The sequence below is a fragment of the Salvia splendens genome, chromosome 2 (genome assembly GCF_004379255.2).
Source record: "Salvia splendens isolate huo1 chromosome 2, SspV2, whole genome shotgun sequence".
Taxonomy (NCBI): domain Eukaryota; kingdom Viridiplantae; phylum Streptophyta; class Magnoliopsida; order Lamiales; family Lamiaceae; genus Salvia; species Salvia splendens.
In genome coordinates this window covers 29094177-29166265 of record NC_056033.1, presented here as the reverse complement: position 1 = coordinate 29166265, position 72089 = coordinate 29094177, and the positions used below count along the sequence as shown (strand labels likewise).

At 39.6% G+C, this 72089-nt stretch overlaps 3 protein-coding genes across 6 annotated transcripts; 2 read left to right on the top strand and 1 right to left on the bottom strand.

Annotated features, from left to right (window-relative positions):
• The first annotated feature begins 19701 nt into the window (after nucleotides 1-19701).
• On the top strand, nucleotides 19702-22812 carry LOC121792116 (UDP-N-acetylglucosamine transferase subunit ALG13 homolog). 3 transcript variants are annotated; one of them, XM_042189938.1, is made up of 5 exons: nucleotides 19702-20127; nucleotides 20812-20881; nucleotides 21192-21446; nucleotides 21978-22077; nucleotides 22471-22812. In XM_042189938.1, exons 3-5 carry the CDS (start codon nucleotides 21267-21269, stop codon nucleotides 22725-22727), a joined length of 537 nt encoding a protein of 178 aa, XP_042045872.1. In that variant the 5' UTR covers nucleotides 19702-20127; nucleotides 20812-20881; nucleotides 21192-21266; the 3' UTR covers nucleotides 22728-22812. The 3 variants fall into 3 exon arrangements, with proteins under 3 accessions (XP_042045872.1, XP_042045871.1, XP_042045870.1); XM_042189937.1 differs by having other exon boundaries at nucleotides 20790-20881; XM_042189936.1 differs by lacking the exon at nucleotides 20812-20881 and having other exon boundaries at nucleotides 19706-20127.
• A 7120-nt stretch (nucleotides 22813-29932) lies between these two features.
• On the top strand, nucleotides 29933-35808 carry LOC121792115 (transcription factor LHW-like). 2 transcript variants are annotated; one of them, XM_042189935.1, is made up of 12 exons: nucleotides 29933-30140; nucleotides 30301-30399; nucleotides 30702-31273; nucleotides 32035-32241; nucleotides 32477-32570; nucleotides 32674-32715; nucleotides 32888-32947; nucleotides 33255-34349; nucleotides 34433-34534; nucleotides 34714-34860; nucleotides 34998-35126; nucleotides 35458-35808. In XM_042189935.1, the coding sequence occupies exons 3-12, from the start codon at nucleotides 31176-31178 to the stop codon at nucleotides 35542-35544; spliced, it is 2061 nt and encodes a 686-aa protein (XP_042045869.1). In that variant the 5' UTR covers nucleotides 29933-30140; nucleotides 30301-30399; nucleotides 30702-31175; the 3' UTR covers nucleotides 35545-35808. The 2 variants fall into 2 exon arrangements, with proteins under 2 accessions (XP_042045869.1, XP_042045868.1); XM_042189934.1 differs by lacking the exon at nucleotides 30301-30399.
• A 9739-nt stretch (nucleotides 35809-45547) lies between these two features.
• LOC121768997 (tropinone reductase homolog) lies at nucleotides 45548-47925 on the bottom strand. Its single transcript, XM_042165635.1, has 5 exons — nucleotides 47720-47925; nucleotides 47422-47629; nucleotides 46160-46376; nucleotides 45981-46087; nucleotides 45548-45885 (listed from the first exon to the last, which is right to left on the bottom strand). The coding sequence occupies exons 1-5, from the start codon at nucleotides 47809-47811 to the stop codon at nucleotides 45706-45708; spliced, it is 804 nt and encodes a 267-aa protein (XP_042021569.1). The 5' UTR covers nucleotides 47812-47925; the 3' UTR covers nucleotides 45548-45705.
• Between the last annotated feature and the right edge of the window lie 24164 nt (nucleotides 47926-72089).

Genomic DNA, 72089 nt, shown 5'->3' with positions numbered 1-72089 from the left:
TTATTGGCCAATGGCTTCGCAACACTTCGAGTTGCTACACTAAGCTTGAAAAGCCCATCGGTTACATAACCTTTTCCGATGGATTTTCCAAACTTATACAAGACAAACCTATCGGACTCAAATACAAGTTTAAACCCTTTATTAACTAGTATTGATCCTGACACTAGGTTCTTGCGGATGTCCGGGACATGCAGCACATCCTTCAAAGTGATAGTTAGGCCAGACGTCATCATGAGAATCACGTTGCCAACGCCGAGGACTTCTGACGATGCTTGATTCCCCATGTTGATCTTCCTCCCTTCAACAGCAGTGTAGGAGGCAAACTTGCTCCTGTCGGAGCAAACATGAGCAGTAGCGCCGGTGTCGATGTACCAGCCTCCCTTGTTATCAACAAGGTTAACCTCTTCAGTGACCACTGCAATGAGGTCGTTCTCATCCCAGTCCTTGAACTCCTTCTCAACGACGTGGGCTGCCGGCTTCTTCTTCTTGCTGCGGCAGTCTTTGGCAAAGTGGCCCGGTTTGCCACATTTGTAGCAGTCGCCTTCAAACTTCTTTGAAGGCTGCTTTCCCTTCCCTTTGTCGTTTGGACGGTTTGGGCGAGGGCGTTTGTTGGAGGGACCGCCCCGCTCCAACAGGTTGGCTTTGGCTTCATTTGGGGTGAAGCCCTTAGCCTTTTGATCACTTTTGCGCACGTCGGCCTCAATGCGCAACTTCACGATCAAGTCTTCAAGGGTCATCTGCTTTCGCTTGTGCTTGAGATAACTCTTGAAGTCCTTCCAACTTGGAGGGAGCTTGTCAATGATCGTGCACCTTAGGAACTTATCGGGCAAGGTCATCCCTTCAGCCACTAAGGAGTGGATGATCATTTGGAGCTCTTGGACTTGCTCCATGATGGGTCGAGAGTCGACCATCTTGTAGTCCATAAACTTGGATGCTACAACCTGTTCAGTCCCTGCAGCATTGTCTATGCTATATTTCTTCTCTAGGCTTTCCCACATTTGTTTAGATGTGGTTACATTGGAGTATACATTATAGAGGCTATCATCTAATGCACTTAAAATAAAGTTTTTACATAGATAATCCCCTTTTCTCCAAGCTTCATAGTCCGCCATGACTTCGAGCCTAGTCTCTTGGTCGCTTGGCGCGGGCGGCTCGTTCTCCGTAAGGAAGTTGGCGACGCCCAATGTTGTCAAGTAGAACAACATCTTCTGGTACCACCGCTTGAAGTCAGATCCTCCAAACTTTGGTGGCTTCTCGGCAGGTGGCATCATTCTTGGTGCCAAAGGTGCCGCAGTTGGTCCTTGGAAGGAACCAATTCCGTTGCCCCCGAAGGAGCCAACAACTTGGTTGGGCATAGAGCCCCCACCATTCATGTTGGGCATAGAGCCCGCCATGGTCGTACCAGCCCCGAAGGGACTAGCACCCGCATGAGACCCGAAGGCCCCAGCATTCGTGTTGATCCCGAAAGATCCAACACTAGTATTGAGCCCGAAGGCACCAACACTCGATCCATTAAAGGATCCGAAGGAACCACTAAAAGTGGAACCAACCGAACCACCAAAGGTGGAACCAGTGGACGCCCCGAAGGGGTTGTCCCAAACCCAAGGGACGGTGGATGAAGCGGCTGGGAAGCCAGAAGTTGGCATCATCGAGGGAATCGATGAAGTGTTGACCGGTCCAGTGGTCGCCATGGTGGAGGGAATGGCGGCGGCGGTGGTGGCAGCGGCGGTGTTGGAGTCGGTAGACATCTCCAGCAAAGGTGTTTAATATTTCGAAAGTTTTAGTTCAGTTTAGAAGTCCAAATTCCTTCAAAGGCAAGTTATCTCGTCTTGCGATTGTTGGTTTCTCGGATTACAAAGATAACTACCGGGCGTAATACAACCCAAAAGAAAGGAAAGGAAGAACTGAACTTAAAAATACAACGTATAATCGAAACTACTAAACCAGTGTGATTAGCCGAGTCGAGGAGGCCTCTTCCCGCAAGACGAGATACGCCCCGGTAGTGCTCTTCGGTTTGGCGTGTCGTCCCCAAAGGTAAAACGGCTACGTCTCTATTGATGCAGCACCGCAATCAACAGAGCTCCGGCGAACTGGATGGAGGAGAGGGCAGAGCTTCGACAGAAAAAACTATGCAGGGAGAGGGAGAGAGCTTATGATGCAGAATGCTTTTTGAATTGTGTAGTGATGCATGGAATGGCTGGCCTATTTATAGGCTCAGTCCACTGCAGGGGGTCAACAGCCATGATGGCTGTCATCATGGCAATTCGTAACCGACGTCGGTTACAGACGTGTGGCAGGAGTGTGCCATCCGTGTGTGGAGCGTGTGGATTTCTCACGTGGCAACCGTGACTGTGCCTCGCTTGACGACGTGTCAAGCCACTTGGATTGCTGACTCGGCGGTGGTCCAAAAAGAATAGTTTGGGCCAAGCACCAAGCCCAAAGACCACCCAAAGACCAATTGCCAAGATCCAAGTCCAAGTCCAAGTCCAAGTCCAAGATCAAGATCGAGATCGAGATCGGGATCGGGCCCGGGCCCGAGGCCCGAGGCCCGAGGCCCGCGGCCCGCGCCCGCGACCACGAGCACGAGCACGAGCACGAGCACGTGCACGGGCGGCGGCGGCGCGCGCGTGTGCGCGCGTGTGGGCTCTTTCACCCATCTTGGTCCACTATAATTATTAAGTAACATAAAGTCACTTAATTTATACACATTAAAGATGTGTTAATCCTCCAATGTGGGATAATTAACACTAGTTAATTATTCCCTAAGCTCCATCTCCAAGCTTTAATTAAAAGCTAATTATGCCCAACTTTAATCCACTATTTCTCACTCACCGGAAATCGGATTTGAGAAAGTGAATATACTACATTTACCTACGTAAAATGTAGATCGACGCTATGTCATTTAATTTCACAAAATTAAATGTCTCGTCACATTTATTATTTGGTCAAAATCCATTGACCGGGCATATTTAATCCATGATTTTTTACATTATAACATATTGAACAATTCATGAGTTGATCAAATGGCGGTTTACTGAGGCGGAAACGGCCCTCCTCTCCGGGACGGAGCGAGGCGGCGAACGGGCGGATGGGAGCCGGAAAATCTGGACGTCAGAAGCCGTGAACCGGCCCGAGTCGCCCGGAAGCCTCATATAGGATGCAGCCGAGTGCGCGTCATCTAGCCAAGATGCTCCGTTTCTGTATTGCACGATCGCTTTGTATACTAACGGAATCAGCCCCTCCATTTTATTTATTTCTCTTTATCTTTGTGTTACTTTGCTTTCATAATTTGGAGTTGTTGGTTTTTAAAGAGGTTGGTTGATGACGTGGCGAAGCCCAGCTGTTTACGCTGACAAGATTAAGCAATTAACACTTGGGCACGAACCTTTGAAACCATTCTTTGAAAACTATGCCTTAACCACATTCTCACTACATCTCACCAAACCCCAAATAATATTTTTTTGTCTTTAATTAGTGGATCACTGTGTGTGTTGTTGCTATTTTTTTTAGTGACAATTCCTTACATGGATATAGTAGTGGTTAATTGTCTTAAATAGATGACATTTTTACACATAACTTGTGAAAAATTTGCAACTGCAACCATCGCTTCAGATGAAAGATGTAGCGTTATTATTGGAAATTTTAGAATATTATAGTAATTGCTAAAAGTAAATAATGAATATTGTGGGAAAATTGCAAACATCCAACAATAGCAATTCATATTAGATCAAACAATGTGCTTAATTCATATGGGTTATTTTTTCATTGTTGGTCTAATCTTTTTTCCTAGCCACATATTGGTCGATTAAGGATATATAAAACAGTTTAATGTGTACTCAATAATTTAATTAAAAATATTCAGTCGTCCTCACTTTTCGTGGAAGTTCACCTTATCGATTAAATATAAACCTTTTACAAATAAATATATCAATGAAAACAATAGGCGTCCAAACATATGGCTAGGAGTTTAACACACAATACTTGTTACTCTCGGAATGAAATTATAATAATGTAAAAAAATGTGAATAGAAGGCCTTAGTGGAATACAAGAAATGGTACATTAAAATCTAAAATAAAGTAGCTAATTAGCTTCATTGATACTCTAAAAGCGGTTTTATTTTTTATTTTTAAGTAAACTTTATTTAGTTTACATTAAAATAAATCAAAAAACTTTTTTTAAATTTTGTGAGTGGAAAAGGAAAAATATATGAATATTTTTTTAAATTTGAGTTTAGTGAAAATAATTGGAGTAAAATTTCTATTTAATGTGATATTTATAATATAATGAATTCAAGTTTAATGTAAATTAATGAAGTACTATTTTATAGAAAAATGTGTCAATTGTTTGCAAGAACAAGACATGGTTTAAGTTAGCTAACGTTTTCGCACGCACACCATTGCATTTCGTATTGTGAGAAGATAAGCATATCTCTGTTGTAGATGTGTATTTGTTTATAGTCAACTACTATGTATTTATTCCCAAATTTTCCAATTCTTGTCACATATACTTAATTATGAATTTTACTGTCCCACTCTTTATATAATTAAAGACCAAAAAATTGAATGAACGTACAGCTTAAATGATTATAATATCTTTTTTTTGTATGTCGCTATACATAAAAAGATTTGAATCATTTAATTCGAGCAAATAAACCATATATGGCAACTGCCAAGTTAGAAGCATATCAAGTGATCGATATGGCTAGATATAATAGGAAAGGATTATGCTAAATACTGCTTTTATAATATGAATTACTGACTAAAAATAATATACTAGCTATGAATAAGTTTAAACATTGAAATTTTCGCTCTTTAATTCGATCACGAATTTATTCTAAATATTGACGAATCCATCATATATTTTCACAATATAAATGGTGAAAATGATTCATAATTTTTTGTTTTAGACCAACCTTACCTTATCATATTTAACTATCGCTTAATATAGTGCAATGATAAAAATGACAAATAGCTTGAAATGTCGAAATAAAGCTATACATATGATGAAGCTGATGAGTTACATCAAAGAGGTAGTATGTGCCTCAAGCTATATAATTGACAATGAGTTGTCACCTAATGCCTAATCATACTCTATCCATAACCCTAACTTAGTTAGCCTGCTTTTTATCTGAGCTGCCCTTTTGTTAAGGATGAAGTTCCTTAACTCGTAGATTTTGCGTCGAACGTCACGGGAGCTTTTGCCCGTCGATCAATCCGGCGTCAAAATTAGGGTTTTGTGCGTTTTACACGTTTGAAAGGAAAGAGAGTAAGAGAAAATAAAATAGAAGGATAACTGATATTTCTTGAATGATTGAACTAAAGAACAATGTCCACTATTTATAATAGTGGATACTAACTTAATGAGCAAGACAAAAGATATAGAAAACACATGCAAATCCATAATTAACTAACTAACTAAATAATAATAATAATAATAATAATAATAATAATAATAATAATAATAATAATAATAATCATCGTATCAACTCCCCCACGGTTGAAATCCACCTTGTCCTCAAGTGGGAACCATGAAGCAACGATGAGCGTCGAGGAATCCTCCTGGGTCAAACATACACCGAATAGTTGGGCGTCTCCCTGCATCATTGCGTCCATGAATGCTCAAGCATAGAGTGTCATTTTGCAGAGGAATCAACCGGGCATCGGCGTCGAGGAAAGTTGATCGATGATTAATACTTGTAACATCACCAATATGCCAAACCACATATACACATGCAATTACCTTCTTCATATACTCAATGGAACCATCTTCGTCCTCTTTCAACAAAAAAGAATCAATCTTGTTGCTCAACATTGTAATATCCAACCTGTTATGCTCTACCACATGTATAGGTTCTCGGCAAGTAAAAACAACATTACATGGATCATCTATGTCATCTTTACTACCATAAATTGGTCCACTAACATCAACACTAGAATGAATAACATCGTTTTCCTCTTCATCATTATCAACGACAATTAATTCCATCGAGTCATACCCGAAATTGGAGTCGCACGACAGAGATATTGTGGCTGGTGGAGGCGGGATAGCACCGACAACAGGCAGCGAGCTTCTAGATGGATCGTGATGGACATCAGCTGGGGCGGCGGCGGTCGTCTGTGGTAGGGGACACGTTACCGGCTCCGTGTACATGACACTGGCTATAGGGTCTGGTGGAGGTTGTGTCGCGGCGTGTGGATCGCCCAGGCAGCGTTTGTTTGCATCCATCCGAGACGTCAATTGCTTGACAGTTGCAGTCAAGTGCTCAAGCTGTGAAACCAAGGCAGCCAACTGTAGGTTCAGTTCCAAATTCGGCATCACCGGATCACGTGCCATGCCGAGAGGCTCCGAACCCGGATATGGCGGTGGTTCCGGCAAATCGAAGCCCGCTGATACGCAGTTTCCTGGCGCAGCCATGGCGGGTCCCAGGAAGTGGGCTGACGGGCTTGGTAGGGATGGTGTGGTGGGTGGAGTCGCCCATCCTGTGGATATGGATATGATGGCTGTTGATCTAACGCTCTGATCGGATGGTGCGGAGGTTGATATACGGGCTGCAACGGTGGCTGGTAGGGCGCGTGAGGTGGCTGTGCGGCGGTGTACAACCGGGGTTGGTCGGGTAGATCAGGTTCGTGTTGCAACGGAGGGAGCGTTGCTGCCACCCTGCGCTTATGCTCAACCAATCGGGTCTCGAGCCGGGCGAGCCTAGCGAGAATATTCTCCCACGTTGCTGCTGTTGAATTCAATTGCAAGCCTTCAGATGCTTGCGATATCTCCCACCATGAACGAAGATTGACTTCAGCCATGAGTTTGAGAATGAAAGCACCACTTGTTACAGACCAAACAGGAGAACTCATCCCAAAAGACTAGCATGTTAGGAGAGAGAGCTCATTTAGTCTATATACCCCACATCAGTTGTTCTCACAACCGATGTGGGAATTGAGTCCATAACATTTGACCCTCCTTTAAGGGCCAACGTCCTCGTTGGTCATGGTCACGTTGGTCACGGCTGGTTCTTTGCCAGGCCACCACTCCGTGGGCCACCACTCCGAGTTCTCGTTGGTCACGACGGATTCTTTGCCCGGCCACCACTCCGTGGGTCACCACTACTATCGGTCCCAAACTCACTCGTTGGTCACGGCGAGTTCGTTGCCCGGCCTAATTGATACAGACCAAACAGGAGAACTCATCCCAAAAGACTAGCCTATTAGGAGAGAGAGCTCATTTAGTCTATATACCCCACATCAGTTGTTCTCACTACCGATGTGGGAATTGAGTTCGTAACATTCGACCCTCCTTTAAGGGCCAACGTCCTCGTTGGTCACGGTCACGTTGGTCACGGCTGGTTCTTTGCCAGGCCACCACTCCGTGGGCCACCACTCCGAGTTCTCGTTGGTCACGGCCACGTTGGTCACGGTGGATTCTTTGCCCGGCCACCACTCCGTGGGTCACCACTACGAGCGGTCCCAAACGCACTCGTTGGTCATGGCGAGTTCGTTGCCCGGCCACCACTCCGAGCCGTTTGGGCTCTCAATGAAAGCACCAATTGTTAAGGATGAAGTTCCTTAACTCGTAGATTTTGCGTCGAACGTCGCGGGAGCTTTTGCCCGTCGATCAATCCGGCGTCAAAATTAGGGTTTTGTGCATTTTGCACGTTTGAAAGGAAAGAGAGTAAGAGAAAATAAAATAGAAGGATAATTGATATTTCTTGAATGATTGAACTAAAGCACAATGTCCACTATTTATAATAGTGTATACTAACTTAATGAGCAAGACAAAAGATATGGAAAAGATATGCTAATCCATAATTAACTAACTAACTAATAATAATAATAATAATAATAATAATAATAATAATAATAATAATAATAATAATAATAATAATAATAATAATAATAATAATAATCATCATCGTATCACCTTTCATGTTAATTTTTTTTCTTTTTTAAAATTTTCACTTTTTTCTGTGCATTTTTTTAAAATCAATTTTGTTATATTAGTGTGGGGTTTTAAAATGGAAAAAGAAGGAATGTCTCATCGATGAAAAAACATTTTTATGGAGTGTATAAGTAAATAAAGTACTAGAGTACTACATATAAAACTGTATCATAATAGTTTTGGATTCAAAATCTTTTACTTTAGAGCATCCATAGTAGGACGGACATCCTAAAAACACCTCATGTCACGTCACTAGGACATTCCTCTACACTACCACATCACTATGACATCCCACTACACAATAATAGCCTAGTACTAGGATTAGCCGACGCCCTAGCCAATATATAAAACAAATTGAAAAATACGATAAATTCATTTTAATTATTGGTGTTTATCAAATATACAAAAAATTTAGTGCAATTAGTTGTAAATATTGAGTATAAATAAAAATAAAATAAAAAAATCGGGACATTCGTGCTCTTGTCCGTCGCATGACCACAATTGCGGACGAGTGTACTGACAAGGGGACGGACGACCTCTCGTCCGCCCCGGACGTCCGTCACCCGCTAGCTAGGCGACTGCAATAGTGGACGTCTGCCGGGATGTCCGCTGTTGCGGATGGTCTTAAACATTACAGTATATGCCAACTCACGCAAAACTGAAAATGCATATTTTAGTTTTGGGAACTCCTTCTAGACACGATATGGAATATGGCATTAATTAAGTGATAAGAGTTGAAAAGCGCACTTGGAGAAGGCGATAACTTTGAAAACTACCACATCAATCACATTGGTTCAAAACAGGGAATTAATTCGTCGTTTGATCTGTTGTGATATCGTGTCCAATCTTTTGTCTTTTTTATTTTATTAAGGTCACATCATATTTCTGAAACTAATGTTGATAAGGAACGGACGTGTTGAGAAGATTAATATTGCAAACATAATTTATATTATAAGGTACCATAAAATACTAGAAGCATTAATAATATTCTTGTATATAAAGAATTACTAGTTCATAACAGAAGTATTCAATATGCGGAGCTATAATAGTAGCACATAAGTGCCATCTTATATCTAAATAACTAAAATTAAATGTGCAAACATTTATTATTAAAAAAAAGTTCGAATAGCTAATTAAATGACATCCACGCCTTTTCTGTTTGTATGATTCTTCAAATTAATATACACCTAGAAGCTTCTTTCTTTATTTTATTTAAATATTGCTTGTTTATTCGTTCTGCAAATATTCCACTACAAAAAAAGTGCAAAATAGTGACAGAATTAGTGACGGCATCAAATAGCTCAACATCTACTGACAGAATTAGTGACAGATTTCACCGTCACTAATGCGGAGCAATGGCTATGGTTTCCGTCATAGTAAATATAGTGACGGATCTCCGTCACTAAAACTTTGTACTGACAAGTTTGTTATTGACGGATATACCAAAACTTGATCCGTCACTAATTTGTTAAGTGGAGAAATTTCGCTGTTTAGTGACGAAAATTTCTGTCACTAATTGGCGAGTTTTTTTTGTAGTCCATGATCCATCTCCAATTATCTGCAATCCTTTTTACATATAGGACTATTATTTAATAAGTGTTGTGTATTAATAAAATAGGTTTGATGTGTGACCGGATTAGATGATCCTTGCCACCACAGTTCGATATTCAAATTTACCTAAATATTTAATGTTTTCCTATTGAATTGTAACTATTTAATTAATGTTAATACGTGCTTAATGAGAAAATTATTCCATGTTTAAGTTGAGACGGACAGAAAATGACAACTTGGCCGGCTAATCAAAATAAAATTAAGGGTGTTGAACAATTTGATATCTTAGAATTAAGATTCAGTATAGAATATTACATTTAATTTGACTTCCAACTGAATTTTGTATGGTTTTCCCTCCTGATGAGGTCATTTCTTGCATCATCAATTGAATAAAGTCAGATATTATAATACTAACGATGAATACTATAAGCAGAAAAAAAACAAGAAATATATCTATACAATTAATAACTTGATCATAAAAGTTTCTCATAATAACACTTTTGAATTCAACTCGATCGATATTATAATATGAACAAATTATGTCTCAAATAATTTCGCAGGTTAAGAGTCGTTTGATGATATTTTTCGGGCTACAAAACATGAAGTTATAAACTGTTGGTTTTGGGGATTACAAGAGATAACAGAACCGAACGTAATACAACCCAAAAGAAAGGAAAAGAAGGAACTGAACTTTAGAAAGTACAACGTAGAATCGAAACTACTAAATAAGTATGATTAGCCGAGTCGAGGAGGCCTCTTCCCGCAAGACGAGATACGCCCCGGTAGTGCTCTTCGGTTTGGCGTGTCGTCCCCAAAGGTAAAACGGCTACGTCTCTATTGATGCAGCACCGCAATCAGTAGAGCTCCGACGAACGGGATGGAGGAGAGGGCAGAGCTTCGACAGAAAACAATGCAGAGAGAGGGAGAGAGCTTATGATGCAGAATGCTTGTATGTGTCTCCTAATGCAGTGGTATGGCTAGCCTATTTATAGGCCAAGCCGCCATGCAGGGTCAACCAGCCATTGAAGGCTCATCATGGCAATTCGTAACCGACGTCGGTTACAGGCGTGTGGCTGGAGTGTGCCACCCGTGTGTGGAGCGTGTGGATTTCTCACGTGGCAGCCGTAACTGTGCCTCGCTTGACGACGTGTCAAGCCACTTGGATTGCTGACTCGGCGGTGGTCTAAAAAGAATAGTTTGGGCCAAGCCCAAAGACCACCCAAAGACCAATTGCCAAGATCCAAGTCCAAGTCCAAGATCGAGATCGGGATCGGGCCCGCGGCCCGCGAGCGCGAGCGCGTGCACGGGCACGGGCTAGGGCAGGCGGCGGCGCGCGCGTGTGCGCGCGTGTGGGCTCTTTCACCCATCTTGGTCCACTATAATTATTAAGTAACATAAAATCACTTAATTTATACACATTAAAAGATGTGTTAATCCTCCAATGTGGGATAATTAACACTAGTTAATTATTCCCTAAGCTCCAACTCCAAGCTTTAATTAAAAGCTAATTATGCCCAACTTTAATCAACTATTTCTCACTCACCGGAAATCGGATTTGAGAAAGTGAATATACTACATTTATCTACGTAAAATGTAGATCGACGCTATGTCATTTAATTTCACAAAATTAAATGTCTCGTCACATTTATTATGTGGTCAAAATCCATTGACCGGGCATATTTATTACCATGATTTCTACAATCCCCCACATGAGTGGAAATAGCCGAATGCATATGCATGCAGACACAAGCTCAACCCTCGAGAGGTATATAAGCATAAGGATAGGTATTTGTTGGCCTTGAACCTTCCATAGTCGACACCATCGGATACACAGGCGGCTTAGTAGCGCGATACTTTGAACTAATCCCCCACGGCGTGCACCGAGACAATGGTGTTAACGCTTAAACACCTCAACCTCATCCGTTCTCATGTTTTGTGTCCATTGCGGTCTTGGACACCACTTTGGATTCATAAGTGTGTTTTATGAAGCGACCACACTTCCCACTTACATAGGTGATTCTTAGTCAAGTATCTTGTCATACTTGGTCTCTTTGAGAACTCTATCTCTTTGAGATTCATAAGAACCATTAGAAGTCATAGACTTGGCCTTTACCACTAGGCAAGTTCTCCAACACTCTATTGCTCTCTAGGGAATAGATATAGTTGAGTGTTTCTCATGAACTCTCATAGCTTAGTTGTCCCTTTGAACCAAGTTCTTGGGATCTCCAGTCATCATGGTTGGGTTACCGCTATGATAATTCTTTAGTTTGTGGATTTCAAACCCATTCCCTCTAGCAACTTATTCATTTGATCACGGTTTAACCCTTTGGTTAGCGGATCCGCTAGATTATCTATTGACTTCACATAGTCAATTGTAATCATGCCAGTTGTGATCAAATGTCTCACGGTGTTATGTCGTCGACGTATATGTCGAGACTTACCGTTATAGAAACCATTGTTTGCCCTTCCAATAGCCGCTTGGCTATCGCAGTGGATTAGCACTGGTGGCACTGGCTTAGACCAACATGGAATATCTTCAAGGAAGTTCTTAAGCCACTCGGCTTCCTCACCCGCCTTATCTAAGGCAATGAACTCCGATTCCATTGTTGATCGGGCTATACATGTCCGTTTTGTGGATTTCCACGATACAGCACCTCCCCCAATAGTAAAGACGTATCCACTTGTTGAAAGTGAGTCTCTATTATCGGATATCCAATTGGCATCACAGTACCCTTCAAGTACCGGGGAGTATCTCGAGAAGTGTAGCCCAAGATTTTGAGTATGTTTTAAATATCTCAAAACCCTCACAAGAGCTCTCCAATGCTCATTGCTTGGATTGCTCGTGTAACGACTCAACTTGTTCACGGTACAAGCAATGTCAGGTCGAGTGCAATTAGTCAAGTACATAATGCACCCGATGACCCGTGCATACTCTTCTTGTGCAACGGGCTCGCCTTTGTTCTTGCTTAAGTGAACGTCGAGTTCAATTGGAGTCTTAACTGGCGCGCCCTCATAGGTTTTGAATTTATTCAATATCTTCTCAACATAATGTGATTGTGTTAAGATGATTCCATCATTCGTTCTTAGAATCTTCTTTCCTAGAATTACATCGGCTAGACCCATGTCTTTCATGTCAAAGTTTCTCTTTAACATGACCTTTGTATCGTTAATTACTTGAGTGTTACTACCCAAGATTAACATATCATCAACGTATAGACACACTATAACATGGCCGTTATTAGTGCTCTTGATGTAGACACATTTGTCACATTCGTTGATTTTAAACCCATTTGATAACATCACATTATCAAACTTCAAGTGCCACTGCAATGGCGCTTGTTTTAATCCATATAAGAACTTTACGAGCTTGCATACCTTTTTCTCTTGTCCAGGTACTACAAACCCTTCGGGTTGTTCCATATATATTTCATCTTCTAATTCACCATTTAGAAACGCGGTCTTTACATCCATTTGATGAATCTCAAGATTGTGCAATGCAGCAATAGCGAGAAGCACTCGGATCGATGTAATCCTTGTTACAGGTGAATAGGTATCGAAGAAGTCATGTCCTTCCTTTTGTTTAAAACCCTTTACTACTAATCGGGCTTTATACTTATCCACTGTTCCATCGGCCTTAAATTTCCTTTTAAGTACCCATTTGCAACCTAAAGGTTTCGCACCTTCAGGTAGATCTACCAACACCCAAGTGTGGTTTAGCAAAATTGAATCAATTTCGCTTTGAACAGCTTCTCTCCAATGCAGCCCGTCTGGGCCAGCAAAGGCTACTTTTATCGATGTTGGTTCTTCATCCAACATGAAAGCAATGTAGTCAGGACCAAAAGTTTTTGGTGTTCTGACTCTATTACCACGTCTTAGTACTGTATCTTTTGGATCGGGCCTTGCACGCTTGCGCGATTCAGGTTCCGCATCCGCTGATTTAGAACTAGTGGCTTCTTCTTCAACTGGTTTAGAACTAGTGGCTTCTTCAATTCTTGTCTTAGAATTGGTTGAGACTTTTTCCTTGTCTTTGCAAGGAAATGTATTTTCGAGAAATACAGCATTCCTCGACTCAATTGTTGTTCCTACTGTGATAGTCGATATTTCAGACTTGTGAACAACAAATCGATATGCACTACTGTTAAGTGCATATCCAATGAAGATGCAATCAACCGTCTTAGGTCCGATTGTAACTTCTTTGGGCGGAGGAACCATCACCTTTGCCAAACACCCCCACACTTTGAGGTATTTGTAGGATGGCTTCCTTCCCTTCCACAACTCATAAGGAGTGACATCTTTTCCTTTGAGAGGGATCTTATTCAAGATATAGTTGGCTGTCAAAACAGCTTCCCCCCACATGTTATGTGGTAATCCTGAAGTTAGAAGCAGTGCATTCATCATCTCTTTTAGAGTTCGATTCTTGCGTTCTGCAACACCATTAGATTGTGGTGAATATGGAGCAGTTGTTTGATGAATTATACCACTTGCGTTGCATAACTCCTCAAACGGGGCTACATATTCTCCTCCTCTATCGCTTCGAATCATTTTGATTTTACAACCAAGTTGATTCTCAACTTCGTTCTTATAATTTTTGAACGCCTCTATTGCTTCATCTTTACTTCTTAAAAGATAAATGTAGCAATATCTTGTGCAATCATCTATGAAAGTGATAAAGTACTTTTTACCACCTCTTGTTTGCACCATCTTTAAATCACATACATCCGTGTGAATTAATTCAAGGGGTTTTGTGCTTCGTTCAACCGAATGAAACGGCAACTTAGTCATTTTTGCTTCAAGACAAAGTTCACATTTATCTTGGATATCCAATTCATTAGCCTTTAGTAAATCTAAATTTAATAATCTTTTAATGGCTTTTGAATTTACATGTCCCAATCTACAATGCCACAAATTTGAAGACTCGGTCAAATAAGAGGAAGTAGATGTTTTATTCTTATTAGCCAATGGCTTTGGAACACGCAGTGTTGCTACACTAAGCTTGAAAAGTCCGTCGGTTACATAACCTTTTCCGAGGGACTTCCCAAACTTATACAATGCAAACCTATCGGATTCAAATACAAGTTTAAAACCCTTATTCACTAGTATTGATTCTGAAACTAGGTTCTTCCGGATGTCCGGAACGTGCAGCGCATCCTTCAAGGTGATTGAGACGCCAGACGTCATCTTGAGGATTACATCACCAACTCCGAGGATTTCAGACGAGGCTTGATTCCCCATGTTTATCTTTCTCCCTTCAACGTTGTTGTAGGTGGAGAACATACTTCTATCTGCGCAGACGTGTGCAGTAGCGCCGGTATCAATATACCAGCCACCCTTGTTGTTGTTAACAAGGTTGACCTATTCAGTGACCACAGCAATGAGGTCGTTCTCATCCCATTCCTTGAACTCCTTCTCAACGACGTGGGCAGCCGGCTTCTTCTTCTTGCTGCGGCAGTCTTTAGCAAAGTGGCCTTGTTTGCCACATTTGTAGCAGTCGCCTTCAAACTTCTTTGAAGGCTGCTTTCCCTTCCCTTTGTCGCTTGGACGGTTTGGGCGAGGGCGTTTGTTGGAGGGACCGCCCCGCTCCAACAGGTTGGCTTTGGCTTCATTTGGGGTGAATCCCTTAGCCTTTTGGTCGCTTTTGCGCACATCTGCCTCAATGCGCAACTTCACGATCAAGTCTTCAAAGGTCATCTGCTTTCGCTTGTGCTTGAGATAACTCTTGAAGTCCTTCCAACTTGGAGAGAGTTTGTCAATGATCGTGCACCTTAGGAACTTATCGGGCAAGGTCATCCCTTCAGCCACTAAGGAGTGGATGATCATTTGGAGCTCTTGGACTTGCTCCATGATGGGTCGAGAGTCGACCATCTTGTAGTCCATAAACTTGGATGCTACAACCTGTTCAGTCCCTGCAGCATTGTCTATGCTATTTTTCTTCTCTAGGCTCTCCCACATTTGTTTAGATGTGGTTACATTGGAGTATACATTATAGAGGCTATCATCTAATGCACTAAAATAAAGTTTTTACATAGATAATCCCCTTTTCTCCAAGCCTCATAGTCCGCCGTGACTTCGAGCCTAGTCTCTTGGTCGCTTGGCGCGGGCGGCTCGTTCTCCGTGAGGAAGTTGGCGACGCCCAATGTTGTCAAGTAGAACAACATCTTTTGGTACCACCTCTTGAAGTCTGATCCTCCAAACTTGGGTCGTTTCTCGGCCGGTGGCATCATTCTTGGTGCCAAAGGTGCCGCAGTTGGTCCTTGTAAGGAACCAATTCCGTTGCCCCCGAAGGAGCCAACAACGTGGTTGGGCATAGAGCCCCCACCATTCACGTTAGGCATAGAGCCCGCCATGAACGTACTATCCCCGAAGGGACTAGCACTCGCATGAGACCTGAAGGCCCCAGCATTCGTGTGAGGCCCGAAGACCCCAGCACTCGATCCATTAAAGGATCCGAAGGAACCACTAAAAGTGGAACCAACCGATCCACTCGAGGTGGATCCACCAGTGAGCCCAAGGGGGTTAACGAACTCCCAAGGGGTTGTTGATGAAGAGGGATAGCGCCCGGGAGTGGGCATCATCGTTGGAATCGACGACGTGTTGACCGGTCCAGTGGTCAAGTCCAAGTCCAAGTCCAAGATCGAGATCGGGATCGGGATCGGGATCGGGCCCGGGGCCCGAGGCCCGCGAGCACGGGCACGGGCACGGGCACGGGCGGGCGGGCGGCGGCGGCGCGTGCGTGTGCGTGCGTGTGGGCTCTTTCACCCATCTTGGTCCACTATAATTATTAAGTAACATAAAGTCACTTAATTTATACACATTAAAAGATGTGTTAATCCTCCAATGTGGGATAATTAACACTAGTTAATTATTCCCTAAGCTCCAACTCCAAGCTTTAATTAAAAGCTAATTATGCCCAACTTTAATCAACTATTTCTCACTCACCGGAAATCGGATTTGAGAAAGTGAATATACTACATTTATCTACGTAAAATGTAGATCGACGCTATGTCATTTAATTTCACAAAATTAAATGTCTCGTCACATTTATTATGTGGTCAAAATCCATTGACCGAGCATATTTATTACCATGATTTCTACATAAACATGCCACTGGAATTTTTATCTAGATAGGAAATTAAAACTGTGTGGCGAATTTTTATTGTTGTTTTTATTTTTGCATCCATAAAAAACATACTCCAATATATATTTTCCTAAAATAAAGGTATCAATATCAGTATTTATTACCATAAAAGTCACAAGAAGAAGAAGGACCTTGAAAATTTTGGCAGTACATTTAGTTATTTTATAATGAGAGTAAATCGAACAAACACACATAAATTTTAATTAATTGAATCAAAACGTGTAACGTGGCAATTACATTAAAATTTTAAAACACGGGCAATTTTCGCAACGTGAACCCAATTAACACATTAGTTTTTGGGCTGAAAGATGAGGCCCCCATAAAGTTATATTATTGTTAGCCTTCATTCCTAGAATAATTTAATTCTATTCATAACCAAATTTTTTTGTTCTTATTATATTGGGCCTTGATTTAATAATAGTAATAAGATTTAAAATGTACTAGTTTTGCCCTTATAAATTACAACCTTTATATTAAAAAAATATTTAACTTTTCATCGTCTCTCTAAAATCTACAAAAATTTGGAATTCAATTTTATATCGCCTCATGCCCTCATCCCATTACCAGTATTGGCGGCCCTAGATTCATCATATACACGAATATATGCATGTAGTCATGTACGCAATATATTAATTAAATAGAAATTAAATTTTCTAATGAATTCATATTCACGGTGTAAAATTAAAATATACTATAACGATTTCAGTCTTAAAAACTTGTAGTTCAGTAAGTCAATCCGTGATCTCTTTATACAGTCACCAATTTAACTTTCTTGTTTGCAATATAGTACTATAGTTTTTAGCTAATATTTTGAAATTGATTCCAAAAATTTGTCCTACCACAAGAAGAGAATGATGGATTAACTTTAAGTTGGTCGGGCCTTGGATGCTACATATAATTTTCTTTGTCTATTGGAACAATTCCAATGTTCCGTTTCATGATTATTGCTTTCCGAATCATGCATAAAGTATATCAAAACTTATTTTTATTTAAAAAAAAGATTAAATTAAAATTATTAGAGTAGGATGATTAGCAGTAGAGATTGCACCATGTAACAGATTTATATAATTAATTTATACAATAAGGGTAAATATGGATCCTAAGCCTAGACTTAAACATCTTCCCACTAGATCCTATTTTGTTTAAAATGAACACAGAAATCTATTATAGAAACTATAAAATGAAATAAAATTCTTGCAATATACTATAGTTCGCTAAGTTTCTTTCATCAGGAGACTCTCTAATGGATTGATTTGTGCCACATGTTTTCGAGTTCACTTATGTTCTATAATGAGATGTATTTGCATGTGTAGATGCTATTCATGGCGTGGAAATGGTGGTAAATCGCTAGGACACGAGATCTGTGAGAATAGAGAAAACTGAATTTCTATCTGTGAAATCAGAGAGAACTGCGGTGAGAACAGAGAAATTTCAATGAGAAAAAAATATTCAGATTGGCGAGATCTATAATGAGATGTATTTGCATGTGTAGATGCTATTCATGGCGTGGAAATGGTGGTAAATCGCTAGGACACGAGATCTGTGAGAATAGAGAAAACTGAATTTCTATTTGTGAAATCAGAGAGAACCGCGGTGAGAACAGAGAAATTTCAATGAGAAAAAAATATTCAGATCGGCGAGATTCAAATCAACCGATTCAAAAATTGAAATGAAAACAGAGCTTGATGAGAGAAAATTGAAAAACCTGAGAGGAGATCAAACACTTTTTCCGCCGGAGGTTAGTTGATCGGAAAACTCTCCGACAACAAATCAACACGATTGTTCATTATGAACAAAGAGAAAAATAGACCAGGAGATAAGAGTTATATAAATTGAGAATTGAATAGGATGGAAAAACCTCCATTGAAGGAGGATGAAGATTTTACAGAAACTCGTAGATGTAAGAGGAAAGAGGAAAGAGAAAAGAGAGAGAAATATCTTTAATGACTACATTTTTATTAATTAGTGACTACAAAAATACAACGAGATGGCTTATATAGGCCAAAAACTAAAGGCTAAACAAACTAATTAATCCTAAACAATAAATACATTTTGATTTTCCAATTCTAATACTAATCTTTGTATCAATTCGATTTTTACCTTGGAAGAAGTATTCTTCGTCTGTCCATATATGTTCTTGATTTGCTTGGTTCAGTGGTTTTTGTGTTGCGAGAAGTTTTGTAGCAAGTTTCGTCTTTTTGAACTCCGATCTTGTTTTATATCCGTGAATCGCCGGTTGATACAAGAGGAAACTTGATGTAATTTCTCGATCGTGTGCTACCTGTAGAAATTTGGCTTCAAGAACGTGTGATAGGTGTAACTAGAGTCTGGAGAGGAGGTGGAAGTGTGTCCAAGGTTTGTGTGTTGGGGAGAAGACAATTTTTTCCTTTTTTTAATTTTATTTTCCCCTTTTATATTTTTAGGCAGGATACTATATTTATTTAGTGATTTATGTAGTAGTATCATTGGTGTCAGTGCGTATATTTTTTCCAAAATTCTCATTTTTATTAATTTAAAATTTCAGATTTTGTTTTTAATCTTATAAATAAAATGGCAAAATCTCATTTTAGAATTATCTTAATTTTAAATAAAAAATGGAGTTTTATTTAATAGTATAGGATATTATTTCAAAAATATATTGCTCTATTGTTTTTGTTGGTTTATATCTTAAGAAACCTGTTTTTTGTCAAGGTCAATTGTACGTTGTTTCGAGAGTTATAAGTCGTGAATGATTGAAGATTTTAGTTTATTTTCATTATTTGAAAATTTATGTTCCGTACATACATTGGTTAAATATGATTCATTTATTTTATTTTATTTTACTGCACTCAGTTTATAATTTAAAATTGTAGGTATCGTTTGTCGAATATGAAATGTTTCATTTAGAGTGTGTTGGAAGGAATATATATTTTTTTGTTATTATAATGCTATTAATTATTTATAATGTTATGAATAATTATTGTAATTCACACATTCTAATCATAAACATAGTTAGATTCTTATTGTCCTCTATTTTTAAAATCTATTTACCATAATTTCTTTTTTCATTATTTGAAAATTGTAGTAACTATAATCTCAATCTAGAGTAATATAACAATATTGCCTCCCTAATAGACTAAACCCTAAAGTGACGCCTCTACATCACCGCCGTCCACCGCTGCACTCACTCTCGCCGCTCACCGATCTGCCTCGCTGCTGCACTCACCCATTCCCATCTCTCCCTCTTACCGCCTCACCCACGTTGCCTCCGCCGCGCACCACATCCTCTTCTCTCCCCTTACCGCCTCACCCACCTCGCCGTCGCGCTCACCGCCGGCCTACCTGCCTCACCCACCTCTTTTTTCTCTAAATTTCGCCTTCTTTATTTAATTTTCTCACTGCTCCTCGCCAGTCAACAGGAAATCAATCCACCGGCGATTTTAATCCTCAAATATCGCTGCCGGAAACCTGGGTATCCACTGTCAAAGCCTCGGATCTACTCTGCACTAGTCTTCTCTGTCTTTCGTAGGTGAGTATACGCACAATTATTTCTGTGAATTTACGAAACTGATCTTACATATACTGTATAAAGGAATTAGGAGCTCCAGTTAAGTATCACATTTCTGCAATACCTTTTTATGGCGCGGACCATGATTTGACTGCTGAATTTCAACTTGTAAAATTTTTTCTGATTCTTAAACTTCTGGTGCTTCAATGTAATGGAGTTGGTAAATGTGGATCAGCAAGTATGAACTAATGCCTGTTGCATTGTTTTGAACAATTCTATCAAATGATCTAAAATGGTCAATACTAGTCAATCAGCATGTACAAAAATCTGCTGGGAAATATAGATTATTAATTTTTAGAATTCAAATGGAGGAAGTGTTTGCTTGTTTCTGGTCGTTATTATTGTATATCCTGTATTACGATTTCTGGCAATTCTCTCTAGGATTAGTTGTGGTAGAGGATGTAGAAAAAATATCTCAGTTTGAGATGTTGCTCAAGAAACAATTGAACCCGTGATAAATGATAATGGAGCATTATGTATGGGCTTAGGTGTGTGTAGAACATTTAATTCTTATGCTGCACTACATTTGCATCAAAAGTTATATCCCAGTTTGAAACTCATATGCTATAATCTATACTTGGAAAAGAAATATATATGCTCAAACCTTTGTTTATACTTTGTAGTCTTATATTGTATTTATAAAAGGATGGTATCCATGGGCTGCTGAAGATTGCAACCACATTTAGTTCTGCTTGATCAGATTACTTGCTCAAAGGTGCAATTTTCTCTTAGCAATGGGATGTTTAAGGTTACAATCTAGCATCAATTTATTTATCAATATATTACACATCATCTTTCCATCTTCTCTCAAAATATGGCACAAAAGTCTTTTCATCCAACTGTCACTTTTAAGTAGTATAGATTTCGATATTTTTTCTCATACTGTAGTGAAATTTTATGATATAGATGAAGCAAAGGTGAATCATGATCTTTATTCTTTGTCTGGAAATTGGTAAAAATTGATTAATGTGAAATTCGAAGTGAAGTTTGAGTTGAGCTAAGTAAACGAACTTTTCTTTTTTCAGCGTGTTAACTTTTGTGGAAACCCTGCCTTTCCATCATTAGTTGCTCTAGAAACCGAAAAAACTCAAGAACACAGGATGGGTGAGATTGATGACATTTCGGAGTCGAAAAGTGTAGTCTTCGTGACTGTTGGAACAACTAGTTTTGATGCATTGGTTAGAGCTGTAGACAGTCAGGAGGTCAGGGAAGCTCTGTTTAGAAAGGGCTATACTGACCTTGTCATTCAAATGGGCCGGGGATCATACATCCCGTCAAAGGTATTGGCTAATAGACACATGGTATTTGAATTGAGTTTCTTGCATCAATTTCGGTTTTGAGAGCAATGAAGCAATGTGTAGTAGCATGAATACACGAAAATGAGCTCTGGAATAATGTCTATATTATATCTGAGCTGTCCTTGCATTACTGTAAAATTATTACCTTATGCTTGGTTTGTGATTTGGGGTAGTGTTCGTCAAAACACCTTTGAACCAGTTTGTCTATGATGCATTTATCTCACGTCTATTGGTCCTATGCATTTGTGAGCTTATCTTTATATTTATAGTTTTGGAATTTGATGCTCATGCCCTTGTGGAATTTATGCTTTTGTTATCTGGCTCCTTTCTGCTTTCCAAAGCCAAAATAGAAGCTTTAGTGGTGTGTCTAAAATCTAAAAGTTGGGTGTAACTGCAATTGTTCACTTAGGTTGTTAAGGCAGATTTCTCTGTTGTCCATCTCGTCTGACTGATTATTCTAAACCAGGCACACTGTCATTTCTATTATCTTAATTTAATGACATCAAATTTCAGTGTAGTGGTGAAGATGGGTCATTATCTGTTGATTATTTTACATTTTCATCAAGCATAGCTGAGTATTTGAAGTCGGCATCTCTCGTAATCAGTCATGCAGGTAACCTTTGTCTTCATGAAGTATGTTTCATCAAATTGTATTCTTTATCCTCTGAATGATGACAAGCTATTTCTGCCTCTTTCAATTTCAATTTGTATTCTCAAACATTCTTATTATATGTGAAAAAGAATGATTAGTATTTCTGCCTCTTTTTCTCCGTATTTCTCTTCTTCTCGCACATAGACTACCATCTTACTAAATTAGTATACTTTGTTGAAAAATTTGTCTAATGTGTTTTGCACAGGACAAATAGTGGGCTATTGATGAATTAATCCATGTCTTAGTGTATCATCAAATGTGTATTCTGGGATGCGTAGTTTGTGTAATATAGTTCTTATTTGTTCTCAAGTCACAGAGCTCCACCACGTTACCGATACTTACTTTGTTCACTAGGTTCTGGGAGCATATTTGAGACGCTCCGACTGAGGAAACCCCTGATTGTAGTCGTGAATGAGGATTTAATGGACAATCACCAAAGTGAACTTGCTGAAGAACTGGCTGAAAGAAACCATTTGTTCTGCGCTCGGCCTCAGACTCTTTATGAAACCATTTCTGCTATGGATCCAAATTCTCTTGTACCTTATCAACCCGGTGATGCTACGCCGGTTGCTAAATTTATTAATAGGTTTTTAGGTTTCGTAGATGAATGACTACCAATTGTAAACTCTACTGTTTTGAATACAGGTGGTTATCTTAGAGAAAAACAATGATATCTGTATAATATACTATTCGTCATTTTATGTACCTTCATCATATCACAATCTTGCTCCTACATAAAAAGACAATAAGAAGTGTAAGATTATCTTTAGATATGTGCAAAAAGATCCCACATATCAACATCAACGCCTTGACTTATTTTTTCTCTTTTGCTCTATAAATAAGTAGCATCCAAACTCAAAATTCTGAGAAGAGCATTCAGGATATTTCCAGCAAAATATCTGAAAACAAGATCTTCTTTTGGCAGAGGTATGTGTTACAATAATCATATCCTCATAATATAGATAATGTTGCATGAGATGAATATCTATAAACATATATATACAAAAGTATACTTGTACTTTGATTGACATACTTGTTCAAATCAATAAACATGGAAGACAGGGATGTTTCAGAAGATTGGCAGCAAGTCGATGAAGAAGGAAATTCCTCCGCTGTTAAAGACAACTTCTTCACCAGGTCATCAGTTTTTCCACCCGGAAATCATGAAGATTTGCCAATCACTAATCAAGGCGATGAGCGTCAGCAGGTGCAGCCACAGGAACCTGTATATCATAAATTAAAGTCTTATAAAATCGTTTGCCAAATGCAAAATATTTCATTTATAATGGGCTGGGAGGAGTACATTTCTCTTTTTGATAATATTGTTTATGATGTTATTAGGTGTTTATAATGTTGTGATTAACAAATATTCTTAACTATCTACGTCTTATTATATATCCTCAATTTTTTAATTTACTTATTTTATAATTTATATTCATAATTTGAAAATCTTATAATTGAACACACAGGAGATGGTTGATAACAAGGCGAATAATGAAAGCGTGCTGTGCTGCTCAGCTTATACAGAGCAAACTAGTAAATTTTGTGCTGTGTAAGTTGATCTTAGTTAGACCTTTGATCAAGTATGATGACTTGACTATAGTTGTTGTATAGATAAAACATGTATAAAAAAAAGCTGATGAAATGTGATTCAGATTATATAGAGTCTCAATATGTTTGAAAACAATAATATAATATCTATATATTGAGACACATTAATTTTATCTGTATGCTCCAAAAAAAAGGCCATCTCTCGTCTCCTAAACCGGGGGTGAAACTGCCGTTCATACTCCTCCTACCTGTCAACTAATCCCACCCACTATCCATGGAGATACTATGAATTCTCCAAAAACCACCCTATCCATCCCCACTCATCCCTTCTTCAGATATGACTGCATCATCTCATCACTTTTGTCGATCCAAACTTAAACTTATAAACATGCCACTCGAATTTTTATTATTGTTTTTATTTTTGCATCTATCAAAAACTTACTCCAATATATATTTTCCTTAAAAAAGGTCTGTATTAACCATAAAAGTCACAAGAAGAAGAAGGACCTTGAAATTTTTGGCACTACATTTAGTTATTTATAATCAGAGCAAACACACATAAATTTTAATTAATTTTCAAACAGAAGGCCAGGCCTAATTTCGCAACGTTAACCCAATTAACACAATTAGTTTTTGGGCTGAAAGATGAGGCCCATAAAGTTATGTTTTTGTTAGCCTTCATTCATGGAATAATTTAATTATTAATAACCACACTTTTTTCTTATTATTATGGGCCTTGATTTAAAATGTATAGTTTTGCCCTTATAAATAAAAAATTAACTTTTCACTGTGTCTCTAAAATCTACAAAAACATGGAATTCAATTTTATATGGCCTCATGCATGCCCTCATCCCATTTACACCAGTATTGGAGGCCCAAGATTCATCATATACACGACTTATTAAAAAAATTTATACTAGTAGTTTTAATTAGTTGCAATAATTGATGAAAAACAAATATGTACATGAACGCAATATATTCATAAAATAAAAAATTAAAATTTCTAATGAATTCATATGCACAGTGTAAAATTAAAATATCTAACGACTTCAGTCTAATAAAACGTGTAGTTCAGTAAGTCAATCCGTGATCTCTTTATAACCAGACACCAATTTACATTTCTTGTTTGCAATATAGTAATATAGTTTTTAGCTAATATTTTGAAATTGATTCCAAAAATTTGTCCTGCCACAAGAAGAGAATGATGGATTAACTTTAAGTTGGTCGGGCCTTGGATGCTACATATAATTTCCTTTGTCCATTGGAACAATTCCAATGTTCCGTTTCATGATTATTGCTTTCCGAATCATGCATAAAGTATATCAAAACTTATTTTTATTTAAAAAAAAGATTAAATTAAAATTATTAGAGTAGGATGATTAGCAGTAGAGATTGCACCATGTAACAGATTTATATAATTAATTTATACAATAAGGGTAAATATGGATCCTAAGCCTAGACTTAAACATCTTCCCACTAGATCCTATTTTGTTTAAAATGAACACAGAAATCTATTATAGAAACTATAAAATGAAATAAAATTCTTGCAATATACTATAGTTCGCTAAGTTTCTTTCATTAGGAGACTCTCTAATGGATTGATTTGTGCCACATGTTTTCGAGTTCACTTATGTTCTATAATGAGATGTATTTGCATGTGGAAATGGTGGTAAATCACTAGGACACGAGAAGGTGTGCATGTAGTAGAGAAGATGGAAGAAGTATTTTCCATTATATTATTCTATCTTTTACTTTACTTTATCTCCACTTTAACTATTTATTATTCCATGATTTTTCTAAATTATGTGCGAAAAAGAAATGTGTCACATAAGTATAATATAATAGTATACTAATATGAATGATTTTGTCTACATAAAAATAGGAAGAAATAAGAATGGAATGGAATAGTTATTCTTTAAGTAAATAAAATATTAAATGGAATAATGATTCGTAAGAAAACAATATACCAAAAAAAAAAATTAGAATTAAGATTATCATTCAATTCCCCATTTCATTAATCATATCAAGGGCCTAAAAGGGACAAGTTATTTTCCATCCTACTATATAATTGTTGTGATTTTCTTAATTATGCATTTAAACCAAGATAAGCTAGGGCTATTAGAGGATATCTATAACATTTTCAGGGATATTGGATCATGTTTTAGGAGTGTAAAAGAAATAGGAAGCATAATATGAGATATGATCACCCACAAAATTTGTAGGTCATTGGATACCCTCCAAGGAATGCATGATGCAATAATAATGTTTGCCAACACTTTTTTTATAGTCAGCTTGGATTACACTCCTTATGTTTCCACCAATCACAAAAGTCCACTCCTACATTATTTGTTCCTTTTTTTTAATTAATTTTCCAACAAACCCAAAAATCATATGGTCCACTATCTATGCACTCTCCATATGCATTTTACCATTTGTTCCCACACTAACCTTACCGCTACCATATTTTCTTCATTTGTCCCCACGATTAAGTAGAATGTGTATTGCCAATATTGAGATGCCCCTTTTGTTACGATAATATACTATTTCTGAAATAATTACAAATAAAATAAATCACCGGTCCATTTGATTTTATTTAATACTTAATAACTATTGAATAAGACAGGAGATAATGAGTTGCTAATAAGCTTTTTTTCCTATTTACTAAAATATAAAAAAAAACAGTTGCACTCATTATTCATTAGAGTAGTTGGAGTATTACTAAAGACACTATAAAAAGGTAGGCTTGCTTGGCAGGATTCTACTATAAGAAAATAATTTAATTATTAAATTTAGTAGTGAGTAATACTGAATTTAATGAAAAACTGATAAAAATAATAGAGAACAAAGATAAAAATGATTAAACTACTGTTATGGAAAAATGAGACTTAACTCACATAAATACAAAACTATTTTTTATGGACCAATGAAATACAATTTCTTATAATTCTAATTTTTTAGAATTCTTACCTATCTAGATATTTATAATTATTTTTATTATTTTAAAAGCTAGTGTTTAATACAAGCTAAATAGGAGAACTCATCCCAAAAGACTAGCCTGTTAGGAGAGAGAGTCCATTTAGTCTATATATACCACATCAGTTGTTCTCACAACCAATGTGAGAATTGAGTCCGTAACATTCGACCCTCCTTAAGGGCCAATGTCCTAGTTGGTCATGGCTGGTACTTTGCCAGACCACCACTCCGAGTTCTCTTTGGTCACGGCCACGTTGGTCACTGCAGATTCTTTGCCCGGCCACCACTTGGGTCACCACTCCGAGTCGGTCCCAAACGTACTCGTTGGTCACGGCGAGGTTGTTGCCCGACCACCACTCCGAGCCAATTGGGCTCTCAATGAAAGCACCAATTAATACAGACCAAACGAGAGAACTTAGCCTGCTAGGAGAGAGAACATATTTAGTCTATATATCCCACATTCGTTGTTCTCACAACCGATATGAGAATTAAGTCCGTAACAAAATTATTATTACCAATATTATTTATATTTTTATTAGTATTATTCTTTTATCAATTAATAACATAATAATGGAAATCTTAATGTGATTTTTTAGAATTCGGACACTTTATATAGTATCTTATTTTTATAATTATCACTATTATTTTCTCAACCAATAATTTATTAAGAAAAATGTGATGTGAATTTTAGAATTGTAGACTATATATTTGTACTTTGCTTTATATTATACTACTACTACTACTACTACTATTAATTAATACTCCCCCCGTCCTACGAGAATATGCACTCTTTTTATTTTAATTCGTCCCACAAGAATATGAAAATTAGAAATTATTTTCTCTCTAATAAAGTGAGACTCATTCTCTACTAACAATACTTTATTTACTTTTTCTCTCTACTTCTCTCCTACTTTACCAATTTTAAATTAAAACCCGTACCGAACTCAAAGTTCATATTCTTTGGGGACGGTGGGAGTAATTCAATTTAGGAAAATCTTATTTTAAATAAGAGGAAAAAATGGTGCATATTACTATAATTTAATTATTATATGTATTAGTTAAGTGAATCCAACTAATCAATATAAGTTCATATTTCTAATTATTTTCTTTGGTTATTTTAAACACATAATAAGTAAATAATCAAAAATAATAATTCATGAATCATATTCTCCAACAGAAGTCGTACATAAAGGTAATTCTATCAATTCAACTTGTTTATCAACTAATTGCAGCCACCACATAGAATGCATGAATAAGACCTCATCACTTTACTTCCAGCAGATAAAGAACACAAAAAAACAAAACAAAAATTCAATCTCCAAAATTGACTTTTAGATCCACCAAGTTGTCCAATTTCAACTTATAAAATGGAGTATAAAAATATGCATATATATAGCTACATAAATTATTCCCTACAGGCTAAACTAACTTGCCATAACTAATTAGACGTGCCATCTTCAACGGCAAAACTTTATATTTGGACAATTTTCAATTACTGTTCCCTTAAATTAAAGTTGACCTTCCGATCATTTCCAACCTTAACCTTTTCTCGATTTAAATTTTTGTAAATTTTTAGGAATACTCACAATGAGTGTATAATTTATTAATCCTCTATTAGGAGATATTTACCTACTTATAATGACTTCTGCTATTAAAAAAAAAGGTAGGTATTAGTGGTGAAGAAATAATAGAGCGTTTAGTAAAAGGATATGCCGCCACCCCTTTTTAGAATTAAAAATATTAGAGGATAAATAATTGAGGGGGAAAGTGAGAAAGAGACGTGTGAAGCTTTAGTAACCTTTCTAGTTACTTACTTAGATAACTTAAATGTTTTTTAGCCTTTGGTTTAAGCTAAGTGGTAGATATGTTTGTTCATAACTTGACAAGTTGGAATAAATTTCCCTGTCGTTTAATTTCTTACCATATGAAAATTGACTGATTTAATTTTCACAACTTGAGATGTGAAGTTTATATGTAGAGTGCAAAAAAGTCGATTCACTTAACATCATACACACAAGTTGTGCTCTAAATAAAATTGATTTATGTATACAAAAAAGTAAATTGCGTTTTTTATATCAAATTATGATTGACTCGATTTGATGACTGAATTTGCCAATATCTTTAAGTATTTGATTTTGTGGTCATAAGGGAAATACTTTGATGTTAGTAGATGATTGGTGGTTGAGTCGTCGGTGCAGTTAAACTCAGACACGTGTCTACAAGATGAGATTAATGAATATCACTGGATAGAATGTTAATAATCAATTCATAAAAGCAGTTTAATTCATCATTCATCATCTTTTACATATGAAAAAAGGTATTCGAGTATATTTTACCTTGTTAAAATTCTTAAATCTTGTCTTATATTGACTTAATGATAATCCTAGCTCATTTATATAAGTATGTATAACTCTTCCCTTTATAGAACATTTTATGATGTGAGTGGCCAATTTCAAATATGCTTTTTTTAGTTAATGAAATATATGTATATTTTTGAACGTGAATTACCTCTTTAATAAGAAAATACACAGTAAAAAATAAGTTTGTTTATAAATTGAGCATATTATGAATGACGTCTTTAATAAGAAAATACACAGCAAAAAATTAAGTTTGTTTATAAATTGATCATATTAATGAACGCAAAATGTAAGATAAATGGATATGTTGACTTCGCAACAGATACTTAACCAGATTGGAGTGCATATATATTATATTAGCTATAATTATTGCCATATGTGTTTCGTGCAGTTGGCTAATTGGACCGCCGGATAATTAATATTAATACCCAAATTAGCAACAATTATTAAAATATTTAACCAATGTACGTAATTACGAATAGCTTCTCTTTTTATTGGCGAAGAATGTATTTCTTTTAAAAGTGCAAATTTTTAGTATAAAGGCATTATTAATTTATTATGACATGGCAAGTGATGGAGTACATTTGATTTAGTAGTATCTAATTAATGTGAATATAGTGTATGTTAATTTTACTTTTTATAGATACTCAAGAGAGGGCCAGGCCCAGCGCATGCATTTTTAATTTTTTACAAATATAAAAGTAATTTAAAGTGGGCCAGGACCCATTCACTTCAACTTTGGGAAAACGACAAGAGAGAATAAAAAAAGGGCTTGACTTACTAACAGGCGGCCAACTCACTCTCTGGGCCATTTGCCCCATTTGAACTACAACTAATTAATAAACTACTACTAATAATAACAATAAAAAAAAATAATTACTCCTCAGACTCTATCATATTTATAGTATTATTTTTAATTAAATTCTATGAATAAAAACTAGCTCTAAAAGTCTTCCCACCAAAAAAGCAATAGCTATATCGCCTCTGTTCTTCAATCAGATTCTCATTCCACTGTATCACCATCCCAATATCGACGACCAAATTCCACTTCCACAGACCTTAAATTCCTGTTTGATAATCAGAAATGGAGGTTAACGAGTTTGAACTCTATCACGATTCTATCAATTGAACTGCTGTTTCAGTGTAAGTAGTTTTATTGTGCATTGATGAATTAGGATCATCATAACAACTATCTGCTTTGGTATTTGTGTTGATTGTTATATTTTCAGTTAATCGAGACTTCAATTGTAAAGCTTTTATGAAGATGAAATTTACTCGTTTTATTTTTAACTTTTGTTTTTAGGGAGATGGATGTAGAAGATAGCAGCATCTATAAATGGATATTGATGCATCCTTTTTTACTTTAGCTTATATCCGGATAAGTAGTGAGAAGAGGAAAAAGGTGCATAGAGTTACATCATTTGAAGTGAGGAAAATATTTTTAGTTGGTATTATACTCTTATAATCTAAAGTGAAGCTCAGTTTTTAGCAAGTTTCATGGAGATATTTTGATGTTTTCTTCCAGTTGAGCGGTTTTTCTGTCACATGCATAGGCTACATGTTTTTAATTGGATTATTATTATGAATTTGCCTGAATTTTTAGAGCTGACATGACTGTGGTTACTAATCTGAGTAGATAGGTAGAAATACTACTTCTCTCCTATTTCCTGTATGATTTCCTAAATTTTTAATCTTACTTCTCAGGCTCTCAGATAGTTCCACCTGTAACTGCAGTTGCTGAGTTTTGTGCCAGTTTATATCTTACAATAAAACAGCTTTTGGTTTTATATTGGTTGCACACTAGCAACCTTTTCGCTACAGCAGTTCTTGGTGTTTCACTTGAGTGGTTTGGAGCTTTTTTTTCCAGCGTTTTCTTCTCGATTGGTAGCTGTCTCGCAAATAAACCGGTTACAAGATCATGGATTTTTCTTGCGGAGAATTCTGTATTCTGTCTTCCCATTGATTTTCTCCTTCTGTAATCCTTGTCCCAACCATAGAAGTTGAAGAAATGTTGGATTTAGACAAACCGATGGAGCCACCAATGAAACGAAGAGCTGGTCTATGGATTGTACAAGCAGGACGAGGTTCATATCGTGGAAGTTAGTGATAGATTAGTTCTAACTGGTTGGCTGATTTTTGTTGCAACGTATTTTAATTTTGTTCGTAACATAATAATCAATGGGGAGTAGATTTTTGCGGCCATTCCTCCAGTCTCTTTGCTGCAATTCTCCTTGGAATTATGCAGTGTTCTGGAAGCTTAAGCATCATGATGAAATGTAAGTCAACTGTCCACCTGAATTCTTTTGTTTCTTCTCTTGAGCTGTTATTCATCATTTTTGTTGTTTTAGTATAATAAAGACAACGAGTAGGAATTGTTCTCAACTTTTCTTAGAAATTGCAAGTTTTTGCATAATTGGAAAAAAGTTCACTCCTGTGGTATACTATGAATAGTGACTGCATGTTGAGAAGTTTGAAAATACATTTCCTGGCCTGCTTAGTGTCTTTCCGTGAGCTTGACAGAATCATGCGTAGTATATACAGTGTGGAAACTTCTTGTGCTTTATTTTGGATCTTCAACTGACAGAGAGTTTTAAATAAGTAAACAATATGCAAACTTTCTCCCATGGTTTTCAATTTCACCAACTATCCATTTAAGTCATCGTTTATTTGGTTCAACTTTTATGTGGGTGCTGGTCGAAGGTATGTCTGGTCTGGAATATGGTCACAACAATTTTGCATCTCTAGATTATTAAATAATATGTCGATGTGTCATTCAAAACTTATCTATGCTCCTGATTCGTATACTTCTGTTTATCTTCAGTTTCATTTTTTTGGTTAACTTGCATTCACTTTTACTGTACAGAAATTGCCCATTTATTGTGAAATGATATTTGCTGTTTTTGCATCAAGTATGCTTTTTTCTCATGGTATTACTTCAACAACATCATGCCCAAGCAGAGTGCTTTAATATCTATGCTTGTGTTACGTATTACAAAAGTTATAAGCAAATTTGAAAACCAAACAATTTACTTTTCAGGATTTTGGCATGGGAAGATGGCTTTTGTGACATTTTAAAGCAAAGTGATGCCATGGCGAGCCCGGTAGAAGATTTGTACTTCAAAAACTCAAATATGATTTTATCATCGGCTTTAACACCAAGTCTGCTTGATGGAACTCCTGGCGACTATCTAGTTGGATATGCAATAACTGAAATGTCGCATTCTTCTCATGTCGTGGGGAGCGGGTAACTTTAACGATCCCACTTCTTGCGTGCATTTTATTTTATGTATTCGTAACATTTAACTTACTGCTCTTAGTCCAAAGGGATGGGTATTATCATTTGTTCTTTCCTCATCATGTTTGAGGTAATGAATTAGCTCTACTCAGCAAAGAAAATGGGATTTGCACATAAATGGGTGTTTTTTTGTTCATCGAATACTACCTCTTATCATCTAAACTCGTAATATACAATCAAACAGGGTTGTTGGCGAAGCAGCTGTAAAGGGAAATGCTAGCTGGATATATGCAGACAGCATACAAACTGATGTTTTGAATTCCTTCTTAGTTTCTGAGGTCTATCTTTGGATACAATGTGCAATATGTTGTTGCTTTATTTATTTATTTATTATTCAAGTTGAAACAGACATTTATTGCTTTCTTTTTTTCTGTTTAACAGTATCCAGATGAATGGCTGCTTCAATTTGCAGCCGGCATAAAGGTTAGTGAATTGATGATTTAGGTTATGATGTTCACATATTTCTAATTTGTATCTGATACAGCATTTTATGTCTAAAAGTAAAAATAGTGGATTAAAACCTTTAAACTATTATCTGTTAAAAATAAAAAAACTTGAAACCATTATACGATGATGCTATGCGATGCTCATGCAGACAATATTGCTTCTGCCTGTAATTCCTGATGGAGTTCTCCAGCTTGGATCAACGGAAATGGTGTGTATTCTGTTTCATATTATTGATATTTTCTGCCCTTTTCTTCTATAACTGTAGTTTTGTCTGTTGCCTTACTTTGAGCAAATAATTTAGGATTTACAATTTCCATGGTCACTAACTAATAAATGACATTTCTTTCTGTTTCTATTGTGAAATTAGTTAGTTCCTGGACATCCAATCAACTTCTCTGTCTATGTTCCCTATTGCTCTTTTCTTTCCCCTCCCTTTTCCTTTTCTTGTTTTACCTCTTCTTGGGTTTTAATCAGTAATTGTGTCTTCTAACTTAATTTGCTATTTAACGAATCAGGTGTCTGAAGATGCGGTCCTAGTTGCGTATCTCAAAAATAAGTTTGAGTTGCATAAACAAAGCGATGGATATATTCAACAGATCTCCCCAACGTCTACTTTCATGGATTATTTAGAGGAGCCATCAACCGTTACCACAGAAACAGTAACTGAGGATCAAAATTCTATTCATGCTGTAGAAGATTTATACCCAATTGAAAATCAGACGGTGCCGGTGTTCATGCTCCATGATTTATACAACTCATCTGAGAGGCATGTAGAAGATAACCATGAGAATGCGGCCGAAGGAGAAATGAATCAGCAACCAATGGGTATGATTCATGTGCCTGAACCATTTCAATTGTCATATGCAGATTATATAGACGAAATCTCAAAATATATTCATGATGAAAGACTTCGGGTGTCTCCTTATTCTTATGAGTTGAATAGGAGGATGTGTGGGGATCTTGTGAATGAATTAATGGATTATAAATTTGAGGAAGGTGGAACTGAACTAACATGCGTAGGCAATGACTTTGATAATGGCATTTGTGAGAGTGGAAGCAACCTTTTCAACTTCCACGAGGCCTCTGGATTGGGCAAAGCTGTTGGGGAAGTTATACAGAATAAACCTCATGAACATATTTATGGCGAGTCTATCTTGAGTCAAGATATTGCTTTCCACTCCTTTGGTGACAGAATGCCCTCTGGCACCGTGGATGTGTCAGGTGTAGAGTCTGTCGGATTTCTTGTGAAACACATGGAAGTGGAGCACCTCTCCAAAACTGTTAATGCTAATTCAAGCAGTAGTTTTGATGATAATTCATCTGACAAGTCCATTATTACCTCACTAAATATCCCATCTCATGGTTTTCACAAAGCTCGTGCTCATTCCAAACACAGTGCTTCAGTAGAAACCAAGATTAGTTCACTCTCTGATAAGCAGCAACCAAGAAAAGGACATCATCCCGTGAACAAAAGAAAATTATCAAGATTATCAACTACCAGCAAGAAAAGGACACATAGTGGTGATAATCAAAGGCCTCGACCACGTGATAGGCAGTTGATTCAAGACAGGATCAAGGAGCTAAGGGAGCTCGTACCAAACGGTGAAAAGGCAAGTTCTGTTTGCGTTTGCAATATATCCTTGATGCTCTCCTTTTCAAATAGCTGCTAACCTCTTTGCCATTATGAATGCAGGGTAGCATCGATGGACTCCTGGACAAGACCATAAAGCACATGCTATTTTTAAGAAATGTGACCAATCAGGCAGATAAGTTGAGGCATCCAATTCTGGAAGAGGTAAGAATCTTGTAAAACCTATGCATGCTGTTCCACAGGGTTGGACTTTGAATGCTTCCTGATTTGGCTATCTGTACTCCCCTTTCAATGAAACTTATGCATTTTGGAAAGATATTGTCCTTTTCCACAGTGCAGAGGGTTGGCGGTTGTAGAAATTTAATGTTCAGTTTCCTTTTCAGGAAGTTGGTGACAATACAACAAAACCAGCTGAAGTCAAGTGTAGCCATCGAGATGGGGCAAGCTGGGCTGTGGAACTAGGAAACGAGCAACATTTTTGCCCCATAATTGTGAAAGATCTAGACCATCCTAGACACATGCTTATAGAGGTATGCCAATTCTAAAAGCTCGTACTCTTTTAAAGGCAAGAAATGCAATGTCATGTTCTGCTTTATTGCTATTGCCTATTGCGATATATCTATACCACTGAGATTTGACAGCTCCTCATGTCTTTCCCTTTAACCAGATGGTCTGCATTGATCATGATCGCTTTCTAGAGATTGCTGATGTTATTCATCGCCTAAAATTAACCATCCTCAAAGGTGTGATGGAGAAAACTGCTGATAATTCATCATGGGCTCGCTTCATTGTTGAGGTATTGCTTTGATACAAACATATAAATTCGATTGTTGAAAAATATACTGTAATTGCTGATGAGTCTTAAAGTGACTCATATTTGGTTATATAATGAACATTGATGATTGGATACTTGAGTTGTCAAATCCATCCACTTCTCCTTATGCAAAACTCTCCAATAACAAACACCATTATATCCGCACTATCAAGAACCTCGGTTTTTTGCTTTATTCAAGTTGGTCTTAGACAGCTGCAGGTTGTGACCTCCAACTCTTTGCCTAAACATGCTAGTTATGCCGTCTTAAACGTCAAATATGTTGGTTCAATTAACAGTCTAGTCTCCTTTGCAGACCTCCGGAAGCTTCCATCGGCTAGATATATTTTGGCCATTGATGCAACTCCAAAAAGATCGCGCGCCTATCTCAACTAGCACCTAAGATTGTCCGCCCAGATTGTTGGATTGTCTTGTACGCCATGGGAGGTGCACGGAATCATTGTAGTTTGGTTTAAGCTATAATATAACTGCTTGGAAGATGTTGGAAGAAAGTAGCTGCATATCGGCCATATGTATATTACTATATTAGGTCATTTGAAGTCTGCAGAATTGATTGCTTTATCTGTTAACACTCATGTTAATTGATTATCAGACTATTTGTTTAAATTTAGAAAATGCATAAATCTTGAGATGGTTGAAAGTGAAACATGGATTGTCTGATTTAAGTTTTAAACGCTTTGTGAAGTACAAAAGCAAGCAAGATATGCAGCTAGGCATGCACAATCCGGCCCGGCCCGCCGGTTAACCGCCGGTTCGGGCCCGCCGGTTCATGAACCGGAACCGGGCCCGGAACCGGCGGGTTGAACCGGCTGAAGGGTCGGAGGGTCATAAGGGCCGGTTCAGGTTCGGGCATAACTTGAACCGTGAACCGGCGGTTCAAAACCGGCGGTTCGGCGGTTCGAACCGCCGGTTCAAAGGGTCGAACGGCTAGGGTTCGTAGGGGTTCGTAGGGGTTCAAAGTAGGGATAGGTATGAACCGGCGGTTTGCCGGTTTTGGGCGAAAACCGCCGGTTTTGGAGGAAAACCGCCGGTTTGAACCGGCGGTTCCGACCGGTTTCCGCCGGTTCCGGAAGCTTTTCAGGCGTAGGGGGCTAGGTGAGGTCAGAAACCGGCGGTTTGTGTCGGAAAACCGTGGACCAACCCGCCGGTTTCGTGGAAAAACCGCCGGTTTTGAGGTTGAACCGCCGGTTCAGGCGGTAAACCGGCGGTTCGGCCGAAAATTTGAAAGTTTGAAATTTGAATTTTTTTTTTTTATTTCTTCCAATTTTACTCCTATAAATACCTCACTTCTCCTTCATATTTCCTTACCCCATTCTTGTGTTAACAAGGATTTCATTCTCAATCTCCATTTCTCTATTCTCTCATCATTCTCTCTAATTGCGCAAGTTTAATTCTACACTTTCTACTCACTACTATATTTGTTGTGCTCATAATTTACCACTTCTTTTATACTTCATACATATTTTATTCCAAGTCCATATTACTTTTCATTTATCAATATATTCAATATGTCTTCTTCTCGTGGTGGATCGGGACGTGGTGATCGGGGCAAGGGAATAGCCCAAGATCAAAGCACTACGCGTCCCTCAAAATCTCGACGACCTAGTCGTCGAGATGTTATGGACGAGGTTTCCCGATTGGCAGCCGAACGCATGCAAGTAAGTAATGAAAAATTTGTTTTCCAATTCACATGCACAAAATTTCATTAATTTTTTTTTGCGTTCATACTTTTAACTTCTACGTACATAATATTTGTAGATGGAAGAAGATCATAGGACCGCCATGCTACTTGCTGAAATGCAACAAGGCGGGGGTAGGGGAGATGAGGAGTTCGACGTTACTATATCGTCGGACTCGGACAACAACGAGGATAGATCGCATTCTCGTATTCCTTCTAGCACCGGCGGAAATGAGGAGATGCCTCCCCCTGCACCCACTAACACGACAAAACCTTTGAAATCGGACATTTTTATCAAACACTACAAGAAGGTGGCGGTGGTGATTCCAAGTCCTCACGATCCGAACTCTCAAGAAGAGACTTCGGACTTTCATGTTTATTGCAACTATTGCGATAAAGTGTACAAATGGTCCGCCGGTGGTGGATATGGCACCCTCCGTCGCCATTTAGTGGCAAAGCATCCGGTAGAATGCGGCACTGCCTCTACCCAAAGCCAACTAAACTTCCAACCCGCCGGCGCCGGCTCGGGTTCGTCAGGTGCGCCTCTATTTAAATATGATAAAAAGAATTTTGATGATACAATGACTAGATGGGCGGCTATGAAGCATATGCCCTTTAATGTTTTTGATGACAAAAGTTTTGAGGTTACTATGCAAAGTGGGTTGAATGTAGCAATCAAAAGAATAGGTTGAATGACCGTGCAACGATCTACCGTTCGGCAGTGCTTGGAGAAAAAGGTAGAATTATCACGTTATTTAGTTAACATGGGCCACAGGGTGAACATTTGCTCAGATGTTTGGACGGATTGTTTTAACCGTCATTCATACATGGGTATTACGGTTCACTTTGTGGACAACAGTTGGACTTTGAACAAGCGTTTAATTGGTTTTAGAGAATTTGAAAGTCCACACACTGCACCAGAAATTGCTTCTTTGATTATACAAGTGTTGAATGAGTTTCAGCTATGCAACAAGATATTTTCTATTGGTTTTGATAATGCAACTGCCAACACCGCAAGTATTGCCGATTTGATTGCGGCTTGTACACCGGTAATTGGAGGTAAGTATTTTCATCAAAGATGCATTTGCCATATTTTAAATTTATGTGTACAGGATGCCCTTGAATTATGGCAAAAGCATGTCTCTCCTATTAGAAATGCAGTTAGATTAATCCATCAAAAGCCAGCTATTGGCAAAGCATGGAAGAAATATTGCCATCAAAAGAATGTCAGGTACACGAATTTTACTATGGATGTGTCTCATAGATGGAATTCGACATATGATTGTCTGAATTCTACCTTGACACATAAAGATGCTTTATGTGATTTTTATAGAACTAACCCCTACCGTGATTTATATCTTTCGCATAGTTGTTGGGATAACAGTTTGGCTTTATTTAAATTGTTCAAATATTTCAAAAATGCTACTGTTGAATTGTCGGGTGTTTATTATTGCACTGCTGTTCGTGTTTTGGAGCATTGCATGTACATATCCCTTGGTTTTAAAACTTCAATGAAAAATGCTTCCTCTTCTCCCGAGTTAATGTGCGTTTTGTATTATATGATTGAAAAATGGCTCAAGTATTTCAGTGAGATTCCTAACGTGTTTTTGATTGCAAAGGTATTGGATCCAAAATGGAAATTAGCAGGTACCTCTAGAATTTTAGATTTTTATTATAACAATTTGAGTTCAATTGATCTTGGTCCCCTTCAAGCAATCCAATCCGATACCAGTGACGAATTTGGAGTCGACCTGTCAGAAACCTTTCAAATAAACCTCCCGGACCGGTCAGTTGTGCAACAAAACCTCGAGTATAACTTGCGCTCTCTCTACACCGAATATGAAACCAAGTATAACACCACTCACCAAGTCAGAAGACCCCCTCCTCCACAACATAACTATGGCTTTGCATTTCAAGCCGATTATGATGACCCCGACGCGCAATCCCAACTAGCCGACCTATACAACTACAGCACCGGCGGAAGGTCCTCAGGTATGGTCAGTGAATTAGATTTATATTTTGAATCACTCTTTTCCTTTGGTGATGAAGGTCCTACTCCTCCCGCCCAAATCGACGTCCTCGATTGGTGGGGAACCCACGAGAAAGATTTTCCCATCCTTGCTTCAATGGCCAAGGAGATTTTTTCTGTTCCGGCTTCCACCGTCGCCGTTGAGTCCGCTTTTAGTGTTGGCTCGCGCGTTTTGGATGAATCAAGAAGTAAGCTCTCGGCGAAAAATATGGAAGCCGTGATGTTACTTGATGATTGGGCCAAAGCTGACGTCCGAGAACAAGAAAATGATTGGAATGATCGTCAAGAGGGATCACAAGATGAATTCACCGGGGATGAAGATTAGGCCAACCGTCAACCGCCGCCGGCCAAACCAAATAGGTAAGTAAGGTAAGAGAACTACGTGGACTTTGATTCCCTAATGCAAATGAGCAATTGGGATACGTAGGCACCTCAACTTAAATTTTTAATTTAAGTTGAGCTCAAGTCCTTTTTCTTTTATTTCTTTTTTTTTCCCATTAATTCCTACTTTAAAAATATGCAAATACAATTACATAATTGTATTTGTATATACTCTAGTCGATGAAGTATATTTCTCTATACGGCTAAATGAGGGAAACTTTTGACAATTCTACTATAATTGTTGATTGTTAGACGAAACTCAACATTTAAAGTTGAATTGCTAAAGGTGTCCTTAATTTAGTTATGTAGAAAGATCTTCTTCGCCGGTTAAGAGTATATATATAATACACTTATACGTTTAAGAACTTCAACGTCGTTTCTTGTCATTTGTAATTAGTTCTTCACTAGTAGTCTCATTTGTATTTAAATTTTGTTTAAGAATTCAAGACCGCCATATGTTTTCAATTTGTAATTGTTGTAACTTGTAACGTGTAATTTGTAAACATGCAATTTCAATAAAATTGCAACTTTAGACGTATTTTTTTCAATTTTATTTACTCACATTGCATACAAAAGCAAACTTGAAAAGTGTAATGTAATTTGATTAAAATTGAAAAGTTGAAAAATGCAAAAAAAAAAAAAAAAATTCGTCAACCCGCCGGTTCGGGCCCGGAACCGGCGGTTCGAGCCGAAAACCGGCGGTTTTGAACCGGCGCGTAACCCGCCGGTTTTTTGAACCTGAACCGGAACCGCCGGGAGCTAGGCGGGCCGGTTCAGGTTCGCGGATTTTCCGACCCTTGACCCGCCGGTTCGGGCCCGGAACCGGCGGGTTCCGACCCTTGTGCAAGCCTATATGCAGCACGATTAACATCCAATTGCTTTATCAATCGAGAAAAAAGAATATGTTTGCCTCCCATAGCAAGACATTGCCCATCTTTTATTTAAAGTAGCCAACCCACAATCCTCATTTTATGATAGATTATTGAATTAAAAGCATGAAATTTTCTGTCGAGTCTAACAGTGGATATTGTGCTCCTTTGCCAACAATATATCATGTTGGACGTGCTCTAGATTTTGCAAGGATTCTTGAAATTCAAGATTAGTTTAAGAATTACAATGATTTTTCTATCATTCTATTGCGTTAGTGCATGCAATGGAATGATTAAGTTAATCAACGGTTTATCTCCTCAAAACTGTAGGGTGGCTATGCCTTAAATGCTTAGCCTTACCTTTTTGACTTAGGCATAACAGCTTTGTCTTCTGAAGATTATGGCTCCTTATTTCTTGCTGAAATGCAAGTCATATATGTGGAGATTTGTGAGTGTGTACGTGATATTTTTGGAGCACACATTGTGGACTTTCTCTTCAACCATTTTTGCCTATAAAAGGAGCATGGGAGAATGCCTTTGGTGCAGCACCACTACTACTTCAGAACAAAGCTTCAAAGCTTCTGCCTTCTTCTCTCTTTTGTAGCTTAGGCTTTCTAATTCCATTATCCTAAAATATTGGTGTTAGCCTTTTGTAATCATCCCCACATTATTAGTGAAATTTTCTCCTCCGGCCGTGGACGTAGGTCGCATTGACCGAACCACGTAAATTCTTGTGTCCACTGTCCAATTTATATTTCTTTCTCTTGTCTTTGTTATTACAATTTTTGGGTTATTAGATTGAACCGGAACTCCGATTCCTAACAAACTGGTATCAGAGCCGGTTTTCCGGTTCTGAAATAATCTATAGCCATGACAATAACAAAGACGTCAATTGAAAAGTTTGACAGAAATGTTAACTTTTCAATGTGGCGACTCAAGATGGAGGCCATCCTCATTCAGGACGGTTGTGAGCTGGCACTCCAGGGAGTTGAGGAGAAGCCATCAGAGATGACGCTGCAGGAGTTTGCAGAGTTGGACAAGCGGGCCAGATCGGGAATCATATTAAATCTCGCATATGAGGTTTTGGCGGAAGTTGCTGCAGAGACGACAGCAAAAGGAATGTGGGATTCATTGAAAGCGATTTACATGAAGAAGACCATGGAAAATCGGCTTTATCTGAAACAGAAGCTGTATAGCTTGAGAATGACAGAAGGTACATCTATAATCTCTCATCTAGATAGATTTGACTCAGTCATTATTGATTTGGAGAATGTAGATGTTAAAGTTAGTGAAGAAGATCAGGCCATACTATTATTGTGTTCCCTTCCCCCATCGTTAAAACATTTTCGGGATACTATGATTTATGGGAAAGATACCATCTCATATAGTAGTGTCAAATCTGCTTTAAAGTCAAAAGAGCAGATAGATAGGGACATCACAGGGGAATCCAGTAGTGGTCAGGCAGAGGGATTATTTGTGCGGGGTAGACCAGAGAGTAAAGATTTTGAAAATAGATCTAAAGGAAAGTCAAAATCCAAGCATGCAAATAAAAAATGTAATTACTGCAAGAAGAAAGGGCACATCAAGGCTGACTGTTTTAAATTGAAAAATAAGGAGAAAAATAACATTAACCAGAACAATAACACTGGCGAAGCTAGTGTAGCTGCAGATGAAAGTGATGGAACTGTCTTTATTGCCTCGGCAAATGTTGTGAGGTCTAGTGATGAGTGGATCTTAGATTCGGGCTGTTCTTACCACATTTGTCCTAACCGAGATTGTTTTTCTACTTATGAATCTTATGATGGTGGATATGTTTTGATGGGAAATAACTCCCCCTGTAAGGTTGTTGGTAAAGGTGCAGTTCAAATCAAGATGTTTGACGGTATTATCCGAACACTCACTAATGTTAGACATGTTCCGGACTTGAAGAGAAATCTTGTCTCTTTAGGTACCCTTGATGCACAAGGGTGCAGGTTCTCGGCTGAAGGTGGAGTTTTAAAGATAACCAAAGGTGCTCTTATTGTGATGAAAGCTTGCAGGTCTGGAAACTTGTACGTTTTGCAGGGATCTACTGTTACAGGTGTTGTTGCAGTCTCTACTACTCCAAAAGCTGATACCACAAGATTGTGGCATATGCGGCTTGGGCACATGGGCGAGAAAGGCTTAACCTTGTTAAGTAAGAGAGGCCTCCTTTGTGGTCAAAGTACAGGTAAGATGGAATTTTGTGAGCACTGTGTTTTTGGGAAGCAAAAGAGAGTTAGCTTCAAAACACCAGCTGATCATAAAACAAAAGGTACTTTGGATTACATTCATTCTGATTTGTGGGGTCCTTATCGCATACCCTCTAAAGGTGGTGCCCGATATATGTTAACTTTCATTGATGATTATTCGAGGAAAGTTTGGGTCTATTTTCTTAAACAGAAAAGTGATGTTTTCCTAACATTTAAACATTGGAAAATATTGATTGAAAAGCAAACAGGAAAACACATCAAGCGGTTACGGACTGATAATGGCTTGGAATTTTGTGGAAGCGAATTCAACGAATTTTGCAAGAATGAAGGAATCGCTCGACACCGCACGGTCAGGATGACACCTCAACAAAATGGTGTGGCCGAGCGCATGAATCGGACTCTTTTGGAGAGAGCTCGATGTATGATCTCTAATGCCGGGTTGACTTTAGATTTTTGGGCAGAAGCCATCGCTACTGCATGCTACATTGTCAACCGCGCTCCTTGTGCTCCTCTTGATTTCAAGACTCCTGAGGAAATTTGGTCAGGTAATCCTGCTGATTACTCTAATTTGAAAATTTTTGGGTGTCATGCTTATATGCATGTAAACGAGGGAAAATTAGAGCCTAGAGCTAAGAAATGTATTTTCCTTGGTTATGCTTCAGGGGTGAAAGGATATAGATTATATTGTCCTGATCCCAATTCACCCAAATTTGTAATTAGTAGAGATGTAACATTTGACGAAGCCTCCATGTTGTATTCTAGAAATGAGTCTTGTAATCCTTGTAATTTAGGAAAGGGGGGTAGTGAACAAAGTGATGTGGAGTTAGAGATAGATACTTCAGATTCTTCTCAAAACTCTTCTACTAGAGGGATGGATCAAGAAAATGAAATAGATCCAGATCTCTTTGAAGATGAACGTGTGGAGCAAGAATATTCCATAGCTAGAGACCGACCAAGAAGAGATATTCGACTACCACAAAGGTACGTTGATGTAGCTTCATACGCTTTAACAGTGGCACAAGAAACAAGTGGAGATGGTGAACCTTCCACTTATCTGGAAGCGATCCAAAGTGCACACTCAGATAAATGGGTGGTAGCTATGAATGAAGAAATGGAATCTCTGCACAAAAATGGTACATGGACTCTTGTGCAGCCGCCGAAGGGTAAGAAAATAGTCGGATGCAAATGGGTCTTCAAGAAGAAGGAAGTTGCTTCAGGTGTTGAGGATGCAAGGTATAAAGCACGATTGGTTGCAAAGGGCTTCAGTCAGGTACAAGGTGTAGATTTTAATGACGTTTTCTCACCTGTTGTTAAACATAGCTCTATTCGTGTACTACTTGCATTGGTGGCCATGTATGATTTAGAGCTAGAACAGCTTGACGTCAAGACAGCGTTCTTACATGGTGAATTAGATGAGAAAATCTATATGAAGCAACCTGAAGGTTTTGAAGTTGAAGGAAAGGAAGATCAGGTATGTTTGCTAAAGAAATCCTTGTATGGATTAAAACAATCTCCAAGACAATGGTATAAAAGGTTCGATTCTTTTATGTTGGGTCATGGTTTCTCCAGGAGCAAGTATGATAGTTGTGTTTACTTCAGGAAGTTGAATGATGGCTCATTTACTTACTTATTGTTATATGTTGATGACATGCTCATTGCGGCTAAGAATCTTGCAGAAATTCATCAATTAAAGGCCTTGTTAAGTGGTGAATTTGAGATGAAAGATTTGGGAGCAGCTAAAAGGATTCTTGGTATGGAGATTAGACGTGACAGGGGAGTTGGTAAGTTATTCCTGACCCAGGAGAATTACCTTAAGAAAGTTTTGGAGAGATTTGGCATGCACGATGCCAAACCGGTAAGTACTCCTCTTGCTAGCCATTTTAGGCTATCTGCTGCTCAGTCACCAACATCGAAAGAAGAAGAGGATTATATGGCACGAGTTCCCTACTCTAGGGCTGTTGGTTGTGTTATGTATGCAATGGTTTGTACTCGTCCTGATATTTCACAAGCTGTTAGTGTTGTTAGCAGGTATATGGCTAACCCAGGAAAAGAACATTGGCAAGCGGTGAAGTGGATTCTCAGATACTTGAAGGGTACTTTGAACACTTGTTTAAAGTTTGGTAGAAACGATAATACATTGGTTGGTTTTGTAGATTCAGACTACGCCGGTGATCTCGATAAACGCAGGTCTCTTACAGGTTATGTATTTTGTATTGGAGGTTGTGCAATTAGCTGGAAAGCTACTTTACAACATGTGGTGGCGTTGTCTACCACCGAAGCAGAATATATGGCGGTTACTGAGGCAATCAAAGAAACATTATGGTTGAGAGGCTTATTCGGTGAATTAACTCTACAACAAAGCGTTACTACCATTTTTTGTGATAGTCAAAGTGCAATTCATTTGACTAAAGATCAGATGTATCATGAGAGGACTAAGCATATTGACGTTAAGTATCACTTTATTCGTGATGTCATTGCAGATAAGAAGGTCCTTGTTCAGAAGATCAACACCAAGGACAATCCTGCTGATATGTTTACGAAGGCCCTTCCGGTGAACAAGTTCAAGCAATGCTTGGACTTGATCGGTCTTTCAGAATTGGTGAATTAGCCCGTTGGGGCTCTGCCGGAGTTGATAAAAAAAAAAAAAAATCACTAGTATTTTGCATTTAAGTCAAGGTGGAGATTTGTAGGGTGGCTATGCCTTAAATGCTTAGCCTTACCTTTTTGACTTAGGCATAACAGCTTTGTCTTCTGAAGATTATGGCTCCTTATTTCTTGCTGAAATGCAAGTCATATATGTGGAGATTTGTGAGTGTGTACGTGATATTTTTGGAGCACACATTGTGGACTTTCTCTTCAACCATTTTTGCCTATAAAAGGAGCATGGGAGAATGCCTTTGGTGCAGCACCACTACTACTTCAGAACAAAGCTTCAAAGCTTCTGCCTTCTTCTCTCTTTTGTAGCTTAGGCTTTCTAATTCCATTATCCTAAAATATTGGTGTTAGCCTTTTGTAATCATCCCCACATTATTAGTGAAATTTTCTCCTCCGGCCGTGGACGTAGGTCGCATTGACCGAACCACGTAAATTCTTGTGTCCACTGTCCAATTTATATTTCTTTCTCTTGTCTTTGTTATTACAATTTTTGGGTTATTAGATTGAACCGGAACTCCGATTCCTAACAAAAACATATATAGTGGTCAACTATATAGTATATGTAATTTTTGTTAAGAGTGTTTAAACGCGACAACAATATCCAAAAATTTCAACACCCAAATCCAATGAAGTGTATTATTATATGGTGTCATGCCATAAACATGAAATATGGAGGAATTAGAAGCAAAATATTAGTCCATCAACAGCCTGCTGTAAAGCCTCCATCAACATAAATAACTTGACCAGTAATGTAAGAAGCAGCTGGAAGGCACAGAAATGCAACCAAGGGTGAAATTTCATCTGCTTCCGCTATTCGGTTGACATGCGTTCGAGCCATCAATGGCGCCAACTTCTGCAGAATCGATACATCCACCTCCTCCTAATTGTAAATCAAGAAAAAATTGTTCAATTAATTAAACTCCTTCATTTTTTTAAAAAAAAGGGGTTTAATTTGGTTTGTAATTGCACACATACAGGTTTGATAATAGTGGTTTTGACACCAAATGGCGCGACAGCGTTGGCACGGATATTGTCCTTGGCCCACTCGCACGCCAAGTTCTTCGTTAGTTGATTTATCGCACCTGATCAAAAGGAAAATACTTGTTATAATCTTAACCTTCACACATACACAAACACTATCGTTGCATACACACCTTTGGAAGCAGCGTAAGCAGACATAGCCGGGAGGGCAAAGCCACCAGCGGCCGAAGAGATGAAAACGATGTTTGCAGATCCGGAAGCTTTCAGAAGAGGATAAGCCAATTGAGAGACATGATAAGGAGATTCTAAGTTCATTGACATTATCCCATCAAAATCTTCAGCAGTGTGATCACAAGCATGCTTCAGTAAACTTATTCCAGCATTGTTTATCTGTTATCACTCACACAAATTAAACCTATTATGTGATAATCTTTTAAATCATTTCAAATCAACTTTTTATTCTTATATACTCAATCCAACTTTAATCATGATCAGTGCTCATAATATCAATTAAAAATAGCATATGGAAAAGAAGGAGCTTTAATTTTATAGATATGAACAAGAAAGCATTATTGTTAATGCACATGTTGATATCTTGAAATTGAAAATATTGTCACAACTTGATATTTTAATTCAGGCGGCAACAAACCCTTAATTCAATATTCATATAAATATGACCAGCTAGCCGGCCATTATCACAACCTTTTGAAATTTCCTACAATACTATAGTACTTTATAGCGTACACACACACAAAAGATAGAAAGAAAAAGTTCGACAAGAAACTTTATACTGCCATCGTTATTGTTTATTTTAAGCATCAATTAATCACGTAAATAATTAATATTCCCACATGAATTAATAACATAATCAAGATTGTGATGACTGTGCATTGATTTGGAGGGGCATCATCAAATATAGAACGAGGTGCTTCACAATTAATTTATACTAGTATGGTTTAATTTATGAATAATCGAAACAACAACCAAAGAAGTCACCTATTTTTGTCTATGCTCATTAAAGATATTAGAAATTGAACAAAAAACTGGTGCAGATGTCATCTACCAATTAATGTTGTTTACATGTGTCCAAAAAAAAGAAGTTCATTATTCATCTAAATTTTTGATTTCATGTGGGCCGCCTAATTAATTTTGTCAGATTTTGACGTCTTAATATTCTTGTCTCATAGTCTCTTCGAAAATAGTAGTAATACCAATATCTCTCTATAGTCACTGTTCAATTCCTCTTCTCAAGACTAACAGAAAGATAAGTAGAAGAAACATCACTTTAGGGTTTCCTATTCCAATTTTCTTGAAATTTGGTCTAGCATATGTTTGCCCTAAAACAAACACATTGGCATGATTTCCATCATGATTCATGCATATATAAATTGCACACAAAATATTTATTTAAACAAAAAAAGAGGAATTTGTTTACCAAGATATTGAGCTTTCCATCAAATTCAATTGACACATTTTTTATGAGTTCTTCTCTTTGAGTTTTTGAAGTCAAATCACAAACTGATCCCTTCACCTTAAACCCTTTGGCGTCCCATTCTTTCAGCCTTTCATTAAGCTCGGGACCATTTCTCGAACATGTATAAATCGTCGCACCAAATTCAGCGAGCTCTTCAACGATGGCGAATCTATATCATACATATATATAGTTTCGCACACACAAAAACAAAGAAATTAATTAAGATCATGAGTAAAAAAAAAAGAAATCGAAATTTTACCCTATTCCTTTGGTGCCACCAGTGACGAGGGCTGTCATTCCATGGAGACTCCATCGTTTTTGGGTGTTGGAAATGTGCTGTTTAGATGCCATGGATGTTTGGTGTAAGCAATTGAAATGAAGTGGAGTTTTTTGAGTTGATACTTATTATCTTTGGAACAAAGTGGGAGCCGTCCTAGTTGGGAGTTGGGGATTTTGTCTCTCTTTTTAATGTTTCCACTATTCACATCTATTAAAGTTTATGAATCAGATCGATAGAGACTCTAAATTAATACCTTAGCTTCTACAACTATAATATTCTTTTACTATTAACAATTTGAAATTTCGAATATCAAATTTTATGTGAATTTTTTGTGTTCATATTATAAAAAATCTTTACTTTATTGAGCAAATGCTCAAGCAAACTCGGAGGGATTAATGAACAATTAATCTTTAATTTTGACAATACTCAACTAGATTGGACGCATTTACAGTCGTGCTCGTGCACATCTTTGAAGTTTCTCGTTGTAACCACACGAATTTCAGAATTTTAATGTATGGTGTAAATATTAATATGGGATATACATTCTTCATAAAACTAGGATTGGCCGATTGAGGACTTATATTTGCTCAAATTAATCAATACCAGTTACAGTAGATTCTAAGAAAAAGTAAAATGAAAATAAAAACATGTCTAATATGTAGATAAATTATATTTATGGTTGTACGATTATGGAGTACAAAACTAGAAATTATATTTATGGATGGTTGTACACTTGTACCAGTACAAAATTAGAAAACAAAACTCGTATAAAAATCTTTATACTAATAGTACATTTTATTTCATTAGGGGTCTTTCAATAAATTTTTGTTTTATTAGACCTTGTACTCATTTATTTTATTTCATTAGGTCATTTTACAATTTTTTTCTCTTATTAGAAAAATTATAAATTTATGAGTTGATAACGGGAAATATCAATAATTTTTTCATGTTCTCAATGATTTTTGAGTCGATATTACAATTGAAATTAATTCCAAAATAAATATAAAAAGATAAAAAATTTCTTTTAACTAACATAAGGAAAGTTAATTATATTCTGAAGTACATTAATAAAGATCCACCTAAATTAAAAATAAATGTTTAAACCTCTTTAAAAATAAAAAATGCTCTAGTATAAGGATTTATTGAAAGAAAAAAATTTGTAAAAGGTCTTAATGAAATAAAATGCATTGGTATGAGAATCTAAAAAAATAAATTTTTTTAAAAGAATCTAATGGAAATAAAATACATTAGTACAACTTTGTTTATAAAATAAAAGTTATAAGAATAAAATTATTATCAATCTTTGAAGGTTTAATTTTGTTTGCTTGTTTAACATTTAAAACCATAATTTAAGTTTGTCACTGTTAGTTCAAGTGGTTCTTCCATATGTTTTTTAATTAAGACGGATGAATTGATTGAACTAGAGAGAAAGAATCCAATCATACGTGTTCGATATATTTTACAATTATATTTCGTATTTTTAGCAGAATCTTTTTTGTGAAGTAGGGGCATCTATGATATACATATTGGCCCTCTACTTTTGTTTAGATAATTATAAATATTAGTTCAGTCCATTATGAATATTAAAAATAGAAAGAGAAGTGGCTCGCATAATTACGTGAACTCGATGATTTGTTTTGTTAAGTGATGTAAAGACAAGTTTATTTAGTGTCGAGATGGCGAATCTATGTAAACTTTCGGCATCACTCACCAATTTAATTAGCACTTTCACACAGGAGAATTGATTTCGATATTTGCAATAAATACTAAGATGCGGAACACTTGCATATTTATTTGTACCCAAATGGAAAATAAGATAAAAATAAAATAGTGGATGGTAGAGTCTAAAAACGATAAAGTAATAGAGAAGAAGAAAATGTTACTATAAATGGATATGAACTATTTCTATGAACGAACGAAAAATGAAATCTAGTCTATTTCTATAGTACGATATTTTACTTGAATTGACACAATATATACATTTTTAAGTAATCACTGCGTGCTTTATTGGGTAAATCATATTCCCTCCGTCCCAAGGAAGATGATGCATTTTTTGAGCGTCATGAAATTTTATACTATTTTATTTTGTGTGTAAAGTGGAGAGAATAAAATAAAAGAGAAAATAAAATAATGATAATGACGTGATCTATTCTAGTATCGAATCATTTTAGTTGGAAAAAAAAGATTATATTTACAACATTTTACAAATGAGATACAAAAAATAATACTAGTAATTAAACTGGTCACATATCATTTGTCTTTTACTTTTGAGTTCAATAAATAAATGATCCAATATTTTTTGTATCATTGGCTAATGACGACCTGTATGAATTATTTTCTTTTTATTCAGTTCTTATAAATTTTATATAAATTTTTTAATTTAAGTTATATAAATAATAATACTACTACTAATAATAAAAATATGGACTACATTATTTACTAATATTATTTTTATAATATTTTCTCCTCACCTCTCTTTTACTTTATCAATGTTGCTTTTAAACTCGTATTTGTTTATATTTATCAGAGACGAAAGTAATACTATTTAGCTATTATCTGATTAAAAATATATCTACAACTTAAAAATGCAACGATAGTGCTCTTCGATTTGGCGTATCATCCCGAAAAGTAAAATGTCTACGTCCTTTTCTTTGCAGCGCCACATACTAGACATGCACAAACCGAACCGAACCGGCGGTTCGTAACCGGAAAGGCGCGGCGGTTCCAAAACGCCGGACAGTTCAGCGGTTACCAAGGGCTGGTTTATGTTCCTCATTTTCAGAAACCTCGCTGATTCAAAATAGGTTTCAGGATAGGGTGTAGGCTTTTCAGGTGTAGGGTTGTAGAAAACCAGCGGTTTTCACCAAAACCGCCGATTCAGACCGGTTCATGCCGATTCCGGTGATTTTTCAGGTGGCAGGCGTAGAGTGGCAGGTGTAGGCTGAAGAGTGGTCAGAAACCCTAAACCCTAAACCAGCGGTTTTCCATCAGAAACAACCGGGTTTTGTAAAAAACCGTGAACTTAACCACCAGTTTAGCCGAAAACCGCCGGTGTCTGGCAGAAAACCGGCGAATATTTGAAATTCAATTTTTTCTATTAAATATAATTTCTCTCAATTTTTCTACTATAAATAATACCCCATTCCCTATCATTTCTACTCCCAAATTCTTTTGTTGACAAAGATTTCTCTTCTCAATCTCAATTTCCCTATTCTCTACCCCAAGTCTCTCTAATTTGCTCAAATTGTTTACTATTCCCTCCGTCCACTCTAAGTGACACATTTTCCTTTTTGGAATGTCTCACTTTAAATGACACATTTCCAAAAATGGCAACATTACTCTCTCTACTTTATTCTCTCCACTCAACTCACAAAATAACACTACCTAAAATCTCGTGCCGAAAAGGAAATGCTCAACTTAGAGTGGGTCGGAGGGAGTATTTTACTTGTTGTTGTGCTCATAAGTTACTTAAGTTGTTCTTTACTTATCATTCGATACTCCATATTCCATCCTACTTTCACTTTACAATATGTCTTCTTCTCGTGGTGGCGATCGGGGCAAAGGAATTGCCCAAGATCAAAGTAGTCGTCCTCAAAGATCAAGAAGACCCAGTCATCGAGAAGTTATGGAAGAGGTTTCTAGAGTGGTGGCTGAATGTAGTCAAGTAAGTTTGAAATTATTTTACAAATTATTTTTTGAATTCATAATTTCATAAGATTGAGTTCTTGATCATTCTATGTTATATGTTCCTAATTCATACCTACTACTTATATAACATTTATAGATTGAAGAAGATCATATGGCTACCATGCTACACACCCAAATGCAAGGTGGAGGGATGGTGGTAATTACACAGGGAACCAAGGTGACGACGTGAATATATCGTCGGACGACAACGATGATGATGGATCTCGTATTCCGTTGAGCGGTGGCCAAGTCTGTAAAAAGCACAACAAAAGTTAAAATTGATATTTTTGTTAAACATTACAAGAAGGTCGCGGTAGTGATTCCAATTCCTGATGATCTGCTCTCTCAAGAAGAGACATCAGAGTTTCATGCATATTGTAACTATTGCACCAAAGTCTACCAATTGAGAGTGGTTGGGGATATGGCACTCTCCATCATCATTTGAAGACAACGCATTCGGTCGAATATGCGCATACCTCTACCCAAACCAAACTAAACTTCCCTCCCGGTGGCTCAGCTTCGTCTCCATCACGTACGCCTCTTTTTAAATTTGATCATAAAAATCATGTTGAAGCTTTGACTAGATGGGCTGCAATGAAGCATTTTTCTTTTGATACTTTTGATGACAAGAAATATGAGGTTTCTATTAAAGTTGCGTTTAATGTGGCTGTAAAAAGAATAAGTAGATTGATAAGGCTCGTTTCATGCATGTGTTCTGTGATAATGCAACTGCTAACACTACAAGTGTTGTTAGATTGATCCATCAAAAGGCTCATAATTGGCAAAGTTTGGAAAAATATTGCCATCAGAAGAAAATTAGATATACAAATTTTACCATGGATGTGTCGCATAGATGGAAGTCCACATATGATTGTCTGAATTTTACTTTGTCATCAAAGAATTATTTGTGTGATTTTTCTAGGACTTATCCCGTTCTTGATTTATATCTATCGCATAGTTGTTGGGACCAAAGCATGAGTTTATTTAAATTGTTCAAAAAATTTGAAAATGTGACCGTTGAATTATCGAGTGTTTATTATTGCACATTTGTTCATTTTTAGAGCATTGCATGTATATATGTCACGACCGTGCCTCGCTAACGATAGCAATGCTCGGGGAAACGTGACTAGGGAAGGGGAAAAAGAATAGGGAAAAGAAAGGGGATAAGGATAAAGTAGCATCAAACACTTCTTAATAAGACAGAAAAGGTTCATTAGACAATATGAAGGATTATACCATCCCGAAGAGAGTTTGCGAAGCGTCATCTCAAAACAAATTATTGTCCTTATGACCTATCTAGTACAAAATATTACAACGAGGCACAACGGAAGAAGTTGCAAAACACGGCGATATGTGTGAAGACATATGCCACAGAAAATCCTACAAAAGATGTGAGACAGCCGCCAACTCCACTCAACCACCATTTCATCATCAGCTCAACCTGCACATTTAAAAATACATGCAGAGCTGAATACGGGGTACTCAGTGAACACATTGCCGAAAGTTACACATATATAATAAAAGTCATTGTCATCATGCCATCGCAGTAACACACAGGGTTTTTCTTAAAGGCCCGAGCTTACTAAGTTCATTTTCATAAAGTTCGTCTGATCAGACTAAGTTCATTCTAGTAATCCGCCATATCTGATAGTTCATAGTGTGTCGGGAAGGTGGCCACCTTCCACGATCACATTGACCGGCTAACCCTTACGATGACACACGGTCCATTCCTTTGTGTACACTAACTCGAATAGGATTTTCGGTCTTATTAGAGTCCGAATTCGTTTCATTCATTCCTTTTTGGCATAGCCAAAACAGATAGGCATCACAAAACAAATAATTTTATGACATGATAACCTTTAAAAGAAAATAAGTGCAATTTTAGCAAATTGAAGTCATTTCATAGATATTTGATAAATTTTATCCACACTTAATGTGTTGGATATAAAGCCCACCTCGATGCTTCCGAAAATACCCTTCGCAAGCTCGGTTTCGAAAATCAACTCCTTGAACACGCCATTCTTGAAAGAGGGGTATTTAATTCAATTAGTCGTAAGAACATTCATAAAAGATGATATGCAATGATCTTACATGTGATATGCATCCTACGTTCAAGGTTTAGATTAAAAGAAAGTTCATTCGATTCAAGCTCGCGGCATTCTAAATAATTTAGAGACTTTAATTACTTGGAAAAAAAATCGGAAAACTCTTTAAGCCCATATTTTAACTTATCCATAAGAAATTCATCAAGAGATCAAATATTAATTGACTCTAGAGATTTGAAAAGAAAATAATTAATCGTGAGATTAATTATTTAATCAAACCGAACGATTTAAGAAATTATTTGAAACCACCATCAATTAAACTGAAAAGCCCAACATCTCTCATTTCCTCTCAAAACTCGGCCCAAAGAGAAGATTTAATGGAGCCCAATCAAATTATTAAAGTTTTGGCCCAACACGAGCCCAAGTCCTAAAATTCAAAAGTGAACCCTACATTCACCATCACCAAAACAGATTTGTCTTAAGAGGGTGGGCGCCTCTCTCTTCTCCCCTCTTTCTCTCTCACCGATCTCTCACTCTCCCTCGTTCCTCTCCGTTCATCGGTGTTCGACCGGTCATGGCATCACCGGCGAGCGCCGCACGCACCGCGGGCTGCATGCCGCCCACCTGTCCGCTGTCAGCAGCTCATGGATTAGGCCTGACGCCTTTGTTACGCTGCTGCTCGTACTCCCACCGTCCGCTCCTTCTCGCGCAGCTGCGTCGTCGTCTACCAGGTACGTCCCTCTTTCCTTTCTCATCTTCATCTTTCTCTTAATCACACACACACATACACACGCTTTCCCCTTCATCTCTCACTTCCGTTCTTCCAAAACAGGTCCGGCAGCTCCGTCGCTTTGTCGGCTCACCGGCGTGTGAGCCCAGCCGCTGTCGCGGGGTTGGGGCAGCAGGGTCGTTCCGGATGCGGCGTTGCAGCCGCCGGAGCTTCGCTGGCAGCTTGTGCGTCGAGGGACAGTGGCGACGCCCGAAGGGTAGCGGGGTGCTCAACGTTCGAACTCTTAACGCTAAGTCTTTGTTCTAATGCTTGATATTTAGATTGTGGTTAAAAGAAGTTCGTGGTTTCAAATTTGTTCTTGTAAGAAAACAATGTGTTCAAGATTCTTGATTGTGAATTTTAGTTAAAAGAACATTTGGGTATGAACATACATGTTTCCAGTCCTTGATAGCATGAAAAGTATGTGATGGTGTTGGATGAAGTCTCTATATTTAGCATGTTAAAAGAATCCTAGCATAATTGGTCTATAGATGATTGAGGAGACAAAAATGGTTTGGAGTTCAAGTATATTGGTTCAAGTATATGATGGCTAAGTTGAGCATGAAATGGTGAGCATGGTTGATCTATAAATGTTGGTATGAAAGAGTATAGTTTGAATGAACTTACCCTGAGGAGATGAGGAAGAAGAGGTGATGATGAGAGACTCGGCTTTTTTCCTTTAGCTTTCACCTTCTATATCTTTACTTGATGATACCCTTCCTTGAACCAAATTTTGATGGTAGCTCTTTGTTGGTGAAGTAAAAGAATTTGGAGTATAAAGGAAGTTATATATATATAGACAAAAAAGAAACAAAAAGCATGGGATGAACTAATTCTCCCATCTCGTCATTTCGAAACAACGGCTATTAAATGCGGCCGTCATTTGGAAAACGTGAAATTTCGTTTGGAGTTGAACCGTCGTTCGTAGAACGTGAACCGTCGTTTGGAAAATGTGAAATTTTGTTTGGAGTTGAACCATCGTTCGTAGAACGCGAACCGTCGTTTGGAAAACGTGGTTGATGTGATGCGGTTCTTCTTTTTTTGTCAAACTTTTCGTCTTGATTTGATGTCGAAAGTGTATTTGACACGTGGTCTATTCTTTCGTGTAGGTATCGGGAGTGCAAAAAAAAAATTGTGGTGATCGAGCAAGACCCGGAGGATGGAAGACGGGCTGTCCCGAGGCTGCCCGGCACTCGGCACGGCTGCCCGGCGCGAGTCCGTCCCGGCACGACTCTTGTGATGTCCGAAAACGTGTTCATATTCTAATCTAGCATCGAACTCGTTGTAAAAATGCTTTTGGACTTTTATTTGCAGAAAGAACCTCTCAAACTAGCTATTAGTTCTTCACTACTAAAAGAACTTCATTCATCTGATGACATGATACTTACTTTAAAGATATCACTCGATCACAACACGAGGTAAAAGAGATTAGATACGAGTAACAACACTAAAGAGTCGATTTTCCACAAGTTAGAATAAAAAAAAGCGGGTGTTACATTCTTTCCCCCTTGAAAAAAATTTCGTCCCGAAATTTGCGATGGTCTATTCAAACAGTTCCATGTATTTTTCTTTCATCTTGTCCTCAGATTCCCACGTGGCCTCCTCGTATCCATGGTGCCTCCACAATACCTTTACTGAAGTGATAGATTTGTTTCTCAGTTGTTGCACTTTTCGGTCTAAAATTGCTTCGGGCTTCTCTTCGTAACTCAAGTCCGGATTTAACATCACTTCTTCATGGTGGATCACGTGCTTCGGGTCGAACACGTACTTCCGTAGCTGTGAAACGTGGAAAACATTGTGCACATTTCCAAAACTTGGTGGCAGCGCCAAACGATACGCCACCGGTCCAACTTCTTCTAGGATTTCGTAGGGTCCACTGAAACGGGGCCTAAGCTTTCCCTTGACAACAAAACGCATGATCCCCTTAGAAGGAGATACCTTCAAGAAGACCTTGTCTCCTATGCTGAACTGCAGATCGGTCCGACGAGCATCTGCGTATGACTTCTGCCGATCTTGTGCTTCCTTGATCCTTTCTTTGATTTGTCGCACGATTTCGACCATCTCATTGACCACTTCGGGGCCCAACATCTGTCTTTCACTGACTTCGTCCCAATACAATGGTGATCTGCACTTTCTCCCGTATAATGCTTCGTAAGGTGCCTTACCTATGGTCGCCTGATAGCTGTTGTTGTAGGCAAATTCTATTAGGGGTAGTATTGCCTCCCAACTTCCTCCCCAATCGAGCACGACTGCTCGGAGCATATCTTCAAGAGTTTGAATTGTTCTTTCCGACTGTCCATCAGACTGTGGATGAAAAGCAGTGTTGAAGTTTAGTTTCGTGCCTAGTTCTGCTTGTAAGCTCCTCCAAAATTTTGAAGTGAATTTAGCATCGCGATCGGACGTGATTGAGGCCGGAATACCATGTAGATGTACAATTTCCCATACATAAAGTTGTGATAACTTCTCGGATCCAAGGGTGATTGAAATCGACAGGAAATGGGCACTCTTCGAAAGGCGGTCAACGATCACCCAGATGGCGGTGTTCCCTCGCTTAGTCTTTGGCAGACCCGTAACAAAATCCATAGTTCTGTGCTCCCATTTCCATTCGGGAATTTCTTAGGGTTGTAGCTTCCCATACGGTCGCTGATGCAGTGCTTTAACTTGTTGACAAACCAAACATCTCTCCACAAATGATGCTATACATCTTTTCATGACGTCCCACCAGAACTTCCGTTTCAGGTCTTGATACTTCTTGGTACTCCCAGGGTGTGCGGTGTAAGGCGTGTCATGTGCCTCACTCATGATCTCATTCCTCACCTTCTCATCCTTGGGCACACACAGTCTTCCTCCAAAAGTGAGAGCGTTATCTGCTTCCTCGTGGTAGTTCTCATGTTCGTCGGTTCTCACCTTTGCTCGTATCCTTTCCAGGCTCTCGTCTTGCCTCTGTGCTGTGATGATGCGCTCTCTTAAATCTGGCCCCACCACTAGAGTGGCTATCCTTGCTTCTACCATTTCTAGGGCACTCACCATCTCCAAGTTGAGTTTGCTGAATTCTTGCAGAAGTTTCTCTTCATGGGTGAAGATGGCTGCAAAGTTATGCGTCTTTCGGCTTAGGGCATCAGCCACCACGCTGGCCTTGCCGGGATGGTAGTTGATGCCACAATCGTAGTCCTTCACTAGTTCCAACCATTTCCTCTGTCTCATGTTTAAGTCCTTCTGCTCGAAGAAATACTTGAGGCTTTTGTGGTCCGTGAAAATTTCACACCGAACTCCGTAAAGGTAGTGCCTCCAAATCTTTAGGGCGTGCACTACCGCGGCTAACTCCAAATCATGGGTGGGATACTTTAGTTTGTGCGGTCTGAGCTGTCGTGATGCATATGCTATCACTCTCTCATTCTGCATGAGGACGCAACCAAATCCATTTCTTGACGCATCGGTGTAAACTACATAACCTATCCCCGGCTCTGGGATAGTTAGAACTGGCGCGGTGGTCAACTTTTTCTTCAGTAACTTAAAGCTTTCTTCACATTCGGGGGTCCACAAAATTTTGGTGCCCTTCTTGAGTTGTTGTGTCATCGGTCTCGCAATCTTAGAGAAACCCTCAATGAATCTTCTATAGTAACCTGCCAGTCCCAAGAAGCTTCGTATTTCATTGTGTGTGGTAGGAGGTTTCCAATTCTGCACAGCCTCTACTTTTTCTGGATCCACCTGGATTCCTTCAGCCGTCACCACATGACCGAGAAAGTTCACCTCATTGCGCCAAAACTCACACTTGCTGAATTTGACGTACAACTTCTCAGCCCTCAGTGTTTCCAAGGTGGTCCGCAGGTGTTCTTCGTGTTCCTTCTTGTTCTTTGAATAGATGAGTACGTCGTCTATAAAGACTAATACAAACTTGTCAAGGTAGGGGTGGAATACCCCTTTCATGAGATCCATGAATACTGCAGGTGCATTGGTCAAGCCGAAGGGCATCACAACAAACTCGTAGTGGCCATACCGTGTTCGAAAAACCGTCTTTGGTATGTCGTCTTGTCGAATCTTCAGTTGGTGGTAGCCGGATTTTAAATCCATCTTTGAAAATACACTCGCCCCTTGAAGTTGGTCGAACAAGTCATCAATTCTTGGCAACAGATATTTGTTTTTGAGGGTCAACTTGTTCAACTCTCGATAGTCGATGCACATTCTCAGCGTCCCATCTTTCTTTTTTCACAAAAAGTACTGGTGCTCCCCACGGCGAGACACTAGGTTTGATGAAACCTAGGTCCATAAGTTCTTGAAGTTGGAGCTTGAGTTCTTCTAATTCTTTTGGAGCCATTCAGTACGGGGCTTTTGACACTGGGGCGGATCCGGGTTCAAGATCAATGGTGAATTCCAGTTGCCTATTTGGGGGTAAGTCAGGTAGATTGTCAGGAAACACATCTGGAAACTCACGCGCCACTGCTACATCTTCAATTTTCTTTTCTTCTTTCTTCTCCTCGTTCAGGTAAACAAGGTAGGCCGGGTAGCCTTTTCGTACAAGCATTGCAGCTTGTAGTGCGGAGATTATGGATTTCCGCTTACCCATTGTGATCCCGTGAAAGTTCGTGAGTTCTTTCCCCAGAGGGTGGAAAGAAATTTGCCATTGATTTCATAGGATGGTGGCGAAATTCTCAGCTAGCCAATCCATTCCAAGGATTATGTCGATGTCCCACATCAACATAATGTTCAAGTTGTTGGCTAACAACTTATGTCCTCCCAAAAAAATCTCTATGTTTGAGCAAAAACGATCAATCTCGACGATTCCCCCGACTTGCAAAGACACCCTAATTTTATGTTCAGTTTGTTCCATGGGAAGGTCTAAGGAATCTACGCAGAGTGCTGATATGAAGGAGTGCGACGCACCAGTATCAAATAAGAGAATAATAGGCACATCGAGGAGCATAGCCATACCTGCTAGATTTCCTTGGTTCCCTTCTGGCTTCTTCTGTCTCAGAGCATAGGCGCGGGCCTGTGAGAGGTGTCCCGGTCGTAGAGCTTGTTGTTGCTGCGGTGGAAGAGGTAGCTGCGGAGGCTGCCAAGGTTGCATTTGTATTGCTCGCAGCTGTGGGCGTTGTGCTGATTGATTCGACCTTGCCCCTATTCCAGGAGATTTGTTAGGGCAGTTTCTAGCAAAGTGACCACCCTTGCCACACACGAAGCAAATGTCTGTCCCTGCTCTGCAGATTCCCGTGTGTACTTTGTTGCATTTGAAACACGGTCTTAGATTTGACTGATATCCTCCTGTTGAGGCATTTTGTCTTCCAAAGTCCTGGGGGCGAGATTGTGGTTGCCATGGCCGTTTCTGTTCCTGAGGGCCTCGGGTGCCATCCCATTTGCGCTTTTCCTTGAATCTTTGGAAATGCAGCTGCGGGGGTCCCTGGGCTGCAGTCTGGGTGTTCCTCTCGTTGGGCATTGCTGCCTCTATGTCCAAAGCTCTGCTTAGGGCTTCCGAATAGGACAATCCCCCGTGGCTAGCTAGCGTCATCCTAATCTCATCTCTCAGACCGGCACAAAATTTCTTCGCCATCTTTTCATCAGTATTGACTTGCTCCCGGGCATATCGGGACATGTCGCAGAAAACTCTATTATACTCAGTTAACTGACATCCTTGCTTGTTTAAGGTGATAAAATTCCATTTCTTTCTTCTTTCTGTAACTCTTGGGAATATATTTATCGTATATTCCTGCCTTGAACTGTTCCCATGTCAAATCCGCTAATTGGTCCGAGGCCATGGTCTTCCTACGTGCCTCCCACCAGAAGTCGGCCGATCCGGCCAACTGGAAAGACACACATGTCATGCGCTCTCTGTCTGTGCAGTGCGGGAAGTTGAATATGCGTTCTATTGCGCGAATCCAGGTCTCAGCCTCGACCGGGTCGCCTAGTCCGTTAAAGATTGGAGGATTCTGCCGGAGGAAGACTTCCTCAATCCTTCGCTCAGGTATCTGAACCTGTACCTGTGGTGGCGGAGGTGGAGGTGGAGGTGGTGGTGGAGGTGGAGGTGGAGGTGGTGTGACGTCGCGCCACTCCTCTCGATTTCCTTCGTCAATTGGGAGCACTCTTCCACCGCGCCCCCTCCCTCGTCCTCTAGGACGTCCAACCCTTCTAGGTGGCATACTTCTTGGGAAAGAAAGAAGAGAAAGTAAAAGAAAAATAATAATAAGATACTTACATTCGAATACTCACACAATCAAGATCACACTGTGGGTTCCCAGATATGATTATATTTGAGGATGAACAATAAGGAAGCATAGGGAAACTTTACAAGTAAACATAATACGACAATGTAAGCATAAAGCATTGCAGATACATACATATATACATATATATACACGTCAAACCAAAATTGCCTCTAGGGAGGTCTTTCTGTACAGAGCTGACTCCTTATGCATACAACCAAAAGTCCCAAATTCTACACGGTCAAAAGATAAAAGATCGTGAAACTGAAGAGTGAAACAATTTTCATGTCACCAAAAGGGGATTGTAAGAGAAGGAAAGAGAAAAGAAAAAAAAACTAGCATCAGGACTGCCTCATAAAGGGTCAGTTGCTGATGACACACGAAATATCAGTACTCTACAGATCTCCATCGGAATCTAGTGAGCTTAAACCAGAGCTTCCCTCAAAATCATCTTAGTGGTCCGAGTCACTGCTGATCTCGACCGGGTGATCCTCGGCGGCTCCTAGCCACACTTCGGGTACAGGAGGAGGCATCGCAACATCAGGGACAACAAAATCCTCCAGCTTTGCCCTGAGGGCGTTGAGACAGGCTCGTAGCTCTGCTGACAGCTGACGTACGTCGTCACGAATCTTCTCAGCAAGAGGTAGAAGGGGTACTCGATCAGGCACCTCCGGGAACTGTCGGTACTCGTAGGGGCTCCTCATCTGGGGTGTTGCCTCGTCATCAGCAGGATACTCCGTCAGATCCTCATCGTAGCCCCGGGCGGCTGCCATGGGGGCTTTGCCTCGCCATCTTGCCACGAGGTTTTACCCTAAAATCAAGGGTAAGCCTCCCTATAAAAGGAAGCCACTTGGAGAGAGAAAAGAGGAGGGGACACTCATTCATCATCATCACTCTTAGGTAGAATTCTTTCGGTAGTTCAGTCCTTCAGGCCTGTCCAGAGCCTTATTCCTCACCGCAACCAATGATCACCTAGTTCCAGAAGTTCCTGGAGTTCCAGACGCTCTCGTTCCAGTCAACACGATCATAGTTAGCAGTTCCATAGCCCGGAGTGGCAGAAACAATCTTTATTTCGCTTCGTAGTTTAAATTGCTTGTTCTTTTCATTACACTAGATGCTTTGTTGCTTTTGAATTCCGCCGCTTAGAAGTACTTCGTTTGAAGATCTGAACATGTTTGATGCTATGAAGCTGTTTTCTGTTCAGTTTACTTCGCCGATTTCTTTTCCCTGCCTAGTTAGTGTAGATCTAGCGTTTTCGGTTATCACCAGTGTTGAATCGCAATTTTCAATCTAGTAGTTAAATTCTCTGAGTTAACGAGTTTGTTTTCTGTTTGATTGCGTTGAAGATAGTTTCATGCAAGGTTCAGTTGATTGTTTTATATCATCGTTCATGTTGACCAGTAGGCAGAGTTTCGATTTCGGTGTTTGAATTTTGAGTTGGAATCTTTGATTGTGGATCTGAGTTCATGAGTTATTAATCTGTGTTTTAATGGTGCTGAATCTGGTTTGTTTTCTGATTTTAGTTTGTGTTCGTTGAAGAAGATGATGTCCATATCAAATGTTGGCGACCACTTGCTTTTTAAATGTTTTTTGCTTTTCGTCCTTCACTTTTAATTATACCCTGCAGACTTGTCAGCCTAGTCACCACAACTACCATTACCTTCTGATATTCTGTTTAGCCCAAAATAGAAACCCAGTACTTTTCGAATATTTCCGGTTCACCATGTCCACGTACACCGTTGCATATTAGAATCTTTTTACACCCCTAGCCAGTAGGATACCACTTTCAATTTCTTGCCTAGGTAGAGACTCAACCCAAGCGTGGTAGCTAACCAAACCCTCCAGAATATCACCACAATCACTCCAACCGTCACCATCTCTGTGGGATTCGACCCCTACCTTCACTATACTACCCAGTAGAAGAGGGTTGAGGAATTATTGATACCAGGTTTTAGGCTTAGCAGGGGATTGTTTCATCCTGATCGGTAGGATACATCCTTGTTTGAACGACACCTACGCAAACCTGCTCTTTCAAATGGCGCCGTTGTCGGGGATGGCTGGCGTTATTAGTAGCTATTGTGCGTGATACTTTAGCGTATATATTGTGGATAACTTTTTCTCTTTCTTTTCATTTCAGTTTATGAGAAGCAGCTCGGCTCCTGACTAGTGGAGGCGGAAGATACTTCAGCGAGGATCTATACTCGTAACCACTCGATCCGGTTGTCGCCGGCTTTGTCTGACTTAGGTTCGAGTAGTGACGAGGAGCAATACACCATAGAAGGACCAATACCGGAAGAGATACCAAGGATAGAGAGAAACCCGAGAAGGATGGCCGCTCAAGGAGAAGAAGATCCTGAGATCGGGACGCTGAACGCACATACCGAGGGAGAACCACCTCAAGCCATAGTTGTGACCCCAGGGCAAACTGCCTATGATGTGAAGCCTCATGTGATCGCAATTCTGCCTACGTACTGCGGGAAGAGTTACGAAGGGCCTTACGAGTTCCTTCATGAGTTTTGTAAGATTTGTAGGGCGCAGAGGAGGCCAGCAGGGACTACCGATGATGATTACAGATTGAAGGCTTTGCCGTTCGTTTTGAAAGGGGAGGCAAACACCTGGTTCATGCGCCTGCCCCCGACTCCATTGAGAGTTGGGCCGATTTCAAGTCAGTATTCCTAGGCGAGTTTTTCCCGTCATCCAAGACAAGCGCGCTGAAGAGGGAAATAACTAGTGTGAAGCAAGGGTACGATTGAGCGATTATTGGGAGAGGTATATGGGACTTTTAGATGCATGTCCCAATCATCGCAAGGCGGACATTGAGATACATCATACCTTCTATGAGGGGATGAACATAACAACCAAGGACCTGGCCAATTCGTCGTCGGGAGGAAGCTTCACACAGGTACGGGTCAGCGAAGCAAAGAGGGTCCTAAGGAAGCTACTGAGTGCGAAGGAGTATGACCATTCAAGGGATGGATACAACCGAGAAAGGGTTGCAAGTGCCTCGTCTACTGACCAGGAGCAGAAGCTTGAACAGAAGATGGATTTGAAGATGGATGAGCTGAAGAAGTCACTCCTGAGTGCAATCGAGAAGAATACACCGCCGACTTCCCCAGTTGGGAACTACAAGGGTGCAGAACAGGGAAACCAAGGACCGAGCTATGATCAGCCAAACGACTTGGTCAGTATGGAGCAAGTCAATGTTGTCGGGTACTATAATTCTAGTGGGCACTGGATCCAAGGGAGACAACGGGATGCACCATGGAGGGATCACCCAAATTTTCGATGGGGAGATGGGAACCAAAATCAAAACCAAGGTCAAGGTCAGAACCAATATAACCCCCACCCGAACCAAAAACCCAACCGTGGACCAGCAAACCCGGACCACCAATTCAACTGGTCAGGAAGGAACCAACAATCCCAAAACCAACACCCACAAAACCATAACCAAAACCCTGTTTATGTACCACCCCACCAGAGAAACTTCCAAAATTACCAAAATCAGCCGAATCAAGCATCCCAACACCATCAGAACCAAAATCAGTTCCAAAACCAAAATCAGAATCAATATCACCAAGACCAGTATAACCCTCCTGGCCAGTATAACCAATACCCACCTAACCAGAACCAGCAAAACTTCTAAAATTTCCAGCCCAACCAAAGTTGCCAGTGTAACCAGCACCAAGGCTCAAATCAGTCACAATACCCTAACAGGTCAAGGAGGTCCATGGAGGACATGATGGGAGAATTGCTCGCGTCGCAGCAACGTATCAAGGGCGAGTTGCAATCCCACAACGAAGTAGTGCAGGGGATGCAAAATGCCCAGAAGGAACATAAAGCGAACATGGATATGATGCATAGGCAGTTGGCCCAACTGGCCAGTTCGATGAGTGAAATAAGTGGAAATGCAGGGAAACTCCCGTCTACAGTCCAAATACCCGAAAAGGCGAATGTGAGTAAGGTTACATTGAGGTCAGGAACTACTTATGATGGACCTCGACCGAAACAACCATATGGAGGAGGTGAACCCGAGAACGTACTGGTCAGGAAGGAACCCCACCAAGAGGTAGAATCCAGAACGGAGGCTCAGACCTAGAATTTGCCCAAGGAAGATTCCAAGAAGGTTGCTGAGGGACCGGTAGAGGAGAAAAAGGGGGAGAAACCATTCCCTTTCCGCTTTGTTACAAAAAGAAAGAAGGAGAACCCGATGGACTACTTGTCGATTTTTGGGAGATTGGATGTCACCATACCATTCCTCCAAGCCGTGAAGCTACCCCCACTTGGGAAATTCATTAAGGAATTCATAACCGGGAAAACCCAGGAGGATGAGAAGATCATGGTAGAAGGGATCGCGTTTGCAATTGTGCAGGAGAAGCTACCGCCCAAGAGGGCCGATCCAGGTATGTTCACTTTGCCTATAACTATAGGAGATGTGAAAGTTGAGCATGCAATGTGTGATCTTGGAGCTTCTATTATTGTCATGCCTTTGTCAATCTATAACCGATTGAAGGGAGTTAGATTGTCGAGTACTAGGGTGTTGATCCAACTGGCTGATAGGTCATGCGTAAGTCCTGAGGGTGTTTTAGAGAATGTGTTGGTTAGAGTGCATGATTTTACCTACCCTGCTGACTTTTATGTGATCAAAATGAGTGAGTCTGAGGCTAGGGAATCTAGTGGCATATTGTTAGGAAGGCCATTTTGAGGACGGCCAAGACAATAGTAGACATGGCTGAGGGAACAATTTGCATTGATTTTCATGGGGAGAAGTTTACTTTTGATATCAATGAGGCCATGAAAAAGGCCATTGATTCTGAAAATGTATGCTATGTTGATGTGATTGACCCCTTAGTCCAAGATTTTCTTGAGACCGAACTATTGCAGGAGAAACTCAAAGCTTTAGATGTGTATGAGCAAGCTGACGTAGAAGCCGCTGCATGGTGTGATCTGATCAGTAGCCAAGGGTTGACCGATGAAGAGATAGAGGGAGCAATTAAGGACTTCTGCCAGAAATCGAAATTTATTGGAGCCGCAGGGGCCAAGCTACCAGTCAGTATAGAGGAATCTTCAGAGGGAGAACTAGAGCAAGAAAGAGAGGCTGAGAAAAACCCTCTACCCGAAGACACACTTCCACCCCAAGTTGAGCTGAAGAAATTGCCATCGAATTTGAAGTATGCCTTCCTCAGAAAGGAGAACTCATATCCGGTGATCATCAACAACAACCTTACAAAGGAACAGGAGGCAAGGCTACTGACTGTGTTGAGTAAGAACAAGAAGGCAATTGGATGGAGCCTTACAGATTTAGTGGGAATAAGCCCCGACGTCTGCATGCACCACATTAGGCTGGAAGAGGGAGCAAAGGCACATCGAGATGCCCAAAGAAAGGTAAACCCCAACATGCGAGAAGAAATATTGAAGGAGATCTTGAAATTATTGTCGCTAGGGATTATCTATTCAGTGCCGGACAACAAGTGGGTCAGCCCAATCCACATGGTCCCAAAGAAGTTGGGAATCCAAGTCGTTCAAAATGAGAGGAATGAGCTGATCCCAATGAGGCTAGTCACGGGTTGGCGAATGTGCATCGATTACCGTAAGTTGAACAATGCGACCAGGAAGGACCATTTCCCGCTGCCTTTCATCGACCAAATGCTGGAGAGATTGGCTGGGAAGAAGTACTTTTGCTTTCTAGATGGGTACAGCGGATACTTCCAAATTTACGTGGATCCTGAAGACCAGGATAAGACCACTTTCACTTGCCCATTCGGAACCTGTGCATACAGGCGCATGCCTTTCGGCCTATGTAACGCTCCAGGTATGTTTCAACGATGTATGATGAGCATATTCTCCGATTTGATTGAGGACTGCATAGAGATATTCATGGATGACTTCACGGTCTACGGAGACTCTTTCGACTCTTGCCTTCATCATTTGGACATAGTTCTAGAAAGGTGTCAAACAAAAAGTCTGGTTTTGAATTTTGAGAAGTGTCATTTTATGGTCACTGAGGGGATTGTTCTAGGACACGTGGTTTCAGAGAGAGGAATCCAGGTGGATCGAGCCAAGGAGGATGTTATATCCAAATTACCGTTCCCTACTGATCAGAAGGGGATAAGGGGTTTTCTAGGGCACACCGGGTTTTATCGAAGATTTATCAAGGATTTCTCCAAGATCGCCCAACCCCTTACCCGACTTCTTCAGAATGAATTGGAGTTCGTCTTTGATGAGCAATGCAAGGCCGCTTTCAACCTTCTCAAGGAAAAGCTGATATCCGCACCTATCATACGGGCTCCTGACTGGGACTACCCTTTCGAAGTGATGTGCGACGCCAACGACTATGCAGTGGGAGCCGTACTGGGTCAGAAGATCGATGGGAAGAGATACGTAATTTTTTATGCATCTAAGACATTGAATCAAGCCCAGCGGAATTTCGACACCATTGAAAAAGAGATGCTGGCAGTGGTGTATTCTTTCGAAAAGTTCCGGCCATATTTGTTGGGATCCAAGGTCATCGTTTATACTGACCATGCAGCGATTAAGTATCTGATTGCCAAGAAGGAATCCAAACCCCGCTTGATCCGATGGGTCCTCTTGTTACAAGAATTTGATTGGGCAGTGGAAGATAAGAGAGGAGTCGAGAACAAGGTGGCGGACCATTTAAGTAGAGTAGTGCAAGATGGAAACAGTGAAGAGGTGCACGACAAGTTTCCAGAAGAGCATTTATGTGAGGTAATTTTTGAGGTCAGGAAGATTGACTGGGAAGAAGTGATGAAGCTTACTGGCCAGTACGATGCAGGAAAAGGAAAAGAAAAAGTAGGGCAAGACTCATGGTATGCAGACCTAGCCAACTACCTAGTGACTGGAGAACTTCCAGAAGTACCGAGTATTACCAAGGCCCAAAGAATGAAGATCAAGAGTGAAGCAAAATACTACTTTTGGGATGACCCATATCTGTGGAGATTGGGATCCGATCAAGTGATAAGGAGGTGCGTTCCTGACTGGGAGCAAAGGGACGTTCTGATCCATTGCCACTCGTTAGCATGTGGAGGACATTTCGGATCCAAGAAGACGGCAAGGAAGATTCTGGATAGCGGCTTTTATTGGCCAACCCTCAACAAGGATGCGTACAAGTTCTGCGGAAGTTGTGAGCGCTGTCAACTGACCTGTGGGATATCTGCGAAAGACGAGATGCCCCAAGTTCCGATAATTGTATGTGAATTGATCGACATTTAGGGAATGGACTTCATGGGTCCGTTTCCTTCATCCTATGTCAATTTGTATATCCTGGTAGCAGTGGATTACGTCTCCAAGTGGGTAGAAGCCAAGTCCACGAGCACGTGTGAAGCAAGGGAGGTGGCCAAGTTTCTGAAGAGTCACATTTTCAGCCGATTCGGAGTGCCAAGGGCGATCATATCGGATCAAGGTACACACTTCTGTAATCGCACAATTGAAGCCTTAATGAAAAAATACGGTGTGCACCACAGACTATCAAGCCCCTACCATCCACAAACAAACGGTCAAGCGGAGATTTCTAACCGCGAGATAAAGAAAATTTTGGAGAAGACTGTCAATCCTTCTAGGAAGGACTGGAGTGTAAGGTTAGAAGATGCTTTATGGGCATATCGGACAGCCTACAAGACCTCCATAGGGATGTCCCCGTATCGGATTGTTTTTGGAAAGATGTGCCACTTACCGGTGGGAATTGAACACCGGGCATACTGGGCAGTACAACAAGTGAATATGGATGCTACAGCCTGTGAAGTGGAAAGGAAGCTGCAGTTGCAGGAGCTTGAGGAACTTAGATTGGAGTCGTTCGACTCAGCCATGTGGTACAAGGAGCGAATCAAACTATGGCACGACAAGAATCTGAGGACCAAGGATCTCCATGTTGGGCAGAAAGTACTACTCTTCCAGTCGAGACTGAAGCTCATGCCTGGGAAACTCAAATCGAAATGGACAGGGCCTTATGTCATCACCTCACTCCGTTCCAACGGGGCAGTAGAAATTTCAGGGAGTCTTCCTAACTCTGAACCTTTTATTGTGAATGGGCATAGGCTAAAAGTGTTTCGGGACAACAGTGATGTGGCTGTGGTGGATGAGATTTCACTGCGACCACACACTCAAGGTTCATACTGACCGGTAGAATAGGGATTGGAATTCCACTGAGCTAGCTCTTTTCAGCGTAACTTGCATATGCTGGCTAAGTAGAATTCCAATTTTCCTAAGGAGATGTAAATATTGTGAATATATGGTAGTTAATTAAAACCTTTGCATGTTAATGTTTAGAAAACCCAAAAAAAAAAAAATATTTTCGGGCCTTAATTTTGATTTGGAAGTACGCATTGACCACGAAATTGCTTATCTGGTGCAACTTCAATTTTATTTAAGTGCCCATTTAAATTATTTTCCCTTATTAGGTAAGAATGGTGGGAAATTATTTCAGTCTTTGCAGCTTTTGCAGGGTGGCAGCGGCTGGAAGGGGCGCGTGAGCATAGGGAAGAGACACACCAACCAATCAGAGGCCAGCATTCTCAACCGTCTCCCCCCTTGATACGACGCGGCCGGAGACCGCAAATAGCAGGTTGCAACCACCTAAAACTGCATTTTCTCTCCTCATTAACCATACCGTCTAAACCCTTTTCCTTCACAAACCCTCATTTCCATTTTCCCTTTTTCAAAATCTCTTCCATCTCTCCCAGAAATCAAAATCCAAATCTCCACCGACACATCACCACTGAAACCATGGGAAAGAAGGCGTTCGCTACCAAAATTAAACCTCCTTCAACCCGTCGTGCAGAAACCCCTGAACACATCCACCACGGAAGACCAACCGCCAAACCCACAACCGTCAGAACCGGCACCGCTAGCCCCAACGATGGTATCCCTAGACACAATGGCGGAGTTCCTCCGGTTACAAGATCCGACGAGGAACTGGGCGGCGGAGTTGGCGAATTTCAACCAAGTCAGAGGGCAAGGCAGCGTGACCGGAGCGAATCCGGTAGTAGCCTTATCAGTAACAAGCGCGCAACCTACAGTGCAGCCTCCATCTATCATGCCGATATCCTCAACGATTCCACAAGAAGAAAACCCTCCCGTCGAAGCCGCAACATCTGAGCCTGCAGAACCCTCTCCGACTCATCAAGAAACAGATCCCATGAAGGATAAGGACATTACAGCCTATTACGATTCTGACCCGGAAGAGAGAGCGGACAGGCTGCGAAAAGAGAAGCGAGACCGAGAGGGATGGCGTACAGTAGAGGAAACGCCGGTTGTAGAACCCGTCCGTCAAGAAATGGTGAGAGAGGAGATAGATCTAAACGAGTCAGCCAAGAAGCAGGGCCTAATGACGGATGACGATTTCAGGCGATTATGGATGGAGTAAACCAAAGGGAGGATGATACCGCCGCGATGGCTGAGGGGCTAGACCTCGCATCGAGGGCAGTAGGAGGAAGTGAAAAAGCTGTTCCAAGAACCACACCAGAAGGTCGATTTTCCCAGTCAGTAGGAGAAGCAGATGGAGTGCAGGATGAAGAAAGAGAGACTGAGCCCGTGGATTCCCAACCGAAAGCAGGGGACGATGAAATGCAAGTGGAGGAGGAAGGGCCAGCTACAACAATCCAAGAACCAGAACCAGTGGCGCCTCCCGTTTTGAAACCTAAACCTGTTAAGAGGCGGTTTATTTTGCAGGGCGGTCCGCAGACGGAATGACCAAAACCAACGAGAGTGTCGCAGAGACGCTTGGGTCAATGGGCAGCGAGTAAAGCCAAGGCAAACACGACATATAATCCGGTAGAAATTGCAAGTGAAGATGAACAGGCCACTCCCACTAAATCTGGAGATAAGCCTGCACAGGCTATTGGCCTAGAGGATACCGCAGTTTCTCCAGCACAGGGCGAACAAGGCCAAGAAACTGAAAGGGTGGCTGAGGGTCTGGACCTCGCGTCCGAGTCAGTAAGGCCAGATAGATCTGGGAATGTCAACGCTCAAGCTCACGGAGAGACTACTTCTACTGCTCAAGATGAGTCCCTACTTCAAGCGGAGGAGGAAGCTAGATACCGTGAAGAGAGGAAAGGAAAGGGGAAGGCCCCTATGACGAAGAAGTCCAGCAACAAGAAGCCACGCAAGGTGAACAGTGGAATAGTCATCACTGAAGCTGCTCGGAGAACATCACCGAGCCGACGGGAATTGAGCAACAGTGAGTATGCGGCTAGCGAGGAATCAGCCTCCGATAGCGATATCTCTTTGGAGGATGAGGAGTGCGCCGAACAACAGCTTCTGAATGATCATCGGGAGTTAGTCCACCCACCGGTAGAGAGATTAAGGTACCGGAGGTGGACAGTGGACTTCACTGACGAGATAGCGGAGGAGATGAAGCTTTTTGAAACCAAGAAACTACAGGATACTTTTGACAACATGGATGATGGGAATAAGGACGTCAAGTGCGGAAAGGTAGTGCATTACCCCTCTTTGGATGAGTTGGGTGTTCGAGAGCAGTTCCTAGCCTATTTGCATGCACTAAGGTTTGAGTGGTTGCTGCCGAATGGAAACTCAGATATTTGCGTTAGGCTTGCGAAAGAATTCTTCACTACATTCAGGTTCAGGGTAACTACAGATTTAGATGAGGTGTCTATAAGTTTTAGGTTATTTTGAGAAGAGATCAGTATGAGTCTGATCGAGTGGACAGTTCGGTTGGGGATGTGCAGTCTTGAGGAGGCCATAGGGCCAGATTGGAGAAATAGGGAACGAGGAATCCCCCGTAGGCATGTAAATTTTGACCCACAGGAGGCTTGGGCAGAGTTAACTCATCCAGATACTGGAGAGTTTGTTTCAACCATCTCTCGCTCAACTCATTTCAATGACCTCATTTTACGTCTAGTGCAACTCCATCTAGATTTCAACTTGTTGGGCCAGTCAAACTCAGCCGTCCGTACCTCAATGACGGAATTGTATCTGCTGTGGTGTGCAAAACATGGACGGAGATTGCATCTAGGTTTCTGGACTGCGTACCAATGCCATTTGATCGCCACCCATCTTGCCTCACCCTATGCAATATTCTGAGAATATTTGTCAGGAAGAACATTATCGTCACAGAAGCTGAGGATTTGTCCCCGCTGACCATGGTACGACCTCCTGGGTTCTTTGGCGCATGTGTTTGTGTTTCCTGTTTTCTTTTTCGTAAGCATGTTGGCTCACACTTAGCCCATTGCATGATCTGAGTGTGAGAAGTTTATGTATATATGTGTCTTGTAATTGTTGGTTTCTGTTTAGGTTTCACATTCTCCCACTTAGCCTATTCTATAGTCTAAGTGTAAGAAGTTTTCAGTTTGAGTATGTCGTTGTGCTTGTTTGTCTGTGTGTCAACATACTGGCCATTACCTTTTCCACTTCACAGCCTTATCTGAGGGCAGACACTTGTGAAGTGGGAGGGGGGACGCAATGACCAGTAGGATGTATGTGCATATGTGTGGTTAGTGTTTGTGCTTGTGTTAGTGTCTTGTTAGGTCTAGTTTTTTTTTCTCTTTTGTGTGTTGATTGGGCTTAAAACTCAATTGTCCTGAGCTGACGGTGAGGGGAATTGAGGGAGATACGACATGCTGGAAAACAGAAACTACCCCCCTTAGTACCTCCTAGCCAGGATAGATGACGCAAGTATGAGGGAA

Coding starts and splice junctions, on each gene's coding strand:
- LOC121792116 (XM_042189938.1), top strand. CDS start 21,267: ATGGGTGAGATTGATGACATTTCGGAGTCGAAAAGTGTAGTCTTCGTG. Junction 21,447..21,977: donor GATCATACATCCCGTCAAAG/GTATTGGCTAAT, acceptor ATCAAATTTCAG/TGTAGTGGTGAAGATGGGTC. Junction 22,078..22,470: donor TCTCGTAATCAGTCATGCAG/GTAACCTTTGTC, acceptor TTTGTTCACTAG/GTTCTGGGAGCATATTTGAG.
- LOC121792115 (XM_042189934.1), top strand. CDS start 31,176: ATGGGGAGTAGATTTTTGCGGCCATTCCTCCAGTCTCTTTGCTGCAAT. Junction 32,571..32,673: donor ATTCCTTCTTAGTTTCTGAG/GTCTATCTTTGG, acceptor TCTGTTTAACAG/TATCCAGATGAATGGCTGCT. Junction 34,861..34,997: donor CTAGACACATGCTTATAGAG/GTATGCCAATTC, acceptor CCCTTTAACCAG/ATGGTCTGCATTGATCATGA.
- LOC121768997 (XM_042165635.1), bottom strand. CDS start 47,811: ATGGCATCTAAACAGCACATTTCCAACACCCAAAAACGATGGAGTCTC. Junction 47,630..47,719: donor GGTGGCACCAAAGGAATAGG/GTAAAATTTCGA, acceptor TGTATGATATAG/ATTCGCCATCGTTGAAGAGC. Junction 46,088..46,159: donor TGCTTACGCTGCTTCCAAAG/GTGTGTATGCAA, acceptor CCTTTTGATCAG/GTGCGATAAATCAACTAACG.